Here is a 67,195-nt window from a genome sequence, read left to right as displayed (position 1 = left end):
GTCATTCCGAGTTGATCGCTTGCTGCCGTTGTTCGCTGCGTAGCAATCAGTTGAAAAAAAATGGTTAATCTGTGCATGCGCATGCTCCGTAATGTGCATGCGCATCGTACGGGTACAAAGTCCATTGTGGTTTTGCCGCCATTTTCACACGTGCATTGAGATTGATAGGGAGAGGACGTGGCTGGCGTCCTCTCCTTTTAGACTAGAGTACTAGAGAGAGACACAAATTTTGGGGAGCATATTATTAGGAGGAGTACTACTTGCTGCTGATAGTGTGACCAGTGACCACCAGTTTAATTAATCCGTTCTCTGCCTGAAGAAAAACGATACACAGTGTGACACAGTCACATACCATATCTGTGCTCAGCCCAGTGTGCTGCATTATATGTAATACTGTATATCATTATCTGACTGTGCTGAGTGCTCACTGCTCACACAGCTTAATTGTGGGGGAGACTGGGGAGCAGTTATAGCAGGAGTACATATTTTAAGTACAGTGCACACTTTTGCTGCCAGAGTGCCACTGCCAGTGTGACTGACCAGTGACCACTGACCACCAGTATTGTGATTGTCTGCTGACCACCAGTATATTGTGATTGTCTGCCTGAAAAAGTTAAACACTCGTCGTGTGGTGTTTTTATAAACGCATTCTGCAGACAGTGTCCAGCAGGTCCGTCATTACATAATATATACCTGTCCGGCTGCAGTACTAGTGTGATATATATATATATATATATATATATTTTAATTTTATCTCATTATCATCCAGTCTATATTAGCAGCAGACACAGTACGGTAGTCCACGGCTGTAGCTACTAGTGTGATATATAATATATATATATTTTAATTTTATCTCATTATCATCCAGTCTATATTAGCAGCAGACACAGTACGGTAGTCCACGGCTGTAGCTACCTCTGTGTCGGCAGTCGCTCGTCCATCCATAATTGTATACCACCTACCCGTGGGTTTTTTTTTTCTATCTTCTTGATACTAGTAGCTTACTTTAGGAGTCTGCAGTGCTGACAGACAGTGTCCAGCAGGTCCGTCATTACATAATATATACCTGTCCGGCTGCAGTACTAGTGTGATATATATATATATATTTTAATTTTATCTCATTTTCATCCAGTCTATATTAGCAGCAGACACAGTACGGTAGTCCACGGCTGTAGTTACCTCTGTGTCGGCAGTCGCTCGTCCATCCATAATTGTATACCACCTACCCGTGGTTTTTTTTTTTTCTATCTTCTTGATACTAGTAGCTTACTTTAGGAGTCTGCAGTGCTGAGTCTGACAGACAGTGTCCAGCAGGTCCGTCATTACATAATATATACCTGTCCGGCTGCAGTACTAGTGTGATATATAATATATATATATTTTAATTTTATCTCATTATCATCCAGTCTATATTAGCAGCAGACACAGTACGGTAGTCCACGGGTGTAGCTACCTCTGTGTCGGCAGTCGCTCGTCCATCCATAATTGTATACCACCTACCCGTGGTTTTTTTTTTTCTATCTTCTTGATACTAGTAGCTTACTTTAGGAGTCTGCAGTGCTGACAGACAGTGTCCAGCAGGTCCGTCATTACATAATATATACCTGTCCGGCTGCAGTACTAGTGTGATATATATATATATATATATTTTAATTTTATCTCATTATCATCCAGTCTATATTAGCAGCAGACACAGTACGGTAGTCCACGGCTGTAGCTACCTCTGTGTCGGCAGTCGCTCGTCCATCCATAATTGTATACCACCTACCCGTGGTTTTTTTTTTTCTATCTTCTTGATACTAGTAGCTTACTTTAGGAGTCTGCAGTGCTGACAGACAGTGTCCAGCAGGTCCGTCATTACATAATATATACCTGTCCGGCTGCAGTACTAGTGTGATATATATATATATATATATTTTAATTTTATCTCATTATCATCCAGTCTATATTAGCAGCAGACACAGTACGGTAGTCCACGGCTGTAGCTACCTCTGTGTCGGCAGTCGCTCGTCCATCCATAATTGTATACCACCTACCCGTGGTTTTTTTTTTCTATCTTCTTGATACTAGTAGCTTACTTTAGGAGTCTGCAGTGCTGACAGACAGTGTCCAGCAGGTCCGTCATTACATAATATATACCTGTCCGGCTGCAGTACTAGTGTGATATATATATATATTTTAATTTTATCTCATTATCATCCAGTCTATATTAGCAGCAGACACAGTACGGTAGTCCACGGCTGTAGTTACCTCTGTGTCGGCAGTCGCTCGTCCATCCATAATTGTATATCACCTACCCGTGTTTTTTTTTTTTTTCTATCTTCTTGATACTAGTAGCTTACTTTAGGAGTCTGCAGTGCTGACAGACAGTGTCCAGCAGGTCCGTCATTACATAATATATACCTGTCCGGCTGCAGTACTAGTGTGATATATATATATATATATATTTTAATTTTATCTCATTATCATCCAGTCTATATTAGCAGCAGACACAGTACGGTAGTCCACGGCTGTAGCTACCTCTGTGTCGGCAGTCGCTCGTCATCCATAAGTATACTAGTATCCATCCATCTCCATTGTTTACCTGAGGTGCCTTTTAGTTGTGCCTATTAAAATATGGAGAACAAAAATGTTGAGGTTCCAAAAATAGGGAAAGATCAAGATCGACTTCCACCTCGTGCTGAAGCTGCTGCCACTAGTCATGGCTGAGACGATGAAATGCCAGCAACGTTGTCTACCAAGGCCGATGCCCAATGTCATAGTACAGAGCATGTAAAATCCAAAACACCAAATATCAGTAAAAAAAGGACTCAAAAATCTAAAATAAAATTGTCGGAGGAGAAGCGTAAACTTGCCAATATGCCATTTACCACACGGAGTGGCAAGGAACGGCTGAGGCCCTGGCCTATGTTCATTGCTAGTGGTTCAGCTTCACATGAGGATGGAAGCACTCAGCCTCTCGCTAGAAAAATGAAAAGACTCAAGCTGGCAAAAGCACAGCAAAGAACTGTGCGTTCTTCGAAATCCCAAATCCACAAGGAGAGTCCAATTGTGTCGGTTGCGATACCTGACCTTCCCAACACTGGACGTGAAGAGCATGCGCCTTCCACCATTTGCACGCCCCCTGCAAGTGCTGGAAGGAGCACCCGCAGTCCATTTCCTGATAGTCAGATTGAAGATGTCAGTGTTGAAGTACACCAGGATGAGGAGGATATGGGTGTTGCTGGCGCTGGGGAGGAAATTGACCAGGAGGATTCTGATGGTGAGGTGGTTTGTTTAAGTCAGGCACCCGGGGAGACACCTGTTGTCCGTGGGAGGAATATGGCCATTGACATGCCTGGTGAAAATACCAAAAAAATGAGCTCTTCGGTGTGGAAGTATTTCAACAGAAATGCGGACAACAGGTGTCAAGCCGTGTGTTGCCTTTGTCAAGCTGTAATAAGTAGGGGTAAGGACGTTAACCACCTCGGAACATCCTCCCTTATACGTCACCTGCAGCACATTCATAATAAGTCAGTGACAAGTTCAAAAACTTTGGGCGACAGCGGAAGCAGTCCACTGACCAGTAAATCCCTTCCTCTTGTAACCAAGCTCACGCAAACCACCCCACCAACTCCGTCAGTGTCAATTTCCTCCTTCCCCAGGAATGCCAATAGTCCTGCAGGCCATGTCACTGGCAATTCTGACGAGTCCTCTCCTGCCTGGGATTCCTCCGATGCATCCTTGCGTGTAACGCCTACTGCTGCTGGCGCTGCTGTTGTTGCTGCTGGGAGTCGATGGTCATCCCAGAGGGGAAGTCGTAAGCCCACTTTTACTACTTCCACCAAGCAATTGACTGTCCAACAGTCCTTTGCGAGGAAGATGAAATATCACAGTAGTCATCCTGTTGCAAAGCGGATAACTGAGGCCTTGACAACTATGTTGGTGTTAGACGTGCGTCCGGTATCCGCCGTTAGTTCACAGGGAACTAGACAATTTCTTGAGGTAGTGTGCCCCCGTTACCAAATACCATCTAGGTTCCACTTCTCTAGGCAGGCGATACCGAGAATGTACACGGACGTCAGAAAAAGACTCACCAGTGTCCTAAAAAATGCAGTTGTACCCAATGTCCACTTAACCACGGACATGTGGACAAGTGGAGCAGGGCAGGGTCAGGACTATATGACTGTGACAGCCCACTGGGTAGATGTATGGACTCCCGCCGCAAGAACAGCAGCGGCGGCACCAGTAGCAGCATCTCGCAAACGCCAACTCCTAGGCAGGCTACGCTTTGTATCACCGGTTTCCAGAATACGCACACAGCTGAAAACCTCTTACGGCAACTGAGGAAGATCATCGCGGAATGGCTTACCCCAATTGGACTCTCCTGTGGATTTGTGGCATCGGACAACGCCAGCAATATTGTGTGTGCATTAAATATGGGCAAATTCCAGCACGTCCCATGTTTTGCACATACCTTGAATTTGGTGGTGCAGAATTATTTAAAAAACGAGAGGGGCGTGCAAGAGATGCTGTCGGTGGCCAGAAGAATTGCGGGACACTTTCGGCGTACAGGCACCACGTACAGAAGACTGGAGCAACACCAAAAACGCCTGAATCTGCCCTGCCATCATCTGAAGCAAGAAGTGGTAACGAGGTGGAATTCAACCCTATATATGCTTCAGAGGTTGGAGGAGCAGCAAAAGGCCATTCAAGCCTATACAATTGAGCACGATATAGGAGGTGGAATGCACCTGTCTCAAGCGCAGTGGAGAATGATTTCAACGTTGTGCAAGGTTCTGCTGCCCTTTGAACTTGCCACACGTGAAGTCAGTTCAGACACTGCCAGCCTGAGTCAGGTCATTCCCCTCATCAGGCTTTTGCAGAAGAAGCTGGAGACATTGAAGGAGGAGCTAACACAGAGCGATTCCGCTAGGCATGTGGGACTTGTGGATGGAGCCCTTAATTCGCTTAACAAGGATTCACGGGTGGTCAATCCGTTGAAATCAGAGCACTACATTTTGGCCACCGTGCTCGATCCTAGATTTAAAACCTACCTTGGATCTCTCTTTCCGGCACACACAAGTCTGCTGGGGTTCAAAGACCTGCTGGTGAGAAAATTGTCAAGTCAAGCGGAACGCGACCTGTCAACATCTCCTCCTTCACATTCTCCCGCAACTGGGGGTGCGAGGAAAAGGCTCAGAATTCCGAGCCCACCCGCTGGCGGTGATGCAGGGCAGTCTGGAGCGACTGCTGATGCTGACATCTGGTCCGTACTGAAGGACCTGACAACGATTACGGAGTCGGACATGTCGTCTACTGGCACTGCATATGATTCTCTCCCCATTGAAAGAATGGTGGAGGATTATATGAGTGACCGCATCCAAGTAGGCACGTCAGACAGTCCGTACTTATACTGGCAGGAAAAAGAGGCAATTTGGAGGCCCTTGCACAAACTGGCTTTATTCTACCTAAGTTGCCCTCCCACAAGTGTGTACTCCGAAAGAGTGTTTAGTGCCGCCGCTCACCTTGTCAGCAATCGGCGTACGAGGTTACTTCCAGAAAATGTGGAGAAGATGATGTTCATTAAAATGAATTATAATCAATTCCTCCGTGGAGACATTGACCAGCAGCAATTGCCTCCACAAAGTACACAGGGAGCTGAGATGGTGGATTCCAGTGGGGACGAATTGATAATCTGTGAGGAGGGGGATGTACACGGTGATATATCGGAGGATGATGATGAGGTGGACATCTTGCCTCTGTAGAGCCAGTTTGTGCAAGGAGAGATTAATTGCTTCTTTTTTGGTGGGGGTCCAAACCAACCCGTCATTTCAGTCACAGTCGTGTGGCAGACCCTGTCACTGAAATGATTGGTTGGTTAAAGTGTGCATGTCCTGTTTATACAACATAAGGGTGGGTGGGAGGGCCCAAGGACAATTCCATCTTGCACCTCTTTTTTCTTTCATTTTTCTTTGCGTCATGTGCTGTTTGGGGAGTATTTTTTTGAAGGGCCATCCTGCGTGACACTGCAGTGCCACTCCTAGATGGGCCAGGTGTTTGTGTCGGCCACTAGGGTCGCTTATCTTACTCACACAGCTACCTCATTGCGCCTCTTTTTTTCTTTGCGTCATGTGCTGTTTGGGTAATGTTTTTTGGAAGGGCCATCCTGCGTGACACTGCAGTGCCACTCCTAGATGGGCCAGGTGTTTGTGTCGGCCACTAGGGTCGCTTATCTTACTCACACAGCTACCTCATTGCGCCTCTTTTTTTCTTTGCGTCATGTGCTGTTTGGGGAGTGTTTTTTGGAAGGGCCATCCTGCGTGACACTGCAGTGACACTCCTAGATGGGCCAGGTGTTTGTGTCGGCCGCTAGGGTCGCTTAGCTTACTCACACAGCTACCTCATTGCGCCTCTTTTTTTCTTTGCGTCATGTGCTGTTTGGGGAGTGTTTTTTGGAAGGGCCATCCTGCGTGACACTGCAGTGCCACTCCTAGATGGGCCAGGTGTTTGTGTCGGCCACTAGGGTCGCTTAGCTTAGTCATCCAGCGACCTCGGTGCAAATTTTAGGACTAAAAATAATATTGTGAGGTGTGAGGCGTTCAGAATAGACTGAAAATGAGTGGAAATTATGGTTTTTGAGGTTAATAATACTTTGGGATCAAAATGACCCCCAAATTCTATGATTTAAGCTGTTTTTTAGTGTTTTTTGAAAAAAACACCCGAATCCAAAACACACCCGAATCCGACAAAAAAAATTCGGTGAGGTTTTGCCAAAACGCGGTCGAACCCAAAACACGGCCGCGGAACCGAACCCAAAACCAAAACACAAAACCCGAAAAATTTCAAGTGCACATTTCTAATAGAGGGGTCAGTAATGCAGTGATGGTTATAGAAAGGTCAGTGATGTAGTGTAGGGTATAGAGGGGTCAGTTATGTAGTGTGGGGTAAAGAGGGGTCAGTAAAGATACTAAGCTGAAGTACTTAGAACACTTCTTGAATTAAGACACAACCTGCAAGACAAAAGTATGCAATATGGGTGAAAAGGCAAATGTCAGAGGTCTGATACAAGTGACCAGCTCCACACCTTGCACCACATAGCGTTATGTTAAACTGGGATATGTTCTTTTTTGGTGTGTGTGTGTGTGTGTGTGTGTGTGTGTGTGTGTGTGTGTGTGTGTGTATGTGTGTGTGTGTGTGTGTGTGTGTGGGGGGGGGGGTGCCAAAGGAAATTTTTGCCATTGGCTCCTTTGGTCTAGAACCAGCCCTGATCACAAAATATTTTTGTCTGAGCAGACTGGACACTGATCAGCGTTGGCTCATTCTCAGCCCCCCGCCCAGCCTCTGCTGCCAACAGACTGCTATTAGCTAGTTAACCTTCTGCCTTCCCTATCTATGACACAGACTGCTGCTAATGCTACCAGAATGTTCCCAGTGGCTTCACACCAACAGTGAATCCCAGCCGATGATGTAGGGCAGCGTGTGGGGGAGGGGGTCAGTTGCTGTGGCTCCAACATGGTAACCGCCAATGGACTGCAATGCTTTATCGAAAGGGGGGGCGCCAGTCCCTTACTTTGCCAGGGGCGCTTGGACCCCTAGCTACACCTCTGTTGACCCTAACCGATACCCCTAAACTAACCATAATTCCTGCAGTAAAAATCCATGTTTCTATGTATATAGGGGGTCATTCCGAGTTGATCGCTTGCTGCCGTTGTTCGCTGCGTAGCAATCAGTTGAAAAAAAATGGCTAATCTGTGCATGCGCATGCTCCGTAATGTGCATGCGCATCGTACGGGTACAAAGTCCATTGTGGTTTTGCACTAGTTCTAGCGATTATTCCAATCACAGAACAGGCCACAAGGAGATTGACAGAAAGAGGGCGTTTCTGGGTGTCAACTGACCGTTTTCAGGGAGTGCTTGGAAAAATGCAGGCGTGGCAGAAGAAATGCAGACGTGGCTGGGCATTCGCTGGATGGGTGTGTGACATCAAAAGCCGTCCCTCGGTTGTTAGAATCAACGCACACGAAGTGTAACTACAGTGCTGGTCTTATTTTGAAACGATTTTGCAGGCGCTCTGCTACTCAAGTATTCGCACTTCTCCAAAGTGAATATACACTCTCCAGTGGGCAGCGACAATGCGTTTGCATGGCTGCTAAAAACTGCTAGCGAGCAATCAACTCAGAATGACCCCCATAGTGTATTGCAAGAAAATATCTGTAAATCCAATGGTACCGTAAGTGCGGTATATACTCGCACTTCTTTGCGGGGTGAGAACATCTCCCCTAAGTGAAGTCAGCCCTATGAATAGAGTTTGTGTGATCCCTGTGCAGCAGTCACAGAAAGGGTTCATCTCTGCAGTTTGTCACTCAAATTACATTGCTGCATTTTTTCTAGAAGTGGATCTGAGAGCTGTTACCCGCAGACCAGCTACAATAATTATCCTGGGTACTCACTAGACCAGTGGTTCTCAAACTGCACCCTGGGGTGCCTCAGGACACTTGCAGGGGTGCCTTGGATTGGTGGTCCAGGACCAATTCAAAATATTTATAGTTAGTGTTATAGGCAAAACCAGTGCTGTTGGCTGGCAATCATAACATATGTGCACAAGCAGAAGCAAATCCTGTCCCCTACCAAAGGGCCAGTGCTAGGGTGTTTGGCGCCTCCCTGCAAACTATTAATTTGGGCCCTCTCTCCAATACTTAATAAAGGGACAGTGCGCTCCTTAAAAAAAGAAGGTGTGGTATCACAAGGAAGGGGCATGGCCACACAATAGCACCCCAAATCAAAATACGCCACACAGTAGCACTATCTTATTGTCATTACACCGCATGTAATAATAATAATAATAATACCCACAGTCGCAGTGCCCTTTATACACATAACCACCATATCAGTGCAGCTTACACACATAATGCCAACAGTAGCAGTGCCCCTTCTACACATGCCCACGGTGGCAATCCTTTACATGGCAAATATCAACCTGGTTTTGCCATGTAAAGGATTGCCACTTTAAAAACAAACAATCAAAAAAAAAAAAAACAACAGGAAAAAACACAAAATCTCTCACTTTCTGATTCTCACACCCTATTACATTCCTCCCTATATATTTAAATGTTTCTATTACTGTATGTTCCCTCTTCCCTTCTCCAAACTATACACATCAACATTTTTTAGTATTTCCAGGTAAGTTTTGTGATGTAGGCCATGCACAATTTTAGTTGCCCTAATGTATTTACAGCCTTCTGGAGATATGGCTTCTGGAACTGAACACAGGATTCTAAATGTGGCTGTACCAAGGACCTATACAGTGGCATTACAGGTTGAGTATCCCTTATCCAAAATGCTTGGGACCAGAGGAATTTTGGATATCAGATTTTTCTGTATTTTGGAATAATTGCATACCATAACGAGATATTATGGTGATGGGACCTAAATCTAAGCACAGAAGGCATTTATGTTTCATATACACCTTATACACACAGCCTGAAGGTCATTTTAGCCAATATTTTTTATAACTTTGTGCATTAAACAAAGTGTGTGTACATTCACAGAATTCATTTATGTTTCATATACACCTTATACACACAGTCTGAAGTTCATTTAATACAATATTTTTAATAACTTTGAGTATTAAACAAAGTTTGTGTACACTGAGCCATCAAAACACAAAGGTTTCACTATCTCAGTCTCACTCAAAAAAGTCCGTATTTCGGAATATTCCGTATTTCTGAATATTTGGATATGGGATACTCAACCTGTATTACTTTTTTCTGCTACTGGTTCTTTAACCTATGCAAACAAGCATCTGACTTGCCTTTCCTATTGCTTTGTTACATTGCTCACCTGAAATAGTAATACTTAGATAGCTTTCCTCTTGCCATTATAATGCCCTTAATATTATAGTTAGCCTTTGCATTTTTGAGACGTGTATGATTTTGCATTTTTTGGCATTAAATGTTGCCATGTTCTTGACCATTCCTCTAGTCCAGGGGCGGAACTGCCAGAGACAACGGAGTCAGTTGCCGCCGGGCTCCAGCCCTAAAGGGGCTTCCTCCATTGCCCCCCGGCTGTTACGTGCCCTTCCTACTAAATAGACAAAGGCGCTACCAGCAGGGTCTCGCAGTTTGTACATTCCATGCCGTAACACCCTTCTTTCCACCTTCACAATGAAGCTATTGGTACTTTGCAAAAAAAAAAATTATTAGCATTGCAACTCAGCATATCAATGCAGTGTGCAGCCACACACTCCATATATCTGCTCAGCCACAAAGCTGATTATTTCTTCACAAAGTACAAGGTGAGCTCCAAATAGAATTCTCTAGCTTAGATTATACCTTTCTATGCAAGGGTAAGTAGCTCAATTGTTTGACTGCAATGCCACAGGAAATGGTTTGGATCCAAGACAGTGTGACTGAATAATAAAGAAACCTTAAGATGAGTTCATGAATGTTGTATAAGTATTAGTGAGAGAATGGGTCAGGAGCATGCTAGGCTGCAAAAAATAAGGTAGGCTGCAAGTGAAAGTAATGATCTCCTATATATTTTCCCAGATCTGTCACTCTGTGTGGCTAACTCTGGGGGAAGTCACAGCAATGGGCGGAGACGGCATCTGCAGGACGATACACCAGTGCCAGCAGCAGACCGTAACAAAGTGACAGATCAGGGAGAATATATAGGAGGTAGGGAGGTGGCCATGGTACATGGCTGGCCAAGGGACACTAGCTCATGTACCCCTTTACCACTGAGGCTGGCCACCAAGGATGGACCTGTCACCAGTGCACATGCAATAACCTCTTCTGCTGCCCTCTTTGCAACTCAGATTGCCCAGTGCTCCCCTTCGCTAACAGTCCACAAAGTTTCCCCATCTCACGATCTGCCTCCTCACCCCCACTTTCATCTCTACAGCACACGCGCATATCATACAAGATCCCATCATGCGTACGTAGGTCTGAAATGCAAGAGGGAGGTTGGGGGGAGATTGGCATGCGCCAGAAACACCACACAGCTCACTGTGACCACAGTGGAGAGGCGCTGCAACAGAACAATACACCAACCTCGGAGCAAGGAACTGCGTCGGTCAGGAGGAGAACTATTTCAATAGCATAAAAAGGTTAATGCGTCCCACCCTATGGACACCAGACTCATCAAGTCACTGTTGCCAGAGTCTCATACAATGACTCTGAACCTCTAAGCACACTATTTGACTGTCCACACCCTGCTGTGCCTAATACCCATCTCCTCCACCACCCTCAACACTGACCCACACATCATTCACCCACAAAGATACAATAAAGGTAGTTTGGATAAATTAGCTAAATGAAATGGATTTAACCAATTTATCTAAATGACCATTTTTGGATGTTTTCCAGTGTTTGTGAGCAAATGGTCAATTGTCATTTGCTGCCACATATTAGCATAATTTTGTTTCAACTAGAAAAAAAAATTGGACAGATAATCTAAGTGTGGATCCAGTTTAAAGGTCCGTATTCACGGCCCGATTTTGGGGAGAGATGTGTGCTGAGCGAACTGCTCAGCACACATCTCTGCCCCCGCTCAGCACAGCGTGATGTGTGCTGAGCGTACGGGGGGTGGGGGGGGGGGCGCTCATTTCACCCCCTGTGTAGGGCATTCTGTGTGTATCCAGTTTTCCAGGTGTGAGCATGATACAACTACTGACTTGCGAGTAACTATACAGCAGCTCCATACCTTGTGACTTGAAGAAACACCAGTTAACCCCGGGAATGCTGCAGTCAAAGCAACAATTCCTCTTCTTACATTCCGCTGCACTTATTGTGGGGTAGCCGCAATCCCTTCTGCTGTACGGTTCCACATTACATTGTTTCTTGTCACTTCCTGTTGATGCAGTAAGGAAACATCCAGGAATTACAGCAGCTTAGTTTTTTTTTTTTTAACTGGGGCAATTTAGCTAGATCACAGGGCAATTTAGCTCCTTTGGTCCTTTTTTAGGACAAGTTAATCAGACAGTTGAGCAAACTGAAAAACAGCTAACAGGAAATTTCCACTTAAATGGTATTTTCTAATCTTATCTGACCATGACTAAAAATAAAGGATACACAAGATAAACTCTTAGAGCCATGGACCTTATCCATGTTTAAGCTCCATCAAATCTGTAATCAATAGCACTACATGCTCCCACTTTACCACTGTACTATATACTCTACCTGTGTTTTTAAGGTAAAAACACCATTTAACCCCAGTGACACTTGAATTAAAGCAGCAGCCTCTGGAATAGCATTCCTTAGCATTAATCCCAGGAAATCTGCAATCTTCACGCTCTTTGATAGCCATGCTACATTGCTGTTTACTTGGATGGAGCAGAGAGCACAACATCAGGACATAGGAAATATTACAATGCATGATAAGAAAGGTGTGAGCTCTACAGCAAGGCCTCTAACCCTTTGCCAGTGCCAAATACATAGGGCTTAACTCAGATCTGATCACAGCAGCAAATTTATTAGCTAAAACCATGTACACTGCAGGGGGGGGGGGGGGGTGTATAATATGTGCAGAGAGAGTTAGATTTTGGTGCGGTGTGTTCAAACTGAAATCTAAATTGCAGTGTAAAAACAAAACAGCCAGTATTTACCCTGCACACAAACAATATAACCCACCTAAATCTCTCTGCAAATGTTATATCTGCCCCCCCCCCAACCCTGCAGTGCACATGGTTTTGCCCACTAGCTAACAAATTTGCTGCATCTGGGAATTACAGCAGCTTAATATTTCTTTTTACAGAAGGTTCAGCAAATTAAATTATTTAGTGAAATACTGTAATCATAACAGTTACAGGGATATTGTAGGTAGATTTATTGTCAGTGGATAAATGTAAAAATTAAACCCTTAGGCATAGTTCCAAAATGCTGTCATTGCAATCCAGATTTTAAGGATATCATGCTTGAGCACAGGTGACTTAATTAGAACTTCGGTCAATGTGAATTAACCATTGGACTCAACCATGGTTATCCTTAAAACCCAGGGGTCTATTTAAGATCGATCTTAATCGATGTTGGGCTTCCAGGTTGAAAAAAAAACACACATTTACTAACATTTTAAAATTTATATAAAAAATCATCTGTTCGTAAATGCAGTGCACATGGTTTTGCCCAACTGCTAACAAAAATCCTGCTGCGATCAACTCAGAATTACCCCCCATGGCCCTCATTCCGAGTTGTTCGCTCGCAAGCTGCTTTTAGCAGCATTGCACACGCTAAGCTGCCGCCTACTGGGAGTGAATCTTAGCATCTTAAAATTGCGAACGAAAGATTTGCAATATTGCGATAAGACATCTCTGTGCAGTTTCTGAGTAGCTCGAGACTTACTCTGCCAGTGCGATCAGTTCAGTGCTTGTCGTTCCTGGTTTGACGTCACAAACACACCCAGCGTTCGCCCAGACACTCCTCCGTTTCTCCAGCCACTCCCGCGTTTTTCCCAGAAACGGTAGCATTTTTTCCCACACGCCCCTAAAACGGCCTGTTTCCGCCCAGAAACACCCACTTCCTGTCAATCACATTACGATCACCAGAACGATGAAAAAACCGTGAGTAATATTCCTAACTGCACAGCAAATTTACTTGGCGCAGTCGCAGTGTGAACATTGCGCATGCGCATTAAGCGGAAAATCGCTGCGATGCGAAGAAAATTACCGAGCGAACAACTCGGAATGACCACCTATGTGCACTGCAGGGAAGGCAGATTTAACATGTGCAGAGAGAGTTAGATTTGGGTGTGGTGTGTTCAATCTGCAATCTAATTTGCAGTGTAAAAATAAAGCAGTTAGTATTTACCCTGCACAGAAACAAAATAACTCACCCAAATCTAACTCTTTCTGCACATGTTATATCTGCCTCCCCTGCAGTACACATGGTTTTGCCCAACTGCTAACAAAATTCCTGCTGCGATCAACTTGGAATTACCCCCATCGATTGATGTTTTCACACTGCTCGTGTATATAAGACATAGGGCCTAATTCAGTTTGGATCGTAATACGCGTTCCAACCGCAAAAACTATGAAGAGGATGGGGGCATATACGCAGGGTCCATCCTGTGCGTGTGCCTACATTTTCTCCGGGTGCCCCGCAGAAAATGCGAATGCCTCTGCCTGTCAATCAGTAGAGGGCGTACCTTTGCAGGTATATCGCGATCATGAGCCATGTCTCCCATTTTTGTAATTATAGGTGCTCTGTGAGCTGCTGGCCATGCCCCAGCCCCTCTGTCTCCCGTGAATAGAGATTGAGGCTTATTCAGACCAGATCGCTTCAATTTATTTTCACCCAGCGGGCAATCTGGTTTGCACTGCACATGCGTATGCGCCACAATGCGTAAGTGCGACGGTCCGGAGATCACAAGAAGATTGACAAGAAGAGGGTGTTTGTGTGGGTGGCAACTGAATGTTTCTAGGGAGTGTCCGGAAAAACACTGGAGGGACCCGGCGTTTTGTGGGAGGATTTGTGACGTCACCTCAATGGCTGAGTAAGTGCTGAGCTGTGCAGCTCTTGTGCACATGTGATCACACACCTGCACAGCAAATTTTCCCTTCCGCTGTAGGCGACAACTACCTGATTACAGGGATGCAAAAAACACACCCTAGCGATCAGGTCTGAATTACCCACAATGTGCATATTTGCAGAGCAACAAGCTACAGGGAGCCTTCCACCCCCCCCCCCCTTTCCCATGGGAAGGGGGGGGGGGTTGTTTGGGTTAGCTGGACATTCCCCAAAAAAGTGACTGTCCTGCAAAAATTGGGATAGTTGGGAGGTATGTTCAAATACATTTATTGTTTTGCATGCAGGGTAAATACTGGCTTCTTTGACATTTAGCCACAAATGCTGCACAGCTGAATTACAGTATTACACTGCAATTAACAGTTATGCTAGGACATTCCCCCTCCCAAATCTACCTCTCTCTGCATGTTACATCTGTCCCACAGTGGCGTGCGGTGAGGTCAGTGGCTAGTGAGGCACTACAGCCATAATGTCCGCCGAATCCTGCCGATGACCCTTAGCCAATGCCCGCTACTGCCTCTGAGCCGATACCCGCTGCCACCGCCAATAGCTTACAAACTCGCCCACAATCAACTGACCCAGCCCTCCACCACTAATTTCTATCTCAGTCCGATGCCGCCAATGCCCGCTGCCTGCCTGCTCATTGTTCTCGTTATATATTATAAATTTTTAAAGAAAAAAAAAATGAGTGTTTGGGACTGGGAAGGGTGAGGGAGGAGGACATGAATGCAATTTTGTTGTCCAGGGCTTCCATTAACTTAAAGGAGAAGGGTCTGAATGGGTTAAAAAAAATGCGTGAGGCCCCCCCTCCTTAGTATAACCAGCCTCGGGCTCTTTGAGCCGGTCCTGGTTATTTAAATACTGGGGGAAAAATTGGACAGGGGTTCCCCGTATTTAGACAACCAGCACCGGGCTCTTAGACCGGTCCAGGTTCCAAAAATACGTGGGACAATAGATGTAGGGGTCCCCCATATTTTTAAAACCAGCACCGGGCTCCACTAGCCAGAGAGATAATGCCACAGCCGGGGGACACTTTTATGTAGGTCCCTGCGGCCCTGGCATTACCCCTCCAACTAGTCACCCCTGGCCGGGGTTCCCTGGAGGAGTGGGGACCCCTTAAATCAAGAGGTTCCTCCCCTCGAGGCACCCAAGGGCCAGGGGTGAAGCCCGAGGCTGTCCCCAGCACCCCTGGGTGGTGGGTGCCGGGCTGATAGCCATGTGTGTAAAAAAAGAATATTGTTTTTTCGTTGTGGAACTACAAGGCCCAGCAAGCCTCCCCCGCTTGCTGGTACTTGGAGAACCTCAAGTACCAGCAGGCGGGGAAATAACGGGCTTGCTGGTACCTGTAGTTCTACAACAACAAAAAATACCCAAATAAAAACACAAACACACACAGCGTGACAGTAAAATTATTGAGACAGGCTGTAGCATGTGGGTGCATGTAACCCTATAAAAGTGATGGATTGGGTGACTATTACAATACCCACTGTTGCTGTCTGAAAAATGATGGATTTATAGATTGCTCTGCCGAGACATGTTTTTTTCTAAAATGCACCACAGGTATGGATGGATAGTATACTTGACGACACAGAGGTAGGTAGAGCAGTGGCCTACTGTACCGTACTGCTATGTATTATATTATTTATTATTATTATTATCCTTTATTTATATGGCGCCACAAGGGTTCCGCAGTGCCCAATTACAGAGTACATAAACAAATAATCAAACAGGAAAACAGCAACTTACAGTTGACGACAATATAGGACAAGTACAGGGTAAATAAACATAGCTACATCAGCAGATGACACTGGAATAAGTATCAGGTGGCAGAAGACTGCTGGATTTGGTGCAGCTGAAGATTATTAAAGTAAGAAAAGAGTAAGCACATGAGGGAAGAGGGCCCTGCTCGTGAGAGCTTACATTCTAAAAGGGAGGGGTAGACAGACAGGGTGAGACAGATGGGGTACATAGAGAGCATGGAACAGAGGTTTAGGATGAGATTTGGCTGGGTTTGGTGAAGAAGTGGGTCTTGAGAGCCCGTTTGAAGTTTTGTAGAGAGGTGGAGAGTCTGAGGGGGAGAGGTAGGGAATTCCAGAAAAGTGGTGCAGCACGTGAAAAATCTTGGAGGTAGGAGTGGGAGGAAGTAATCCGTAGGCAGGAGAGTCGGTGTGCATTAGCAGAGCGAAGAGGACGGGTGGGAGTGTAAAGCGAGATAAGATCAGAGATGTAGATGGGAGAGGAGTGGGTGAGGGCTTTGTAAGCAAGTGTGAGAAGCTTGAAATGGATTCTGAAAGGGAAGGGGAGCCAGTGAAGGACTAGTAAGAGAGGAGAGGTGGACGTAGTGCGTTTGGTGAGGAAAATGAGCCGGGCAGCAGCATTGAGGATAGATTGGAGTGGAGAGAGGTATTTGTCAGGAATGCCAGTCAGGAAGAGATTACAGCAGTCCAGTCTGGAGATGACCAGTGAGTGGATAAGAGTCTTAGTAGCATCCTGGGTCAGAAAGGGTCTGATCCTGGAAATATTTTTTAGATGAAAACGGCAGGTTTGTGAGAGGTGCTGAATGTGTGGTTTGAAGGAGAGGGAGGAGTCAAGGATTACTCCAAGACAGCGCGCTTGGGGGGTAGAGGAGATAGTAGTGCCATCAATAGATAATGAGATTGTAGGAGGTGAGATTATGCGGGAGGGAGGGAAGATGATCAGCTCGGTCTTAGACATGTTAAGTTTAAGAAAGCGCTGGGACATCCAGGAAGAGATAGCAGAGAGACAGTTGGAGATACGAGTGAGGAGAGTAGGGGAGAGGTCTGGAGAGGAAAGATAGATTTGAGTGTCATCAGCATAGAGATGATATTGGAAACCAAAAGAACTAATGAGCTTACCTAGTGAGGACGTATAGAGAGAGAAGAGAAGAGGACCAAGGACAGAACCTTGGGGTACCCCTACAGTTAGTGGAAGTGAGGGGGAGGTGGAGTCATGAGAGGAGACAGAGAATGAACGGTCAGAAAGGTAGGACGACAACCAAGAGAGGGCAGTGTTACGCAAACCAATGGAGTGAAGGATTTGCAGTAGGAGAGGATGGTCCACAGTGTCAAAAGCAGCAGAGAGATCAAGTAGAATAAGTAGAGAGTAGTGTCCCTTAGATTTAGCAGCATGGAGGTCATTGCATACTTTTGTAAGGGCAGTTTCAGTGGAGTGGAGAGGACGGAAGCCAGACTGGAATGGGTCAAGCAGTGAGTGTGAGGAAAGAAAGGAAGTAAGGCGGTTGTAGACAATACGCTCAAGGAGTTTGGAGGCAAAAGGGAGGAGAGAGATGGGTCGGTAGTTGGAGATAGTGTTTGGATCAAGGGTAGGTTTTTTAAGAATAGGAGAGATGAGAGCGTGCTTGAAGGCAGAGGGGACAGTGCCTGATGAGAGGGAGAGATTGAGAAGGTGGGAAAGATGGGAACAAGCAGAAGAAGAGAGGTGGCAAAGGAGGCGGGAGGGGATAGGGTCAAGTGGGGAGGTGGTGAGGGGACAGGAACGAATGAGGGCCATGACTTCCTCTCCAGATGCATGGGAGAAAGATGACAGAGTTGGTGCGAGGGATGGGGAGGGTTGGTAAGGGATGGGAGAAGGCTGGTTACTGATAGTCTGGTGTGATGTGATGTCCTGACGTATGGAGTCAATTTTGGATGTGAAGTAAGTGGCAAAGTCAAGAGCAGAGAGTGAGGAAGGGAGACGAGGTGGAGGTGGGCAGAGGAGTGAGTTGAGAGTGGCAAAGAGGCGCCGGGGGTTGGAAGACTGGGAGGAGATGAGGTTCTTGAAGTATGACTGTTTAGCAAGAGAAAGGGCAGCACTGAAGGATGAGAGCATAAGTTTGAAATGGAGGAAGTCTGCCTTAGAGCGTGATTTCCTCCAGTGTCGCTCAGCAGTACATGAGCATTTTTGCAGATATCTGGTGCATTTGGTGTGCCAGGGTTGAGGTGTTAATTTGCAAGGGTGAATAGTGGTTGGTGGAGCAACAGAGTCAAGAGCAGAAGTAAGGGAAGCATTGTATGTGGAAGTGGCTTGTTCAGGGCATGAGAGAGAGAGAATAGGAGAGAGAAGTGAGTCAAACAGGGAGGAAAGGAATGTGGTGTCAATAGCTTCAATGTTACGCTTAGTGATGGTAGCCTTAGGAGGTAGAGATGGGGAAGTCGAGAGAGATAGGTTGAAGGAGAGCAGGTGGTGGTCAGAGAGGGGAAATGGGGAGTTGGAAAAATCAGAAATATCACAGCGGTGAGTGAAGACCAGATCCAGTGAGCTCCCATTCACATGGGAGGGTGAGGAGGTCCACTGGGAGAGACCAAGTGAAGAGGTGAGGTTAAGGAGTTTAGAGGCAGGGGATTGTGTGGGGATGTCAATAGGGATGTTGAAATCGCCTAGGATAATGGTGGGAATGTCAGAAGAGAGGAAGTGAGGAAGCCAGGAAGCAAAGTTGTCGATGAATTTGGAAGCAGTGCCAGGGGGCCGGTAAATGACAGCTACTCTAAGATGGACTGGTTGGAAGAGGCATATGGTGTGGACCTCAAATGTAGAGAATATAAGGGATGGTTCTGGTGGTATGAGTTGGTAGGAGTAACTAGAAGGTAAAAGGACCCCAACACCACCCCCATGGCGACCCCCAGGTCGGGGTGTGTGTGTGAATGTAAGGCCCCCAGCAGAGAGAGCAGCAGCAGAAGTAGTGTCAGAGGGCATAATCCAAGTTTCAGTAATGGCTAGTAGGTGTAGGGAGTTGGAAATGAAAAGGTCATGAGTGGGGACCAGTTTGTTACAAACAGATCTGGCATTCCAGAGGGCACAGGATAGGGGGTATGAGTTTGTGGGAGAGATGTGAATTAGATTTTCAGGGTTGCTGTAGCGATGAGGTGGGATTAACTTTGAGGGCAGGGATGATGAGAGAGTAGTGATGGTACGGGTGCCTGAGCTAGGAGGGGAAACTGCAGGAGGTGGGCAGGGAGGGAGGTCAGTGTGATGTGGATGGGGGTGTGGGGAGGTGACAGGGAAGGGAGAGAGGGAGCAGGGCTGAGTTGTGGGGTAGCAGGACCATGGGGCAGAGGTGAATGAAAGTGGGGTAACAGGAAAGGTGGGGGAAGGAAACAGAGGGATGGAGGGGAGACAGAGGAGGGGAGAGAGGAGGAGGTGGAGGAGACTAGTGGGGAAGGATAAAGATACATTATTAGGTAGACACTGAGTGATGTGGGGAGTATAAGAAAACCTTGACATAGTGTTAAGTAGGTAAATAGGTTGAAGTAGTGGAAGTAGGAGAGGAGACTGTAAGGCAATCCGAGCAGAAGAATTGCAGAAATGCAGGTGAGAAAAGCAGTGTAGGCTCAAGGGGTGTAGATTTAGTATGAAATGAGTCAAAAGCGTAGATAAAGTGGGTGCAGAAATGTATTTGGAGTGTAAGAAATGAAAGGATTGTGAGAGGTTTAAGAAGCAATGGTAATTATGTTAGATGTTTTAAGTGTTTGCAGGTAAAATTGCATTGGTGCAGCTGTGCTTAAAAAACAAAATTACAATAATACAGATACAGGCATTTGTAGGTGAAATGGATGGTTTATGAAATGTCCAAGTAAGGTAGTTCTGTGCTATGTAATCAGATGCAACAATCAGGAGGTGAGTGATCTGAGGAGTAAGTGACTCACATTTGTTATTAGTTCTTCAGTTTTCTTTGTTTTGTTAGATTGGTGTGCTTCTGTTTTCCTTCTTTTTCACTTCGATTGAACGCTGATTGAACACTGCTGTTATGTGTCAATTTTATCACGCTTTGATAAAAATGCACGCTTAGATCAATAAATGCACAGCCTACACCATTGGACTTAAGTAGAAGACTATTACAAGTGAAACCAATAATTGAAATCTGTAACCACACCCCACCCCCTCAAATGCCAGGCAATAAATTACCTTAAAAACAACAACCAGGCATTCCACAAAGATTAAACTGGGTCTATATCATTCAAAACTTTAAAAAAGTACTTAAAAATCACATACTATGCGATAATGTTTCAATTTGCATTACCCAGCAGAATTAGCTTTGCATATATAGATATAGTGCAGCAGAATATATTGGTGGTTGTAGTCAATTGTAATTACCTGTAGGTGACAAGAAGAGAAGAAACGTCAATTCACAATCGATATCAGCTGAAGATAAATTAACGCTGATTGAACGCTGCTGTTATGTGTCAATTTTATCACGCTTTGATAAAAATGCACGCTTGGATCAATAAATGCACAGCCAAACGGCTTTGCACAGCCTACACCATTGGACTTAAGTAGAAGACTATTACAAGTGAAACCAATAATTGAAATCTGTAACCACACCCCACCCCCTCAAATGCCAGGCAATAAATTACCTTAAAAACAACAACCAGGCATTCCACAAAGATTAAACTGGGTCTATATCATTCAAAACTTTAAAAAAGTACTTAAAAATCACATACTATGCAATAATGTTTCAATTTGCATTACCCAGCAGAATTAGCTTTGCATATATAGATATAGTGCAGCAGAATATATTGGTGGTTGTAGTCAATTGTAATTACTCAGCAGAATTAGCTTTTCATATATAGATATAGTGCAGCAGAATATATTGGTGGTTGTAGTCAATTGTAATTACCCAGCAGAATTAGCTTTGCAAATATAGATATAGTGCAGCAGAATATATTGGTGGTTGTAGTCAATTGTAATTACCCAGCAGAATTAGCTTTGCATATATATAGTGCAGCAGAATATATTGGTGGTTGTAGTAAATTGTAATTACCCAGCAGCAGCTCTACTGCACTCAACATCACCAGTGCTCACAATATATATAATGCTATATACTATGCCATAGTGGTGCTTACTATATAACACCCCCTACTGCGTTCCCCCTGGCAATGAGCATGACACCCAGAGAGTGAAACCCCTGGCAATGAGCATGACACCCAGCACGTGAAACTCTTGGCATTGAGCAGTTTTTGTAAAAGTAATTATAAGCTTTACTGTAGGGCATAGTGTATCACAGATATTGTGGTGAGTGACATAATATGTTCCAAAGGGCATTAATGTGTGGGGCTTACCCTGCACAGAAACAAAATAACTCACCCAAATCTAACTCTTTCTGCACATGTTATATCTGCCTCCCCTGCAGTACACATGGTTTTGCCCAACTGCTAACAAAATTCCTGCTGCGATCAACTTGGAATTACCCCCATCGATTGATGTTTTCACACTGCTCGTGTATATAAGACATAGGGCCTAATTCAGTTTGGATCGTAATACGCGTTCCAACCGCAAAAACTATGAAGAGGATGGGGGCATATACGCAGGGTCCATCCTGTGCATGTGCCTACATTTTCTCCGGGTGCCCCGCAGAAAATACGAATGCCTCTGCCTGTCAATCAGTAGAGGGCGTACCTTCGCAGGTATATCGCGATCATGAGCCATGTCTCCCATTTTTGTCATTATAGGTGCTCTGTGAGCTGCTGGCCATGCCCCAGCCCCTCTGTCTCCCGTGAATAGAGATTGAGGCTTATTCAGACCAGATCGCTTCAATTTATTTTCACCCAGCGGGCAATCTGGTTTGCATTGCACATGCGTATGCGCCACAATGCGTAAGTGCGACGGCCCGGAGATCACAAGAAGATTGACAAGAAGAGGGTGTTTGTGTGGGTGGCAACTGAATGTGTCTAGGGAGTGTCCGGAAAAACACTGGAGGGACCCGGCGTTTTGTGGGAGGATTTGTGACGTCACCTCAATGGCTGAGTAAGTGCTGAGCTGTGCAGCTCTTGTGCACATGTGATCACACACCTGCACAGCAAATTTTCCCTTCCGCTGTAGGCGACAACTACCTGATTACAGGGATGCAAAAAACACACCCTAGCGATCGGGTCTGAATTACCCACAATGTGCATATTTGCAGAGCAACAAGCTACAGGGAGCCTTCCACCCCCCATCCACCCCCTTCCCCATGGGAAGGGGGGGGGGGGTGTTTGGGTTAGCTGGACATTCCCCAAAAAAGTGACTGTCCTGCAAAAATTGGGATAGTTGGGAGGTATGTTCAAATACATTTATTGTTTTGCATGCAGGGTAAATACTGGCTTCTTTGACATTTAGCCACAAATGCTGCACAGCTGAATTACAGTATTACACTGCAATTAACAGTTATGCTAGGACATTCCCCCTCCCAAATCTACCTCTCTCTGCATGTTACATCTGTCCCACAGTGGCGTGCGGTGAGGTCAGTGGCTAGTGAGGCACTACAGCCATAATGTCCGCCGAATCCTGCCCATGACCCTTAGCCAATGCCCGCTACTGCCTCTGAGCCGATACCCGCTGCCACCGCCAATGGCTTACAAACTCGCCCACAATCAACTGACCCAGCCCTCCGCACTATCCTGACTTCTCCCGTCTGCTTACTTTGTGCTTTCCAATGCACAATGCAAACTACAGGTAGTACTGCAGGGCCCACACCCTTTTACTTGCCTTACAGAGCAGCTCTGGGTCTGTTACAGTGCCCAGCTGCTGCAAGAAATCAGCTTGAATGCTTCAGGGGCTGGGGCATAGCCAACATGAGCCCCACACCGAAGGAGGGTGGAGGTGTTTAATGCGAACTAGGGGTCATCCAAGCGCCGCAAAAGGCCGCCATGCCCTGCACGCCCCTTTTCTCTTTTCATATGCAGACGAGAGTTGAAGCCAACTTTGACCCACTGCTTGGATGGCATTACCATATGCAAATCAATCTGCTGCAGGCCTTCCCCCAGGAATGCTTGCACTAGTTGTTGCATTTGGTTTGTTGTTTGGGGGTGCTTCAGTATTAGGCAGCCTTCTGCCCTCCCATGTTCATCTGAAAATATGTGTTCTCCCTGCAGTTGTTGTCCCCAGATGAGAGTTCCCTTGTGCTGCCTCAGTTGAATCTCCTTTACTTGACAGAGATGTGCCTGAGCAGCGGCCCTCCCCAGCCCTATCTCAAATCATACTTATTTTGCATAGGAGATACCATGGTCATGAAGATTGTTTTCCCAGGGTGAGGTTCATTCATTGCATTCTGGGTATGCTGACCCCTGTGATTTCCCCAAATGTGGGAAACTCGACTGCATTATTTGTGGTAGTGGGGGACTGTGTTTGTGCTTTCCTCTGGTCAGCTCTGGTAAAAGTCAGATTTCTTTGTCTCAGATCTTCCTCTAGCCTTGTTCTTCTTTCGAGAGTTCCCTTGTGCTGCCTCAGTTGGATCTCCTTCACTTGACAGGGGGGTGCACGAGCAGCGACCCTCCCCAGCTCTAGCCCAACTCCTATTTACCTGCCAGGTGAGATACTATGATCAGGAAGGTGCTTCTCCCAGGGCAAGGCTCACCCATTGCACTCTGGGTGTGCTGCTCCTGCGATTTCCCCAAATGTGGGACACTTGACTGCATAATTTGTGTTTCCTCTGGTCGGCTCTCATATAATTCAGATCTCTTTGTCTCAGGTCTTTCTCCAGCCTAGTTTGCTGTCTGTTTCCACTTCTCTTTTCTTGAGCCGCTCCCTTCTATGCAGTTGCGCACTATCCTGACCTCTCCCGTCTGCTTACTTTGTGCCTTCCAACGCACAATGCATACTACAGGTAGTGCTGCAGGGCCCACACCCTTTTACATGCTTTACAGAGCAACTCTGGAGCTGTTACAGTGCCCAGCTGCTGCAAGAAATCATCTTGAATGCTTCAGGGGCTGGGGCATAGCCAACATGAGCCCCACACCGAAGGAGGGGTCATCCAAGCGCCACAAAAGGACACCATGCCCTGCACATCCCTTTTTTCTTTTCATATGCAGACGAGGGTTGAAGCCAACTTTGACCCACTGCTTGGATGACATCACCATATGCAAATCCATCTGCTGCAGGCCTTCCCCCAGGAATGCTTGCACTAGTTGTTGCATTTGGTTTGTTGTTTGGGGGTGCTTCAGTATTAGGCAGCCTTCTGCCCTCCCATGTTCATCTGAAAATATGTGTTCTCCCTGCAGTTGTTGTCCCCAGATGAGAGTTCCCTTGTGCTGCCTCAGTTGAATCTCCTTTACTTGACAGAGATGTGCCTGAGCAGCGGCCCTCCCCAGCCCTATCCCAAATCATACTTATTTTGCATAGGAGATACCATGGTCATGAAGATTGTTCTCCCAGGGTGAGGTTCATTCATTGCATTCTGGGTATGCTGACCCCTGTGATTTCCCCAAATGTGGGAAACTCGACTGCATTATTTGTGGTAGTGGGGGACTGTGTTTGTGCTTTCTTCTGGTCAACTCTGGTAAAAATCAGATTTCTTTGTCTCAGATCTTCCTCTAGCCTTGTTCCTCTTTCGAGAGTTCCCTTGTGCTGCCTCAGTTGGATCTCCTTCACTTGACAGGGGGGTACCCGAGCAGCGACCCTCCCCAGCTCTAGCCCAACTCCTACTTACCTGCCAGGTGAGATACTATGATCATGTAGGTGCTTCTCCCAGGGCAAGGCTCACCCATTGCACTCTGGGTGTGCTGCCCCTGTGATTTCCCCAAATGTGGGAAACTTGACTGCATAATTTGTGTTTCCCCTGGTCGTCTCTCGTATAATTCAGATCTCTTTGTCTCAGGTCTCTCTCCAGCCTAGTTTGCTGTCTGTTTCCACTTCTCTTTTCTTGAGCCGCTCCCTTCTATGCCCTTGCGCACTATCCTGACTTCTCCCGTCTGTTTACTTTGTGCCTTCCAACACACAATGCAAACTACAGGTAGTGCTGCAGGGCCCACACCCTTTTACTTGCCTCACAGAGCAGCTCTGGAGCTGTTACAGTACCCAGCTGCTGCAAGAAATCAGCTTGAATGCTTCAGGGGCTGGGGCATTGCCAACATGAGCCCCACACCGAAGGAGGGTGGGGGTGTTTAATGCGAACTAAGGGTGACCCAAGCGCCGCAAAAGGCCGCCATGCCCTGCACGCCCCTTTTCTCTTTTCATATGCAGACGAGGGTTAAAGCCAACTTTGACCCACTGCTTGGATGGCATTACCATATGCAAATCAATCTGCTGCAGGCCTTCCCCCAGGAATGCTTGCACTAGTTGTTGCATTTGGTTTGTTGTTTGGGGGTGCTTCAGTATTAGGCAGCCTTCTGCCCTCCCATGTTCATCTGAAAATATGTGTTCTCCCTGCAGTTGTTGTCCCCAGATGAGAGTTCCCTTGTGCTGCCTCAGTTGAATCTCCTTTACTTGACAGAGATGTGCCTGAGCAGCGGCCCTCCCCAGCCCTATCCCAAATCATACTTATTTTGCATAGGAGATACCATGGTCATGAAGATTGTTCTCCCAGGGTGAGGTTCATTCATTGCATTCTGGGTATGCTGACCCCTGTGATTTCCCCAAATGTGGGAAACTTGACTGCATTATTTGTGGTAGTGGGGGACTGTGTTTGTGCTTTCCTCTGCTCAGCTCTGGTAAAAGTCAGATTTCTTTGTCTCAGATCTTCCTCTAGCCTTGTTCTTCTTTCGAGAGTTCCCTTGTGCTGCCTCAGTTGGATCTCCTTCACTTGACAGGGGGGTGCCCGAGCAGCGACCCTCCCCAGCTCTAGCCCAACTCCTACTTACCTGCCAGGTGAGATACTATGATCAGGAAGGTGCTTCTCCCAAGGCAAGGCTCACCCATTGCACTCTGGGTGTGCTGCTCCTGCGATTTCCCCAAATGTGGGAAACTTGACTGCATAATTTGTGTTTCCTCTGGTCGGCTCTCGTATAATTCAGATCTCTTTGTCTCAGGTCTTTCTCCAGCCTAGTTTGCTGTCTGTTTCCACTTCTCTTTTCTTGAGCCGCTCCCTTCTATGCCCTTGCGCACTATCCTGACCTCTCCCGTCTGCTTACTTTGTGCCTTCCAACGCACAATGCATACTACAGGTAGTGCTGCAGGGCCCACACCCTTTTACATGCTTTACAGAACAGCTCTGGAGCTGTTACAGTGCCCAGCTGCTGCAAGAAATCATCTTGAATGCTTCACGGGCTGGGGCATAGCCAACATGAGCCCCACACCGAAGGAGGGTGGAGATGTTTAATGCGAATTAAGGGTCATCCAAGCGCCACAAAAGGACGCCATGCCCTGCACATCCCTTTTTTCTTTTCATATGCAGACGAGGGTTGAAGCCAACTTTGACCCACTGCTTGGATGACATCACCATATGCAAATCCATCTGCTGCAGGCCTTCCCCCAGGAATGCTTGCACTAGTTGTTGCATTTGGTTTGTTGTTTGGGGGTGCTTCAGTATTAGGCAGCCTTCTGCCCTCCCATGTTCATCTGAAAATATGTGTTCTCCCTGCAGTTGTTGTCCCCAGATGAGAGTTCCCTTGTGCTGCCTCAGTTGAATCGCCTTTACTTGACAGAGATGTGCCTGAGCAGCGGCCCTCCCCAGCCCTATCCCAAATCATACTTATTTTGCATAGGAGATATCATGGTCATGAAGATTGTTCTCCCAGGGTGAGGTTCATTCATTGCATTCTGGGTATGATGACCCCTGTGATTTCCCCAAATGTGGGAAACTCGACTGCATTATTTGTGGTAGTGGGGGACTGTGTTTGTGCTTTCCTCTGGTCAGCTCTGGTAAAAGTCAGATTTCTTTGTCTCAGATCTTCCTCTAGCCTTGTTCTTCTTTCGAGAGTTCCCTTGTGCTGCCTCAGTTGGATCTCCTTCACTTGACAGGGGGGTGCCCGAGCAGCGACCCTCCCCAGCTCTAGCCCAACTCCTACTTACCTGCCAGGTGAGATACTATGATCATGTAGGTGCTTCTCCCAGGGCAAGGCTCACCCATTGCACTCTGGGTGTGCTGCCCCTTTGATTTCCCCAAATGTGGGAAACTTGACTGCATAATTTGTGTTTCCCCTGGTCGGCTCTCATATAATTCAGATCTCTTTGTCTCAGGTCTCTCTCCAGCCTAGTTTGCTGTCTGTTTCCACTTCTCTTTTCTTGAGCCGCTCCCTTCTATGCCCTTGCGCACTATCCTGACTTCTCCCGTCTGCTTACTTTGTGCCTTCCAACGCACAATGCGAACTACAGGTAGTGCTGCAGGGCCCACACCCTTTTACTTGACTTACAGAGCAACTCTGGAGCTGTTACAGTGCCCAGCTGCTGCAAGAAATCAGCTTGAATGCTTCAGGGGCTGGGGCATAGCCAACATGAGCCCCACACCGAATGAGGGTGGAGGTGTTTAATGCGAACTAGGGGTCATCCAAGCGCCGCAAAAGGCCGCCATGCCCTGCACGCCCCTTTTCTCTTTTCATATGCAGATGAGGGTTGAAGCCAACTTTGACCCACTGCTTGGATGACATCACCATATGCAAATCCATCTGCTGCAGGCCTTCCCCCAGGAATGCTTGTACTAGTTGTTGCATTTGGTTTGTTGTTTGGGGGTGCTTCAGTATTAGGCAGCCTTCTGCCCTCCCATGTTCATCTGAAAATATGTGTTCTCCCTGCAGTTGTTGTCCCCAGATGAGAGTTCCCTTGTGCTGCCTCAGTTGAATCTCCTTTACTTGACAGAGATGTGCCTGAGCAGCGGCCCTCACCAGCCCTATCCCAAATCATACTTATTTTGCATAGGAGATACCATGGTCATGAAGATTGTTCTCCCAGGGTGAGGTTCATTCATTGCATTCTGGGAATGCTGACCCCTGTGATTTCCCCAAGTGTGGGAAACTCGACTGCATTATTTGTGGTAGTGGGGGACTGTGTTTGTGCTTTCCTCTGGTCAGCTCTGGTAAAAGTCAGATTTCTTTGTCTCAGATCTTCCTCTAGCCTTGTTCCTCTTTCAAGAGTTCCCTTGTGCTGCCTCAGTTGGATCTCCTTCACTTGACAGGGGGGTGCCCGAGCAGCGACCCTCCCCAGCTCTAGCCCAACTCCTACTTACCTGCCAGGTGAGATTCTATGATCATGAAGGTGCTACTCCCAGGGCAAGGCTCACCCATTGCACTCTGGGTGTGCTGCTCCTGCAATTTCCCCAAATGTGGGACACTTGACTGCATAATTTGTGTTTCCCCTGGTCGGCTCTCGTATAATTCAGATCTCTTTGTCTCAGGTCTCTCTCCAGTATAGTTTGCTGTCTGTTTCCACTTCTCTTTTCTTGAGCCGCTCCCTTCTATGCCCTTGCGCACTATCCTGACTTCTCCCGTCTGCTTACTTTGTGCCTTCCAATGCACAATGCAAACTACAGGTAGTGCTGCAGGGCCCACACCCTTTTACTTGCCTTACAGAGCAGCTCTGGAGCTGTTACAGTGCCCAGCTGCTGCAAGAAATCAGCTTGAATGCTTCAGGGGCTGGGGCATAGCCAACATGAGCCCCACACCGAAGGAGGGTGGAGGTGTTTAATGCGAACTAGAGGTCATCCAAGCGCCGCAAAAGGCCGCCATGCCCTGCACGCCCCTTTTCTCTTTTTTGATATGCAGACGAGGGTTGAAGCCAACTTTGACCCACTGCTTGGATGGCATTACCATATGCAAATCAATCTGCTGCAGGCCTTCCCCCAGGAATGCTTGCACTAGTTGTTGCATTTGGTTTGTTGTTTGGGGGTGCTTCAGTATTAGGCAGCCTTCTGCCCTCCCATGTTCATCTGAAAATATGTGTTCTCCCTGCAGTTGTTGTCCCCAGATGAGAGTTCCCTTGTGCTGCCTCAGTTGAATCTCCTTTACTTGACAGAGATGTGCCTGAGCAGCGGCCCTCCCCAGCCCTATCCCAAATCATACTTATTTTGCATAGGAGATACCATGGTCATGAAGATTGTTCTCCCAGGGTGAGGTTCATTCATTGCATTCTGGGTATGCTGACCCCTGTGATTTCCCCAAATGTGGGAAACTCAACTGCATTATTTGTGGTAGTGGGGGACTGTGTTTGTGCTTTCATCTGGTCAGCTCTGGTAAAAGTCAGATTTCTTTGTCTCAGATCTTCCTCTAGCCTTGTTCTTCTTTCGAGAGTTCCCTTGTGCTGCCTCAGTTGGATCTCCTTCACTTGACAGGGGGGTGCACGAGCAGCGACCCTCCCCAGCTCTAGCCCAACTCCTATTTACCTGCCAGGTGAGATACTATGATCAGGAAGGTGCTTCTCCCAGGGCAAGGCTCACCCATTGCACTCTGGGTGTGCTGCTCCTGCGATTTCCCCAAATGTGGGACACTTGACGGCATAATTTGTGTTTCCTCTGGTCGGCTCTCATATAATTCAGATCTCTTTGTCTCAGGTCTTTCTCCAGCCTAGTTTGCTGTCTGTTTCCACTTCTCTTTTCTTGAGCCGCTCCCTTCTATGCCCTTGCGCACTATCCTGACCTCTCCCGTCTGCTTACTCTGTGCCTTCCAACGCACAATGCATACTACAGGTAGTGCTGCAGGGCCCACACCCTTTTACATGCTTTACAGAGCAGCTCTGGAGCTGTTACAGTGCCCAGCTGCTGCAAGAAATCATCTTGAATGCTTCAGTGGCTGGGGCATAGCCAACATGAGCCCCACACCGAAGGAGGGTGGAGATGTTTAATGCGAATTAGGGGTCATCCAAGCGCCACAAAAGGACGCCATGCCCTGCACATCCCTTTTTTCTTTTCATATGCAGACGAGGGTTGAAGCCAACTTTGACCCACTGCTTGGATGACATCACCATATGCAAAACCATCTGCTGCAGGCCTTCCCCCAGGAATGCTTGCACTAGTTGTTGCATTTGGTTTGTTGTTTGGGGGTGCTTCAGTATTAGGCAGCCTTCTGCCCTCCCATGTTCATCTGAAAATATGTGTTCTCCCTGCAGTTGTTGTCCCCAGATGAGAGTTCCCTTGTGCTGCCTCAGTTGAATCTCCTTTACTTGACAGAGATGTGCCTGAGCAGCGGCCCTCCCCAGCCCTATCCCAAATCATACTTATTTTGCATAGGAGATACCATGGTCATGAAGATTGTTCTCCCAGGGTGAGGTTCATTCATTGCATTCTGGGTATGCTGACCCCTGTGATTTCCCCAAATGTGGGAAACTCAACTGCATTATTTGTGGTAGTGGGGGACTGTGTTTGTGCTTTCTTCTGGTCAACTCTGGTAAAAATCAGATTTCTTTGTCTCAGATCTTCCTCTAGCCTTGTTCCTCTTTCGAGAGTTCCCTTGTGCTGCCTCAGTTGGATCTCCTTCACTTGACAGGGGGGTACCCGAGCAGCGACCCTTCGCAGCTCTAGCCCAACTCCTACTTACCTGCCAGGTGAGATACTATGATCATGTAGGTGCTTCTCCCAGGGCAAGGCTCACCCATTGCACTCTGGGTGTGCTGCCCCTGTGATTTCCCCAAATGTGGGAAACTTGACTGCATAATTTGTGTTTCCCCTGGTCGGCTCTCGTATAATTCAGATCTCTTTGTCTCAGGTCTCTCTCCAGCCTAGTTTGCTGTCTGTTTCCACTTCTCTTTTCTTGAGCCGCTCCCTTCTATGCCCTTGCGCACTATCCTGACTTCTCCCGTCTGCTTACTTTGTGCCTTCCAACACACAATGCAAACTACAGGTAGTGCTGCAGGGCCCACACCCTTTTACTTGCCTCACAGAGCAGCTCTGGAGCTGTTACAGTGCCCAGCTGCTGCAAGAAATCAGCTTGAATGCTTCAGGGGCTGGGACATTGCCAACATGAGCCCCACACCGAAGGAGGGTGGGGGTGTTTAATGCGAACTAAGGGTCACCCAAGCGCCGCAAAAGGCCGCCATGCCCTGCACGCCCCTTTTCTCTTTTCATATGCAGACGAGGGTTGAAGCCAACTTTGACCCACTGCTTGGATGGCATTACCATATGCAAATCAATCTGCTGCAGGCCTTCCCCCAGGAATGCTTGCACTAGTTGTTGCATTTGGTTTGTTGTTTGGGGGTGCTTCAGTATTAGGCAGCCTTCTGCCCTCCCATGTTCATCTGAAAATATGTGTTCTCCCTGCAGTTGTTGTCCCCAGATGAGAGTTCCCTTGTGCTGCCTCAGTTGAATCTCCTTTACTTGACAGAGATGTGCCTGAGCAGCGGCCCTCCCCAGCCCTATCCCAAATCATACTTATTTTGCATAGGAGATACCATGGTCATGAAGATTGTTCTCCCAGGGTGAGGTTCATTCATTGCATTCTGGGTATGGTGACCCCTGTGATTTCCCCAAATGTGGGAAACTCGACTGCATTATTTGTGGTAGTGGGGGACTGTGTTTGTGCTTTCCTCTGCTCAGCTCTGGTAAAAGTCAGATTTCTTTGTCTCAGATCTTCCTCTAGCCTTGTTCTTCTTTCGAGAGTTCCCTTGTGCTGCCTCAGTTGGATCTCCTTCACTTGACAGGGGGGTGCCCGAGCAGCGACCCTCCCCAGCTCTAGCCCAACTCCTACTTACCTGCCAGGTGAGATACTATGATCAGGAAGGTGCTTCTCCCAGGGCAAGGCTCACCCATTGCACTCTGGGTGTGCCGCTCCTGCGATTTCCCCAAATGTGGGAAACTTGACTGCATAATTTGTGTTTCCTCTGGTCGGCTCTCGTATAATTCAGATCTCTTTGTCTCAGGTCTTTCTCCAGCCTAGTTTGCTGTCTGTTTCCACTTCTCTTTTCTTGAGCCGCTCCCTTCTATGCCCTTGCGCACTATCCTGACTTCTCCCGTCTGCTTACTTTGTGCCTTTCAACGCACAATGCGAACTACAGGTAGTGCTGCAGGGCCCACACCCTTTTACTTGACTTACAGAGCAACTCTGGAGCTGTTACAGTGCCCAGCTGCTGCAAGAAATCAGCTTGAATGCTTCAGGGGCTGGGGCATAGCCAACATGAGCCCCACACCGAATGAGGGTGGAGGTGTTTAATGCGAACTAGGGGTCATCCAAGCGCCGCAAAAGGCCGCCATGCCCTGCACGCCCCTTTTCTCTTTTCATATGCAGATGAGGGTTGAAGCCAACTTTGACCCACTGCTTGGATGACATCACCATATGCAAATCCATCTGCTGCAGGCCTTCCCCCAGGAATGCTTGTACTAGTTGTTGCATTTGGTTTGTTGTTTGGGGGTGCTTCAGTATTAGGCAGCCTTCTGCCCTCCCATGTTCATCTGAAAATATGTGTTCTCCCTGCAGTTGTTGTCCCCAGATGAGAGTTCCCTTGTGCTGCCTCAGTTGAATCTCCTTTACTTGACAGAGATGTGCCTGAGCAGCGGCCCTCACCAGCCCTATCCCAAATCATACTTATTTTGCATAGGAGATACCATGGTCATGAAGATTGTTCTCCCAGGGTGAGGTTCATTCATTGCATTCTGGGAATGCTGACCCCTGTGATTTCCCCAAATGTGGGAAACTCGACTGCATTATTTGTGGTAGTGGGGGACTGTGTTTGTGCTTTCCTCTGGTCAGCTCTGGTAAAAGTCAGATTTCTTTGTCTCAGATCTTCCTCTAGCCTTGTTCCTCTTTCAAGAGTTCCCTTGTGCTGCCTCAGTTGGATCTCCTTCACTTGACAGGGGGGTGCCCGAGCAGCGACCCTCCCCAGCTCTAGCCCAACTCCTACTTACCTGCCAGGTGAGATTCTATGATCATGAAGGTGCTACTCCCAGGGCAAGGCTCACCCATTGCACTCTGGGTGTGCTGCTCCTGCAATTTCCCCAAATGTGGGACACTTGACTGCATAATTTGTGTTTCCCCTGGTCGGCTCTCGTATAATTCAGATCTCTTTGTCTCAGGTCTCTCTCCAGTATAGTTTGCTGTCTGTTTCCACTTCTCTTTTCTTGAGCCGCTCCCTTCTATGCCCTTGCGCACTATCCTGACTTCTCCCGTCTGCTTACTTTGTGCCTTCCAATGCACAATGCAAACTACAGGTAGTGCTGCAGGGCCCACACCCTTTTACTTGCCTTACAGAGCAGCTCTGGAGCTGTTACAGTGCCCAGCTGCTGCAAGAAATCAGCTTGAATGCTTCAGGGGCTGGGGCATAGCCAACATGAGCCCCACACCGAAGGAGGGTGGAGGTGTTTAATGCGAACTAGAGGTCATCCAAGCGCCGCAAAAGGCCGCCATGCCCTGCACGCCCCTTTTCTCTTTTTTGATATGCAGACGAGGGTTGAAGCCAACTTTGACCCACTGCTTGGATGGCATTACCATATGCAAATCAATCTGCTGCAGGCCTTCCCCCAGGAATGCTTGCACTAGTTGTTGCATTTGGTTTGTTGTTTGGGGGTGCTTCAGTATTAGGCAGCCTTCTGCCCTCCCATGTTCATCTGAAAATATGTGTTCTCCCTGCAGTTGTTGTCCCCAGATGAGAGTTCCCTTGTGCTGCCTCAGTTGAATCTCCTTTACTTGACAGAGATGTGCCTGAGCAGCGGCCCTCCCCAGCCCTATCCCAAATCATACTTATTTTGCATAGGAGATACCATGGTCATGAAGATTGTTCTCCCAGGGTGAGGTTCATTCATTGCATTCTGGGTATGCTGACCCCTGTGATTTCCCCAAATGTGGGAAACTCAACTGCATTATTTGTGGTAGTGGGGGACTGTGTTTGTGCTTTCATCTGGTCAGCTCTGGTAAAAGTCAGATTTCTTTGTCTCAGATCTTCCTCTAGCCTTGTTCTTCTTTCGAGAGTTCCCTTGTGCTGCCTCAGTTGGATCTCCTTCACTTGACAGGGGGGTGCACGAGCAGCGACCCTCCCCAGCTCTAGCCCAACTCCTATTTACCTGCCAGGTGAGATACTATGATCAGGAAGGTGCTTCTCCCAGGGCAAGGCTCACCCATTGCACTCTGGGTGTGCTGCTCCTGCGATTTCCCCAAATGTGGGACACTTGACGGCATAATTTGTGTTTCCTCTGGTCGGCTCTCATATAATTCAGATCTCTTTGTCTCAGGTCTTTCTCCAGCCTAGTTTGCTGTCTGTTTCCACTTCTCTTTTCTTGAGCCGCTCCCTTCTATGCCCTTGCGCACTATCCTGACCTCTCCCGTCTGCTTACTCTGTGCCTTCCAACGCACAATGCATACTACAGGTAGTGCTGCAGGGCCCACACCCTTTTACATGCTTTACAGAGCAGCTCTGGAGCTGTTACAGTGCCCAGCTGCTGCAAGAAATCATCTTGAATGCTTCAGTGGCTGGGGCATAGCCAACATGAGCCCCACACCGAAGGAGGGTGGAGATGTTTAATGCGAATTAGGGGTCATCCAAGCGCCACAAAAGGACGCCATGCCCTGCACATCCCTTTTTTCTTTTCATATGCAGACGAGGGTTGAAGCCAACTTTGACCCACTGCTTGGATGACATCACCATATGCAAAACCATCTGCTGCAGGCCTTCCCCCAGGAATGCTTGCACTAGTTGTTGCATTTGGTTTGTTGTTTGGGGGTGCTTCAGTATTAGGCAGCCTTCTGCCCTCCCATGTTCATCTGAAAATATGTGTTCTCCCTGCAGTTGTTGTCCCCAGATGAGAGTTCCCTTGTGCTGCCTCAGTTGAATCTCCTTTACTTGACAGAGATGTGCCTGAGCAGCGGCCCTCCCCAGCCCTATCCCAAATCATACTTATTTTGCATAGGAGATACCATGGTCATGAAGATTGTTCTCCCAGGGTGAGGTTCATTCATTGCATTCTGGGTATGCTGACCCCTGTGATTTCCCCAAATGTGGGAAACTCAACTGCATTATTTGTGGTAGTGGGGGACTGTGTTTGTGCTTTCTTCTGGTCAACTCTGGTAAAAATCAGATTTCTTTGTCTCAGATCTTCCTCTAGCCTTGTTCCTCTTTCGAGAGTTCCCTTGTGCTGCCTCAGTTGGATCTCCTTCACTTGACAGGGGGGTACCCGAGCAGCGACCCTTCGCAGCTCTAGCCCAACTCCTACTTACCTGCCAGGTGAGATACTATGATCATGTAGGTGCTTCTCCCAGGGCAAGGCTCACCCATTGCACTCTGGGTGTGCTGCCCCTGTGATTTCCCCAAATGTGGGAAACTTGACTGCATAATTTGTGTTTCCCCTGGTCGGCTCTCGTATAATTCAGATCTCTTTGTCTCAGGTCTCTCTCCAGCCTAGTTTGCTGTCTGTTTCCACTTCTCTTTTCTTGAGCCGCTCCCTTCTATGCCCTTGCGCACTATCCTGACTTCTCCCGTCTGCTTACTTTGTGCCTTCCAACACACAATGCAAACTACAGGTAGTGCTGCAGGGCCCACACCCTTTTACTTGCCTCACAGAGCAGCTCTGGAGCTGTTACAGTGCCCAGCTGCTGCAAGAAATCAGCTTGAATGCTTCAGGGGCTGGGACATTGCCAACATGAGCCCCACACCGAAGGAGGGTGGGGGTGTTTAATGCGAACTAAGGGTCACCCAAGCGCCGCAAAAGGCCGCCATGCCCTGCACGCCCCTTTTCTCTTTTCATATGCAGACGAGGGTTGAAGCCAACTTTGACCCACTGCTTGGATGGCATTACCATATGCAAATCAATCTGCTGCAGGCCTTCCCCCAGGAATGCTTGCACTAGTTGTTGCATTTGGTTTGTTGTTTGGGGGTGCTTCAGTATTAGGCAGCCTTCTGCCCTCCCATGTTCATCTGAAAATATGTGTTCTCCCTGCAGTTGTTGTCCCCAGATGAGAGTTCCCTTGTGCTGCCTCAGTTGAATCTCCTTTACTTGACAGAGATGTGCCTGAGCAGCGGCCCTCCCCAGCCCTATCCCAAATCATACTTATTTTGCATAGGAGATACCATGGTCATGAAGATTGTTCTCCCAGGGTGAGGTTCATTCATTGCATTCTGGGTATGCTGACCCCTGTGATTTCCCCAAATGTGGGAAACTCGACTGCATTATTTGTGGTAGTGGGGGACTGTGTTTGTGCTTTCCTCTGCTCAGCTCTGGTAAAAGTCAGATTTCTTTGTCTCAGATCTTCCTCTAGCCTTGTTCTTCTTTCGAGAGTTCCCTTGTGCTGCCTCAGTTGGATCTCCTTCACTTGACAGGGGGGTGCCCGAGCAGCGACCCTCCCCAGCTCTAGCCCAACTCCTACTTACCTGCCAGGTGAGATACTATGATCAGGAAGGTGCTTCTCCCAGGGCAAGGCTCACCCATTGCACTCTGGGTGTGCCGCTCCTGCGATTTCCCCAAATGTGGGAAACTTGACTGCATAATTTGTGTTTCCTCTGGTCGGCTCTCGTATAATTCAGATCTCTTTGTCTCAGGTCTTTCTCCAGCCTAGTTTGCTGTCTGTTTCCACTTCTCTTTTCTTGAGCCGCTCCCTTCTATGCCCTTGCGCACTATCCTGACCTCTCCCGTCTGCTTACTTTGTGCCTTCCAACGCACAATGCATACTACAGGTAGTGCTGCAGGGCCCACACCCTTTTACATGCTTTACAGAACAGCTCTGGAGCTGTTACAGTGCCCAGCTGCTGCAAGAAATCATCTTGAATGCTTCAGGGGCTGGGGCATAGCCAACATGAGCCCCACACCGAAGGAGGGTGGAGATGTTTAATGTGAATTAGGGGTCATCCAAGCGCCACAAAAGGACGCCATGCCCTGCACATCCCTTTTTTCTTTTCATATGCAGACGAGGGTTGAAGCCAACTTTGACCCACTGCTTGGATGACATCACCATATGCAAATCCATCTGCTGTAGGCCTTCCCCCAGGAATGCTTGTACTAGTTGTTGCATTTGGTTTGTTGTTTGGGGGTGCTTCAGTATTAGGCAGCCTTCTGCCCTCCCATGTTCATCTGAAAATATGTGTTCTCCCAGCAGTTGTTGTCCCCAGATGAGAGTTCCCTTGTGCTGCCTCAGTTGAATCTCCTTTACTTGACAGAGATGTGCCTGAGCAGCGGCCCTCCCCAGCTCTATCCCAAATCATACTTATTTTGCATAGGAGATACCATGGTCATGAAGATTGTTCTCCCAGGGTGAGGTTCATTCATTGCATTCTGGGTATGCTGACTCCTATGATTTCCCCAAATGTGGGAAACTCGACTGCATTATTTGTGGTAGTGGGGGACTGTGTTTGTGCTTTCCTCTGGTCAGCTCTGGTAAAAGTCAGATTTATTTGTCTCAGATCTTCCTCTAGCCTTGTTCTTCTTTCGAGAGTTCCCTTGTGCTGCCTCAGTTGGATCTCCTTCACTTGACAGGGGGGTGCCCTAGCATCAACCCTCCCCAGCTCAAGCCCAACTCCTACTTACCTGCCAAGTGAGATACTATGATCATGAAGGTGCTTCTCCCAGGGCAAGGCTCACCCATTGCACTCTGGGTGTGCTGCTCCTGCGATTTCCCCAAATGTGGGAAACTTGACTGCATAATTTGTGTTTCCCCTGGTCAGCTCTCGTATAATTCAGATCTGTTTGTCTCAGGTCTCTCTCCAGCCTAGTTTGCTGTCTGTTTCAACTTCTCTTTTCTTGAGCCGCTCCCTTCTATGCCCTTGCGCATTATCTTGACTTCTCCCATCTGCTTACTTTGTGCCTTCCAATGCACAATGCGAACTACAGGTAGTGCTGCAGGGCCCACACCCTTTTACTTGCCTTACAGAGCAGCTCTGGAGCTATTACAGTGCCCAGCTGCTGCAAGTAATCAGCTTGAATGCTTCATGGGCTGGGGCATAGCCAACATGAGCCCCACACCGAAGTAGGGTGGAGGTGTTTAATGCGAACTAGGGGTCATCCAAGCGCCGCAAAAGGCCGCCATGCCCTGCACGTCCCTTTTCTCTTTTCATATGCAGACGAGGGTTGAAGCCAACTTTGACCCACTGCTTGGATGACATCACCATATGCAAATCCATCTGCTGCAGGCCTTCCCCGAGGAATGCTTGTACTAGTTGTTGCATTTGGTTTGTTGTTTGGGGGTGCTTCAGTATTAGGCAGCCTTCTGCCCTCCCATGTTCATCTGAAAATATGTGTTCTCCCTGCAGTTGTTGTCCCCAGATGAGAGTTCCCTTGTGCTGCCTCAGTTGAATCTCCTTTACTTGACAGAGATGTGCCTGAGCAGCGGCCCTCACCAGCCCTATCCCAAATCATACTTATTTTGCATAGGAGATACCATGGTCATGAAGATTGTTCTCCCAGGGTGAGGTTCATTCATTGCATTCTGGGTATGCTGACCCCTGTGATTTCCCCAAATGTGGGAAACTCGACTGCATTATTTGTGGTAGTGGGGTACTGTGTTTGTGCTTTCCTCTGGTCAGCTCTGGTAAAAGTCAGATTTCTTTGTCTCAGATCTTCCTCTAGCCTTGTTCCTCTTTCAAGAGTTCCCTTGTGCTGCCTCAGTTGGATCTCCTTCACTTGACAGGGGGGTGCCCGAGCAGCGACCCTCCCCAGCTCTAGTCCAACTCCTACTTACCTGCCAGGTGAGATACTATGATCATGAAGGTGCTACTCCCAGGGCAAGGCTCACCCATTGCACTCTGGGTGTGCTGCTCCTGCAATTTCCCCAAATGTGGGACACTTGACTGCATAATTTGTGTTTCCCCTGGTCGGCTCTCGTATAATTCAGATCTCTTTGTCTCAGGTCTCTCTCCAGTATAGTTTGCTGTCTGTTTCCACTTCTCTTTTCTTGAGCCGCTCCCTTCTATGCCCTTGCGCACTATCCTGACTTCTCCCGTCTGCTTACTTTGTGCCTTCCAATGCACAATGCAAACTACAGGTAGTGCTGCAGGGCCCACACCCTTTTACTTGCCTTACAGAGCAGCTCTGGAGCTGTTACAGTGCCCAGCTGCTGCAAGAAATCAGCTTGAATGCTTCAGGGGCTGGGGCATAGCCAACATGAGCCCCACACCGAAGGAGGGTGGAGGTGTTTAATGCGAACTAGAGGTCATCCAAGCGCCGCAAAAGGCCGCCATGCCCTGCACGCCACTTTTCTCTTTTTTGATATGCAGACGAGGGTTGAAGCCAACTTTGACCCACTGCTTGGATGGCATTACCATATGCAAATCAATCTGCTGCAGGCCTTCCCCCAGGAATGCTTGCACTAGTTGTTGCATTTGGTTTGTTGTTTGGGGGTGCTTCAGTATTAGGCAGCCTTCTGCCCTCCCATGTTCATCTGAAAATATGTGTTCTCCCTGCAGTTGTTGTCCCCAGATGAGAGTTCCCTTGTGCTGCCTCAGTTGAATCTCCTTTACTTGACAGAGATGTGCCTGAGCAGCGGCCCTCCCCAGCCCTATCCCAAATCATACTTATTTTGCATAGGAGATACCATGGTCATGAAGATTGTTCTCCCAGGGTGAGGTTCATTCATTGCATTCTGGGTATGCTGACCCCTGTGATTTCCCCAAATGTGGGAAACTCAACTGCATTATTTGTGGTAGTGGGGGACTGTGTTTGTGCTTTCCTCTGGTCAGCTCTGGTAAAAGTCAGATTTCTTTGTCTCAGATCTTCCTCTAGCCTTGTTCTTCTTTCGAGAGTTCCCTTGTGCTGCCTCAGTTGGATCTCCTTCACTTGACAGGGGGGTGCACGAGCAGCGACCCTCCCCAGCTCTAGCCCAACTCCTATTTACCTGCCAGGTGAGATACTATGATCAGGAAGGTGCTTCTCCCAGGGCAAGGCTCACCCATTGCACTCTGGGTGTGCTGCTCCTGCGATTTCCCCAAATGTGGGACACTTGACGGCATAATTTGTGTTTCCTCTGGTCGGCTCTCATATAATTCAGATCTCTTTGTCTCAGGTCTTTCTCCAGCCTAGTTTGCTGTCTGTTTCCACTTCTCTTTTCTTGAGCCGCTCCCTTCTATGCCCTTGCGCACTATCCTGACCTCTCCCGTCTGCTTACTTTGTGCCTTCCAACGCACAATGCATACTACAGGTAGTGCTGCAGGGCCCACACCCTTTTACATGTTTTACAGAGCAGCTCTGGAGCTGTTACAGTGCCCAGCTGCTGCAAGAAATCATCTTGAATGCTTCAGGGGCTGGGGCATAGCCAACATGAGCCCCACACCGAAGGAGGGTGGAGATGTTTAATGCGAATTAGGGGTCATCCAAGCGCCACAAAAGGACGCCATGCCCTGCACATCCCTTTTTTCTTTTCATATGCAGACGAGGGTTGAAGCCAACTTTGACCCACTGCTTGGATGACATCACCATATGCAAAACCATCTGCTGCAGGCCTTCCCCCAGGAATGCTTGCACTAGTTGTTGCATTTGGTTTGTTGTTTGGGGGTGCTTCAGTATTAGGCAGCCTTCTGCCCTCCCATGTTCATCTGAAAATATGTGTTCTCCCTGCAGTTGTTGTCCCCAGATGAGAGTTCCCTTGTGCTGCCTCAGTTGAATCTCCTTTACTTGACAGAGATGTGCCTGAGCAGCGGCCCTCCCCAGCCCTATCCCAAATCATACTTATTTTGCATAGGAGATACCATGGTCATGAAGATTGTTCTCCCAGGGTGAGGTTCATTCATTGCATTCTGGGTATGCTGACCCCTGTGATTTCCCCAAATGTGGGAAACTCAACTGCATTATTTGTGGTAGTGGGGGACTGTGTTTGTGCTTTCTTCTGGTCAACTCTGGTAAAAATCAGATTTCTTTGTCTCAGATCTTCCTCTAGCCTTGTTCCTCTTTCGAGAGTTCCCTTGTGCTGCCTCAGTTGGATCTCCTTCACTTGACAGGGGGGTACCCGAGCAGCGACCCTTCGCAGCTCTAGCCCAACTCCTACTTACCTGCCAGGTGAGATACTATGATCATGTAGGTGCTTCTCCCAGGGCAAGGCTCACCCATTGCACTCTGGGTGTGCTGCCCCTGTGATTTCCCCAAATGTGGGAAACTTGACTGCATAATTTGTGTTTCCCCTGGTCGGCTCTCGTATAATTCAGATCTCTTTGTCTCAGGTCTCTCTCCAGCCTAGTTTGCTGTCTGTTTCCACTTCTCTTTTCTTGAGCCGCTCCCTTCTATGCCCTTGCGCACTATCCTGACTTCTCCCGTCTGCTTACTTTGTGCCTTCCAACACACAATGCAAACTACAGGTAGTGCTGCAGGGCCCACACCCTTTTACTTGCCTCACAGAGCAGCTCTGGAGCTGTTACAGTGCCCAGCTGCTGCAAGAAATCAGCTTGAATGCTTCAGGGGCTGGGGCATTGCCAACATGAGCCCCACACCGAAGGAGGGTGGGGGTGTTTAATGCGAACTAAGGGTCACCCAAGCGCCGCAAAAGGCCGCCATGCCCTGCACGCCCCTTTTCTCTTTTCATATGCAGACGAGGGTTGAAGCCAACTTTGACCCACTGCTTGGATGGCATTACCATATGCAAATCAATCTGCTGCAGGCCTTCCCCCAGGAATGCTTGCACTAGTTGTTGCATTTGGTTTGTTGTTTGGGGGTGCTTCAGTATTAGGCAGCCTTTTGCCCTCCCATGTTCATCTGAAAATATGTGTTCTCCCTGCAGTTGTTGTCCCCAGATGAGAGTTCCCTTGTGCTGCCTCAGTTGAATCTCCTTTACTTGACAGAGATGTGCCTGAGCAGCGGCCCTCCCCAGCCCTATCCCAAATCATACTTATTTTGCATAGGAGATACCATGGTCATGAAGATTGTTCTCCCAGGGTGAGGTTCATTCATTGCATTCTGGGTATGCTGACCCCTGTGATTTCCCCAAATGTGGGAAACTCGACTGCATTATTTGTGGTAGTGGGGGACTGTGTTTGTGCTTTCCTCTGCTCAGCTCTGGTAAAAGTCAGATTTCTTTGTCTCAGATCTTCCTCTAGCCTTGTTCTTCTTTCGAGAGTTCCCTTGTGCTGCCTCAGTTGGATCTCCTTCACTTGACAGGGGGGTGCCCGAGCAGCGACCCTTCCCAGCTCTAGCCCAACTCCTATTTACCTGCCAGGTGAGATACTATGATCAGGAAGGTGCTTCTCCCAGGGCAAGGCTCACCCATTGCACTCTGGGTGTGCCGCTCCTGCGATTTCCCCAAATGTGGGAAACTTGACTGCATAATTTGTGTTTCCTCTGGTCGGCTCTCGTATAATTCAGATCTCTTTGTCTCAGGTCTTTCTCCAGCCTAGTTTGCTGTCTGTTTCCACTTCTCTTTTCTTGAGCCGCTCCCTTCTATGCCCTTGCGCACTATCCTGACCTCTCCCGTCTGCTTACTTTGTGCCTTCCAACGCACAATGCATACTACAGGTAGTGCTGCAGGGCCCACACCCTTTTACATGCTTTACAGAACAGCTCTGGAGCTGTTACAGTGCCCAGCTGCTGCAAGAAATCATCTTGAATGCTTCAGGGGCTGGGGCATAGCCAACATGAGCCCCACACCGAAGGAGGGTGGAGATGTTTAATGTGAATTAGGGGTCATCCAAGCGCCACAAAAGGACGCCATGCCCTGCACATCCCTTTTTTCTTTTCATATGCAGACGAGGGTTGAAGCCAACTTTGACCCACTGCTTGGATGACATCACCATATGCAAATCCATCTGCTGTAGGCCTTCCCCCAGGAATGCTTGTACTAGTTGTTGCATTTGGTTTGTTGTTTGGGGGTGCTTCAGTATTAGGCAGCCTTCTGCCCTCCCATGTTCATCTGAAAATATGTGTTCTCCCAGCAGTTGTTGTCCCCAGATGAGAGTTCCCTTGTGCTGCCTCAGTTGAATCTCCTTTACTTGACAGAGATGTGCCTGAGCAGCGGCCCTCCCCAGCTCTATCCCAAATCATACTTATTTTGCATAGGAGATACCATGGTCATGAAGATTGTTCTCCCAGGGTGAGGTTCATTCATTGCATTCTGGGTATGCTGACTCCTATGATTTCCCCAAATGTGGAAAACTCGACTGCATTATTTGTGGTAGTGGGGGACTGTGTTTGTGCTTTCCTCTGGTCAGCTCTGGTAAAAGTCAGATTTATTTGTCTCAGATCTTCCTCTAGCCTTGTTCTTCTTTCGAGAGTTCCCTTGTGCTGCCTCAGTTGGATCTCCTTCACTTGACAGGGGGGTGCCCTAGCATCAACCCTCCCCAGCTCAAGCCCAACTCCTACTTACCTGCCAAGTGAGATACTATGATCATGAAGGTGCTTCTCCCAGGGCAAGGCTCACCCATTGCACTCTGGGTGTGCTGCTCCTGCGATTTCCCCAAATGTGGGAAACTTGACTGCATAATTTGTGTTTCCCCTGGTCAGCTCTCGTATAATTCAGATCTGTTTGTCTCAGGTCTCTCTCCAGCCTAGTTTGCTGTCTGTTTAAACTTCTCTTTTCTTGAGCCGCTCCCTTCTATGCCCTTGCGCATTATCTTGACTTCTCCCATCTGCTTACTTTGTGCCTTCCAATGCACAATGCGAACTACAGGTAGTGCTGCAGGGCCCACACCCTTTTACTTGCCTTACAGAGCAGCTCTGGAGCTATTACAGTGCCCAGCTGCTGCAAGTAATCAGCTTGAATGCTTCATGGGCTGGGGCATAGCCAACATGAGCCCCACACCGAAGTAGGGTGGAGGTGTTTAATGCGAACTAGGGGTCATCCAAGCGCCGCAAAAGGCCGCCATGCCCTGCACGCCCCTTTTCTCTTTTCATATGCAGACGAGGGTTGAAGCCAACTTTGACCCACTGCTTGGATGACATCACCATATGCAAATCCATCTGCTGCAGGCCTTCCCCCAGGAATGCTTGTACTAGTTGTTGCATTTGGTTTGTTGTTTGGGGGTGCTTCAGTATTAGGCAGCCTTCTGCCCTCCCATGTTCATCTGAAAATATGTGTTCTCCCTGCAGTTGTTGTCCCCAGATGAGAGTTCCCTTGTGCTGCCTCAGTTGAATCTCCTTTACTTGACAGAGATGTGCCTGAGCAGCGGCCCTCCCCAGCCCTATCCCAAATCATACTTATTTTGCATAGGAGATACCATGGTCATGAAGATTGTTCTCCCAGGGTGAGGTTCATTCATTGCATTCTGGGTATGCTGACCCCTGTGATTTCCCCAAATGTGGGAAACTCGACTGCATTATTTGTGGTAGTGGGGGACTGTGTTTGTGCTTTCCTCTGGTCAGCTCTGGTAAAAGCCAGATTTCTGTGTCTCAGATCTTCCTCTAGCCTTGTTCTTCTTTCGAGAGTTCTCTTGTGCTGCCTCAGTTGGATCTCCTTCACTTGACAGGGGGGTGCCCGAGCAGCGACCCTCCTCAGCTCTTGCCCAACTCCTACTTACCTGCCAGGTGAGATACTATGATCATGAAGGTGCTTCTCCCAGGACAAGGCTCACCCATTGCACTCTGTGTGTGCTGCTCCAGCGATTTCCCCAAATGTGGGAAACTCGACTGCATAATTTGTGTTTCCCCTGGTCGGCTCTCGTATAATTCAGATCTCTTTGTCTCAGGTCTCTCTCCAGCCTAGTTTGCTGTCTGTTTCCACTTCTCTTTTCTTGAGCCGCTCCTTTCTATGCCCTTGCGCACTATCCTGACTTCTCCCGTCTGCTTACTTTGTGCCTTCCAACGCACAATGCGAACTACAGGTAGTGCTGCAAGGCCCACACCCTTTTAGTTGCCTTACAGAGCAGCTCTGGAGCTGTTACAGTGCCCAGCTGCTGCAAGAAATCAGCTTGAATGTTCTTCGTTGATTGATGGAAGAAACATCTTACAAAAACTCTCCAGATTATTGACTTTTTAAAGTTTTTCTAGGAAACGTTCTAGATGAATGCTTATTAGCCTTTGTCAGTATGAACTTTTTGCAAAGTGTCTCTGTGGCGCAATCGGTTAGTGTGTTTGGCTATTAACCAAAAGGTTGGTGGTTCAATCCCACCCAGGGATGTAATTGACCTTGTGATCAGATTTTGGTGATATTTAAGTAGACAAGTCAAAATTTCAAACCCCCGGTTATGGTGTGGGTACCTGGCCTTCCCTGATGTAATCAGAGTTAGATTTGATTCAGTGATTTTATAAAAACAGCTAGGAAGCACAATTTAGCAGTAGGTTGCAGAGAAAAAAAATATGCTGGCTGAAAAATCCAATTGAGTGATTTAACAGCTCTTCATTTTCTGGCTTTATTTTTATGCTAACAAATTTGTTCTCTGAAAAGTGTCCACAAAGCCAAGTCTCTGATTAACACCTTTGTAAGGATGGTTTTTCACCTATTACTAAATTAAACTTGCTTCATTGGAAAGGCAGCAAGATGCATCCTCATTTCAATGTCTACTGAAATTATACAGGTTGACACCAGGAAACATTAACGCCACTGCATCCTTGCTGCTTTCTCATGTGGAAGTCTGTTTAATGTGAAAACAAGGTGATATCTAATTAGCACACAGGTAAGGAATTAAGAAAATCTTTATTTAAGGGTGAAGATGTTTCTCACAAAATCGTTGCCCCAATGCATCATTGAAATTCAAGCTGGAAAGATGATTTTAATATATCACTTGTACATTTTGTATTGCTCTTCTGGTGACAATGTAGTTTGTTTTTGTCAATTACCATTTTAATAATAGGGTAAAGAAAATTAAGTGGATTTTTGAAAGAAAACAATACTGTCAATATACTATTAAAACAAATTAAAATGGTAAAAGTTATTGTACTTTAAGTAAAAATAAAAGAGCAAAAATATCAATCCCAGTTTTGGATTACTTTAATTAACAAAAAAAAATGCATATAGCAAAGGATAGTTTCAATCTGCCTACCTCTGGGTTATGGGCCCAGCATGCTTCCATTGCAGTACTCTGCTGCACATGTAAGTGCAAGAGATCCTGAAGCACTCACTCATCATGGGAAAGTACCAATGTGTTTCTTCGTTGGTTGATGGAAGAAACATCTTACAAAAACTCTCCAGATTATTGACTTTTTAAAGTTTTTCTAGGAAACGTTCTAGATTAATGCTTATTAGCCTTTGTCAGTATGTACTTTTGCAAAGTGTCTCTGTGGTGCAATTGGTTAGTGTGTAAGGCTGTTAACCAAAAGGTTGGTGGTTCAATCCCACCCAGGAATGTAATTGACCTTGTGATCAGATTTTGGTGATATTTAAGTAGACAAGTCAAAATTTCAAACCCCCTCTTATTGTGTAGGGTACCTTGCCTTCTCTGATGTAATCAGAGTTAGATTTGATTCAGTGATTTTATAAAAAACAGCTAGGAAGCACAATTTAGCAGTGGGTTGCAGATAAAAAAAATATGCTGGCAAAAAAATACAATTGAGTGATTAAACAGCTCTTCATTTTCTGGTTTATTTTTATGCTAACAAATTTGTTCTCTGAAAAGTGTCCACAAAGCCAAGTCTCTGATTAACACCTTTGTAGGGATGGTTTTTCACCTATTACTAAATTAAACTTGCTTCATTGGAAAGGCAGCAAGATGCATCCTCATTTCAATGTCTACTGAAATAATACAGGTTGACACCAGGAAACATTAACGCCACTGCATCCTTGCTGCTTTCTCATGTGGAAGTCTGTTTAATGTGAAAACAAGGTGATATCTAATTAGCACACAGGTAAGGAATTAAGAAAATCTTTATTTAAGGGTGAAGATGTTTCTCACAAAATCGTTGCCCCAATGCATCATTGAAATTCAAGCTGGAAAGATGATTTTAATATATCACTTGTACATTTTGTATTGCTCTTCTGGTGACAATGTAGTTTGTTTTTGTCAATTACCATTTTAATAATAGGGTAAAGAAAATAAAGTGGATTTTTGAAAGAAAACAATACTGTCAATATACTATTAAAACAAATTAAAATGGTAAAAGTTATTGTACTTTAAGTAAAAATAAAAAAGCAAAAATATCAATCCCAGTTTTGGATTAGTTTAATTAACAAAAAAAATGCATATAGCAAAGGATAGTTTCAATCTGCCTATCTCTGGGTTATGGGCCCAGCATGCTTCCATTGCAGTACTCTGCTGCACATGTAAGTGCAAGAGATCCTGAAGCACTTACTCATCATGGGAAAGTACCAATGTGTTTCTTCATTGGTTGATGGAAGAAACATCTTACAAAAACTCTCCAGATTATTGACTTTTTAAAGTTTTTCTAGGAAACGTTCTTGATGAATGCTTATTAGCCTTTGTCAGTATGTACTTTTTCTCTGTGGTGCAATTGGTTAGTGTGTAAGGCTATTAACCAAAAGGTTGGTGGTTCAATCCCACCCAGGAACGTAATTGACCTTGTGATCAGATTTTGGTGATATTTAAGTAGACAAGTCAAAATTTCAAACCCCCTCTTATTGTGTAGGGTACCTGGCCTTCTCTGATGTAATCAGAGTTAGATTTGATTCAGTGATTTTATAAAAAACAGCTAGGAAGCACAATTTAGCAGTAGGTTGCAGAGAAAAAAAATATGCTGGCAAAAAAAAATCCAATTGAGTGATTAAACAGCTCTTCATTTTCTGGCTTTATTTTTATGCTAACAAATTTGTTCTCTGAAAAGTGTCCACAAAGCCAAGTCTCTGATTAACACCTGTGTAGGGATGGTTTTTCACCTATTACTAAATTAAACTTGCTTCATTGGAAAGGCAGCAAGATGCATCCTCATTTCAATGTCTACTGAAATAATACAAGTTGACACCAGGAAACATTAACGCCACTGCATCCTTGCTGCTTTCTCATGTGGAAGTCTGTTTAATGCGAAAACAAGGTGATATCTAATTAGCACACAGGTAAGGAATTAAGAAAATCTTTATTTAAGGGTGAAGATGTTTCTCACAAAATCGTTGCCCCAATGCATCATTGAAATTCAAGCTGGAAAGATGATTTTAATATATCACTTGTACATTTTGTATTGCTCTTCTGGTGACAATGTAGTTTGTTTTTGTCAATTACCATTTTAATAATAGGGTAAAGAAAATTAAGTGGATTTTTGAAAGAAAACAATACTGTCAATATACTATTAAAACAAATTAAAATGGTAAAAGTTATTGTACTTTAAGTAAAAATAAAAGAGCCAAAATATCAATCCCAGTTTTGGATTACTTTAATAAAAAAAAAAAAGCATACAGCAGAGGATAGTTTCAATCTGCCTACCTCTGGGTTATGAGCCCAGCATGCTTCCATTGCTGTACTCTGCTGCACATGTAAGTGCAAGAGATCCTGAAGCACTCACTCATCATGGGAAAGTACCAATGTGTTTCTTCGTTGGTTGATGGTAGAAACATCTTACAAAAACTCTCCAGATTATTGACTTTTTAAAGTTTTTCTAGGAAACGTTTTAGATGAATGCTTATTAGCCTTTGTCAGTATGCTCTTTCGCAAAGTGTCTCTGTGGCGCAATCAGTTAGTGTGTACGGCTATTAACTAAAAGGTTGGTGGTTCAATCCCACCCAGGGATGTAATTGATCTTGTTATCAGATTTTGGTGATCTTTAAGTAGACAAGTCAAAATTTCAAACCCCCTCTTATGGTGTAGGGTACCTGGCCTTCTCTGATGTAATCAGAGTTAGATTTGATTCATTGATTTTATAAAAACAGCTAGGAAGCACAATTTAGCAGTGGTTTGCAGAGAAAAAAAATATGCTGGCAGAAAAATCCAATTGAGTGATTAAACAGCTCTTCATTTTCTGGCTTTATTTTTATGCTAACAAATTTGTTCTCTGAAAAGTGTCCACAAAGCAAAGTCTCTGATTAACACCTTTGTAAGGATGGTTTTTCACCTATTACTAAATTAAACTTGCTTCATTGGAAAGGCAGCAAGATGCATCCTCATTTCAATGTCTACTGAAATAATACAAGTTGACACCAGGAAACATTAACGCCACTGCATCCTTGCTGCTTTCTCATGTGGAAGTCTGTTTAATGCGAAAACAAGGTGATATCTAATTATCACACAGGTAAGGAATTAAGAAAATCTTTATTTAAGGGTGAAGATGTTTCTCACAAAATCGTTGCCCCAATGCATCATTGAAATTCAAGCTGGAAAGATGATTTTAATATATCACTTGTACATTTTGTATTGCTCTTCTGGTGACAATGTAGTTTGTTTTTGTCAATTACCATTTTAATAATAGGGTAAAGAAAATTAAGTGGATTTTTGAAAGAAAACAATACTGTCAATATACTATTAAAACAAATTAAAATGGTAAAAGTTATTGTACTTTAAGTAAAAATAAAAGAGCCAAAATATCAATCCCAGTTTTGGATTACTTTAACAAAAAAAAAGCATATAGCAAAGGATAGTTTCAATCTGCCTACCTCTGGGTTATGGGCCCAGCATGCTTCCATTGCTGTACTCTGCTGCACATGTAAGTGCAAGAGATCCTGAAGCACTCACTCATCATGGGAAAGTACCAATGTGTTTCTTCGTTGGTTGATGGAAGAAACATCTTACAAAAACTCTCCAGATTATTGACTTTTTAAAGTTTTTCTAGGAAACGTTCTAGATGAATGCTTATTAGCCTTTGTCAGTATTTACTTCTGCAAAGTGTCTCTGTGGCGCAATCAGTTAGTGTGTACAGCTACTAACCAAAAGGTTGGTGGTTCAATCACACCCAGGGACGTAATTGACCTTGTGATCAGATTTTGGTGATCTTTAAGTAGACAAGTCAAAATTTCAAACCCCCTGTTATGGTGTAGGGTACCTGGCCTTCTCTGATGTAATCAGAGTTAGATTTGATTCAGTGATTTTATAAAAACAGCTAGGAAGCACAATTTAGCAGTGGGTTGCAGAGAAAAAGAAATATGCTGGCAAAAAAATCCAATTGAGTGATTAAACAGCTCTTCATTTTCTGGCTTTATTTTTATGCTAACAAATTTGTTCTCTGAAAAGTGTCCACAAAGCCAAGTCTCTGATTAACACCTTTGTAGGGATGGTTTTTCACCTATTACTAAATTAAACTTGCTTCATTGGAAAGGCAGCAAGATGCATCCTCATTTCAATGTCTACTGAAATAATACAGGTTGACACCAGGAAACATTAACGCCACTGCATCCTTGCTGCTTTCTCATGTGGAAGTCTGTTTAATGTGAAAACAAGGTGATATCTAATTAGCACACAGGTAAGGAATTAAGAAAATCTTTAAGGGTGAAGATGTTTCTCACAAAATCGTTGCCCCAATGCATCATTGAAATTCAAGCTGGAAAGATGATTTTAATATATCACTTGTACATTTTGTATTGCTCTTCTGGTGACAATGTAGTTTGTTTTTGTCAATTACCATTTTAATAATAGGGTAAAGAAAATTAAGTGGATTTTTGAAAGAAAACAATACTGTCAATATACTATTAAAACAAATTAAAATGGTAAAAGTTATTGTACTTTAAGTAAAAATAAAAGAGCAAAAATATCAATCCCAGTTTTGGATTACTTTAATTAACAAAAAAAAATGCATATAGCAAAGGATAGTTTCAATCTGCCTACCTCTGGGTTATGGGCCCAGCATGCTTCCATTGCAGTACTCTGCTGCACATGTAAGTGCAAGAGATCCTGAAGCACTCACTCATAATGGGAAAGTACCAATGTGTTTCTTCGTTGGTTGATGGAAGAAACATCTTACAAAAACTCTCCAGATTATTGACTTTTTAAAGTTTTTCTAGGAAACGTTCTAGATGAATGCTTATTAGCCTTTGTCAGTATGTACTTTTGCAAAGTGTCTCTGTGGTGCAATTGGTTAGTGTGTAAGACTATTAACCAAAAGGTTGGTGGTTCAATCCCACCCAGGAATGTAATTGACCTTGTGATCAGATTTTGGTGATATTTAAGTAGACAAGTCAAAATTTCAAACCCCCTCTTATTGTGTAGGGTACCTGGCCTTCTCTGATGTAATCAGAGTTAGATTTGATTCAGTGATTTTATAAAAAAAACAGCTAGGAAGCACAATTTAGCAGTGGGTTGCAGATAAAAAAAATATGCTGGCAAAAAAATACAATTGAGTGATTAAACAGCTCTTCATTTTCTGGCTTTATTTTTATGCTAACAAATTTGTTCTCTGAAATGTGTCCACAAAGCCAAGTCTCTGATTAACACCTTTGTAGGGATGGTTTTTCACCTATTACTAAATTAAACTTGCTTCATTGGAAAGGCAACAAGATGCATCCTCATTTCAATGTCTACTGAAATAATACAGGTTGACACCAGGAAACATTAACGCCACTGCATCCTTGCTGCTTTCTCATGTGGAAGTCTGTTTAATGTGAAAACAAGGTGATATCTAATTAGCACACAGGTAAGGAATTAAGAAAATCTTTATTTAAGGGTGAAGATGTTTCTCACAAAATCGTTGCCCCAATGCATCATTGAAATTCAAGCTGGAAAGATGATTTTAATATATCACTTGTACATTTTGTATTGCTCTTCTGGTGACAATGTAGTTTGTTTTTGTCAATTACCATTTTAATAATAGGGTAAAGAAAATTAAGTGGATTTTTGAAAGAAAACAATACTGTCAATATACTATCAAAACAAATTAAAATGGTAAAAGTTATTGTACTTTAAGTAAAAATAAAAGAGCCAAAATATCAATCCCAGTTTTGGATTACTTTAATTAACAAAAAAAAAATGCATATAGCAAAGGATAGTTTCAATCTGCCTACCTCTGGGTTATGGGCCCAGCATGCTTCCATTGCAGTACTCTGCTGCACATGTAAGTGCAAGAGATCCTGAAGCACTCACTCATCATGGGAAAGTACCAATGTGTTTCTTTGTTGGTTGATGGAAGAAACATCTTACAAAAACTCTCCAGATTATTGACTTTTTAAAGTTTTTCTAGGAAACGTTCTAGATGAATGCTTATTAGCCTTTGTCAGTATGTACTTTTGCAAAGTGTCTCTGTGGCGCAATTGGTTAGTGTGTAAGGCTATTAACCAAAAGGTTGGTGGTTCAATCCCACCCAGGGACGTAATTGACCTTGTGATCAGATTTTGGTGATATTTAAGTAGACAAGTCAAAATTTCAAACCCCCTCTTATTGTGTAGGGTACCTGGCCTTCTCTGATGTTATCAGAGTTAGATTTGATTCAGTGATTTTATTAAAAAACAGCTAGGAAGCACAATTTAGCAGTGGGTTGCAGAGAAAAAAAATATGCTGGCAAAAAAATCCAATTGAGTGATTAAACAGCTCTTCATTTTCTGGTTTATTTTTATGCTAACAAATTTGTTCTCTGAAAAGTGTCCACAAAGCCAAGTCTCTGATTAACACCTTTGTAGTGATGGTTTTTCACCTATTACTAAATTAAACTTGCTTCATTGGAAAGGCAGCAAGATGCATCCTCATTTCAATGTCTACTGAAATAATACAGGTTGACACCAGGAAACATTAACGCCACTGCATCCTTGCTGCTTTCTCATGTGGAAGTCTGTTTAATGTGAAAACAAGGTGATATCTAATTAGCACACAGGTAAGGAATTAAGAAAATCTTTATTTAAGGGTGAAGATGTTTCTCACAAAATCGTTGCCCCAATGCATCATTGAAATTCAAGCTGGAAAGATGATTTTAATATATCACTTGTACATTTTGTATTGCTCTTCTGGTGACAATGTAGTTTGTTTTTGTCAATTACCATTTTAATAATAGGGTAAAGAAAATTAAGTGGATTTTTGAAAGAAAACAATACTGTCAATATACTATTAAAACAAATTAAAATGGTAAAAGTTATTGTACTTTAAGTAAAAATAAAAGAGCAAAAATATCAATCCCAGTTTTGGATTACTTTAATTAACAAAAAAAATGCATATAGCAAAGGATAGTTTCAATCTGCCTATCTCTGGGTTATGGGCCCAGCATGCTTCCATTGCAGTACTCTGCTGCACATGTAAGTGCAAGAGATCCTGAAGCACTCACTCATCATGGGAAAGTACCAATGTGTTTCTTCATTGGTTGATGGAAGAAACATCTTACAAAAACTCTCCAGATTATTGACTTTTTAAAGTTTTTCTAGGAAACGTTCTTGATGAATGCTTATTAGCCTTTGTCAGTATGTACTTTTTGCAAAGTGTCTCTGTGGTGCAATTGGTTAGTGTGTAAGGCTATTAACCAAAAGGTTGGTGGTTCAATCCCACCCAGGAACGTAATTGACCTTGTGATCAGATTTTGGTGATATTTAAGTAGACAAGTCAAAATTTCAAACCCCCTCTTATTGTGTAGGGTACCTGGCCTTCTCTGATGTAATCAGAGTTAGATTTGATTCAGTGATTTTATAAAAAAACAGCTAGGAAGCACAATTTAGCAGTGGGTTGCAGAGAAAAAAAATATGCTGGCAAAAAAAAATCCAATTGAGTGATTAAACAGCTCTTCATTTTCTGGCTTTATTTTTATGCTAACAAATTTGTTCTCTGAAAAGTGTCCACAAAGCCAAGTCTCTGATTAACACCTTTGTAGGGATGGTTTTTCACCTATTACTAAATTAAACTTGCTTCATTGGAAAGGCAGCAAGATGCATCCTCATTTCAATGTCTACTGAAATAATACAAGTTGACACCAGGAAACATTAACGCCACTGCATCCTTGCTGCTTTCTCATGTGGAAGTCTGTTTAATGCGAAAACAAGGTGATAACTAATTAGCACACAGGTAAGGAATTAAGAAAATCTTTATTTAAGGGTGAAGATGTTTCTCACAAAATCGTTGCCCCAATGCATCATTGAAATTCAAGCTGGAAAGATGATTTTAATATATCACTTGTACATTTTGTATTGCTCTTCTGGTGACAATGTAGTTTGTTTTTGTCAATTACCATTTTAATAATAGGGTAAAGAAAATTAAGTGGATTTTTGAAAGAAAACAATACTGTCAATATACTATTAAAACAAATTAAAATGGTAAAAGTTATTGTACTTTAAGTAAAAATAAAAGAGCCAAAATATCAATCCCAGTTTTGGATTACTTTAATTAAAAAAAAAAAGCATACAGCAGAGGATAGTTTCAATCTGCCTACCTCTGGGTTATGAGCCCAGCATGCTTCCATTGCTGTACTCTGCTGCACATGTAAGTGCAAGAGATCCTGAAGCACTCACTCATCATGGGAAAGTACCAATGTGTTTCTTCGTTGGTTGATGGAAGAAACATCTTACAAAAACTCTCCAGATTATTGACTTTTTAAAGTTTTTCTAGGAAACGTTTTAGATGAATGCTTATTAGCCTTTGTCAGTATGCCTTTTCGCAAAGTGTCTCTGTGGCGCAATCAGTTAGTGTGTATGGCTATTAACTAAAAGGTTGGTGGTTCAATCCCACCCAGGGATGTAATTGATCTTGTTATCAGATTTTGGTGATCTTTAAGTAGACAAGTCAAAATTTCAAACCCCTTCTTATGGTGTAGGGTACCTAGCCTTCTCTGATGTAATCAGAGTTAGATTTGATTCATTGATTTTATAAAAACAGCTAGGAAGCACAATTTAGCAGTGGTTTGCAGAGAAAAAAAATATGCTGGCAGAAAAATCCAATTGAGTGATTAAACAGCTCTTCATTTTCTGGCTTTATTTTTATGCTAACAAATTTGTTCTCTGAAAAGTGTCCACAAAGCCAAGTCTCTGATTAACACCTTTGTAAGGATGGTTTTTCACCTATTACTAAATTAAACTTGCTTCATTGGAAAGGCAGCAAGATGCATCCTCATTTCAATGTCTACTGAAATAATACAAGTTGACACCAGGAAACATTAACGCCACTGCATCCTTGCTGCTTTCTCATGTGGAAGTCTGTTTAATGCGAAAACAAGGTGATATCTAATTATCACACAGGTAAGGAATTAAGAAAATCTTTATTTAAGGGTGAAGATGTTTCTCACAAAATCGTTGCCCCAATGCATCATTGAAATTCAAGCTGGAAAGATGATTTTAATATATCACTTGTACATTTTGTATTGCTCTTCTGGTGACAATGTAGTTTGTTTTTGTCAATTACCATTTTAATAATAGGGTAAAGAAAATTAAGTGGATTTTTGAAAGAAAACAATACTGTCAATATACTATTAAAACAAATTAAAATGGTAAAAGTTATTGTACTTTAAGTAAAAATAAAAGAGCCAAAATATCAATCCCAGTTTTGGATTACTTTAATTAACAAAAAAAAAGCATATAGCAAAGGATAGTTTCAATCTGCCTACCTCTGGGTTATGGGCCCAGCATGCTTCCATTGCTGTACTCTGCTGCACATGTAAGTGCAAGAGATCCTGAAGCACTCACTCATCATGGGAAAGTACCAATGTGTTTCTTCGTTGGTTGATGGAAGAAACATCTTACAAAAACTCTCCAGATTATTGACTTTTTAAAGTTTTTCTAGGAAACGTTTTAGATGAATGCTTATTAGCCCTTGTCAGTATATACTTTTGCAATGTGTCTCTGTGGCGCAATTAGTTAGTGTGTACGGCTATTAACCAAAAGGTTGGTGGTTCAATCCCACCCAGGTACGTAATTGACCTTGTTATCAGATTTTGGTGATCTTTAAGTAGACAAGTCAAAATTTCAAACCCCCTGTTATGGTGTAGGGTACCTGGCCTTCTCTGATGTAATCAGAGTTAGATTTGATTCAGTGATTTTATAAAAACAGCTAGGAAGCACAATTTAGCAGTGGGTTGCAGAGAAAAAGAAATATGCTGGCAGAAAAATCCAATTGAGTGATTAAACAGCTCTTCATTTTCTGGCTTTATTTTTATGCTAACAAATTTGTTCTCTGAAAAGTGTCCACAAAGCAAAGTCTCTGATTAACACCTTTGTAGGGATGGTTTTTCACCTATTACTAAATTAAACTTGCTTCATTGGAAAGGCAGCAAGATGCATCCTCATTTCAATGTCTACTGAAATAATACAGGTTGACACCAGGAAACATTAACGCCACTGCATCCTTGCTGCTTTCTCATGTGGAAGTCTGTTTAATGCGAAAACAAGGTGATATCTAATTAGCACACAGGTAAGGAATTAAGAAAATCTTTATTTAAGGGTGAAGATGTTTCTCACAAAATCGTTGCCCCAATGCATCATTGAAATTCAAGCTGGAAAGATGATTTTAATATATCACTTGTACATTTTGTATTGCTCTTCTGGTGACAATGTAGTTTGTTTTTGTCAATTACCATTTTAATAATAGGGTAAAGAAAATTAAGTGGATTTTTGAAAGAAAACAATACTGTCAATATACTATTAAAACAAATTAAAATGGTAAAAGTTATTGTACTTTAAGTAAAAATAAAAGAGCCAAAATATCAATCCCAGTTTTGGATTACTTTAATTAACAAAAAAAAAAGCATATAGCAAAGGATAGTTTCAATCTGCCTACCTCTGGGTTATGGGCCCAGCATGCTTCCATTGCTGTACTCTGCTGCACATGTAAGTGCAAGAGATCCTGAAGCACTCACTCATCATGGGAAAGTACCAATGTGTTTCTTCGTTGGTTGATAGAAGAAACATCTTACAAAAACTCTCCAGATTATTGACTTTTTTTAAGTTTTTCTAGGAAACGTTTTAGATGAATGCTTATTAGCATTTGTCAGTATGTACTTTTGCAAAGTGTCTCTGTGGCGCAATCAGTTAGTGTATACGGCTATTAACCAAAAGGTTGGTGGTTCAATCCCACCCAGGGAAGTAATTGACCTTGTTATCAGATTTTGGTGATCTTTAAGTAGACAAGTCAAATTTCATACCCCCTGTTATTGTGTAGGGTACCTGGCCTTATCTGATGTAATCAGAGTTAGATTTGATTCAATGATTTTATAAAAACATCTAGGAAGCACAATTTAGCAGTGGGTTGCAGAGAAAAAGAAATATGCTGGCAAAAAAATCAAATTGCGTGATTAAACAGCTCTTCATTTTCTGGCTTTATTTTTATGCTAACAAATTTGTTCTCTGAAAAGTGTCCACAAAGCCAAGTCTCTGATTAACACCTTTGTAGGGATGGTTTTTCACCTATTACTAAATTAAACTTGCTTCATTGGAAAGGCAGCAAGATGCATCCTCATTTCAATGTCTACTGAAATAATACAGGTTGAAACCAGGAAACATTAACGCCACTGCATCCTTGCTGCTTTCTCATGTGGAAGTCTGTTTAATGTGAAAACAAGGTGATATCTAATTAGCACACAGGTAAGGAATTACGAAAATCTTTATTTAAGGGTGAAGATGTTTCTCACAAAATCGTTGCCCCAATGCATCATTGAAATTCAAGCTGGAAAGATGATTTTAATATATCACTTGTACATTTTGTATTGCTCTTCTGGTGACAATGTAGTTTATTTTTGTCAATTACCATTTTAATAATAGGGTAAAGAAAATGAAGTGGATTTTTGAAAGAAAACAATACTGTCAATATACTATTAAAACAAATTAAAATGGTAAAAGTTATTGTACTTTAAGTAAAAATAAAAGAGCCAAAATATCAATCCCAGTTTTGGATTACTTTAATTAACAAAAAAAAATGCATATAGCAGAGGATAGTTTCAATCTGCCTTCCTCTGGGTTATGGGCCCAGCATGCTTCCATTGCTGTACTCTGCTGCACATGTAAGTGCAAGAGATCCTGAAGCACTCACTCATCATGGGAAAGTACCAATGTGTTTATTCGTTGGTTGATGGAAGAAACATCTTACAAAAACTCTCCAGATTATTTATTTTTTAATGTTTTTCTAGGAAACGTTCTAGATGTATGCTTATTAGCCTTTGTCAGTATGTACTTTTTGCAAAGTGTCTCTGTGGCGCGATCGGTTAGTGTGTTCGACTATTAACCAAAAGGTTGGTGGTTCAATCCCACCCAGGGACGTAATTGACCTTGTGATCAGATTTTGGTGATATTTAAGTAGACAAGTCAAAATTTCAAACCCCCTCTTATTGTGTAGGGTACCTGGCCTTCTCTGATGTAATCAGAGTTAGATTTGATTCAGTGATTTTATAAAAAACAGCTAGGAAGCACAATTTAGCAGTGGGTTGCAGAGAAAAAAAATATGCTGGCAAAAAAAATCCAATTGAGTGATTAAACAGCTCTTCATTTTCTGGCTTTATTTTTATGCTAACAAATTTGTTCTCTGAAAAGTGTACACAAAGCCAAGTCTCTGATTAACACCTTTGTAGGGATGGTTTTTCACCTATTACTAAATTAAACTTGCTTCATTGGAAAGGCAGCAAGATGCATCCTCATTTCAATGTCTACTGAAATAATACAGGTTGAAACCAGGAAACATTAACGCCACTGCATCCTTGCTGCTTTCTCATGTGGAAGTCTGTTTAATGTGAAAACAAGGTGATATCTAATTAGCACACAGGTAAGGAATTACGAAAATCTTTATTTAAGGGTGAAGATGTTTCTCACAAAATTGTTGCCCCAATGCATCATTGAAATTCAAGCTGGAAAGATGATTTTAATATATCACTTGTACATTTTGTATTGCTCTTCTGGTGACAATGTAGTTTTTTTTGTCAATTACCATTTTAATAATAGGGTAAAGAAAATTAAGTGGATTTTTGAAAGAAAACTATACTGTCAATATACTATTAAAACAAATTAAAATGGTAAAAGTTATTGTACTTTAAGTAAAAATAAAAGAGCAAAAATATCAATCCCAGTTTTGATTACTTAAATTAACAAAAAAAATGCATATAGCAAAGGATAGTTTCAATCTGCCTACCTCTGGGTTATGGGTCCAGCATGCTTCCATTGCAGTACTCTGCTGCACATGTAAGTGCAAGAGATCCTGAAGCACTCACTCATCATGGGAAAGTACCAATGTGTTTATTCGTTGGTTGATGGAAGAAACATCTTACAAAAACTCTCCAGATTATTTATTTTTTAATGTTTTTCTAGGAAACGTTCTAGATGTATGCTTATTAGCCTTTGTCAGTATGTACTTTTTGCAAAGTGTCTCTGTGGCGCGATCGGTTAGTGTGTTCGACTATTAACCAAAAGGTTGGTGGTTCAATCCCACCCAGGGACGCAATTGACCTTGTGATCAGATTTTGGTGATATTTAAGTAGACAAGTCAAAATTTCAAACCCCCTCTTATTGTGTAGGGTACCTGGCCTTCTCTGATGTAATCAGAGTTAGATTTGATTCAGTGATTTTATAAAAACAGCTAGGAAGCACAATTTAGCAGTGGGTTGCAGAGAAAAAGAAATATGCTGGCAGAAAAATCCAATTGAGTGATTAAACAGCTCTTCATTTTCTGGCTTTATTTTTATGCTAACAAATTTGTTCTCTGAAAAGTGTCCACAAAGCAAAGTCTCTGATTAACACCTTTGTAGGGATGGTTTTTCACCTATTACTAAATTAAACTTGCTTCATTGGAAAGGCAGCAAGATGCATCCTCATTTCAATGTCTACTGAAATAATACAGGTTGACACCAGGAAACATTAACGCCACTGCATCCTTGCTGCTTTCTCATGTGGAAGTCTGTTTAATGTGAAAACAAGGTGATATCTAATTAGCACACAGGTAAGGAATTAAGAAAATCTTTATTTAAGGGTGAAGATGTTTCTCACAAAATCGTTGCCCCAATGCATCATTGAAATTCAAGCTGGAAAGATGATTTTAATATATCACTTGTACATTTTGTATTGCTCTTCTGGTGACAATGTAGTTTATTTTTGTAAATTACCATTTTAATAATAGGGTAAAGAAAATGAAGTGGATTTTTGAAAGAAAACAATACTGTCAATATACTATTAAAACAAATTAAAATGGTAAAAGTTATTGTACTTTAAGTAAAAATAAAAGAGCCAAAATATCAATCCCAGTTTTGGATTACTTTAATTAACAAAAAAAAATGCATATAGCAGAGGATAGTTTCAATCTGCCTACCTCTGGGTTATGGGCCCAGAATGCTTCCATTGCTGTACTCTGCTGCACATGTAAGTGCAAGAGATCCTGAAGCACTCACTCATCATGGGAAAGTACCAATGTGTTTATTCGTTGGTTGATGGAAGAAACATCTTACAAAAACTCTCCAGATTATTTATTTTTTAATGTTTTTCTAGGAAACGTTCTAGATGTATGCTTATTAGCCTTTGTCAGTATGTACTTTTTGCAAAGTGTCTCTGTGGCGCGATCGGTTAGTGTGTTCGACTATTAACCAAATGGTTGGTCGTTCAATCCCACCCAGGGACGTAATTGACCTTGTGATCAGATTTTGGTGATATTTAAGTAGACAAGTCAAAATTTCAAACCCCCTCTTATTGTGTAGGGTACCTGGCCTTCTCTGATGTAATCAGAGTTAGATTTGATTCAGTGATTTTATAAAAAACAGCTAGGAAGCACAATTTAGCAGTGGGTTGCAGAGAAAAAAAATATGCTGGCAAAAAAAATCCAATTGAGTGATTAAACAGCTCTTCATTTTCTGGCTTTATTTTTATGCTAACAAATTTGTTCTCTGAAAAGTGTCCACAAAGCCAAGTCTCTGATTAACACCTTTGTAGGGATGGTTTTTCACCTATTACTAAATTAAACTTGCTTCATTGGAAAGGCAGCAAGATGCATCCTCATTTCAATGTCTACTGAAATAATACAAGTTGACACCAGGAAACATTAACGCCACTGCATCCTTGCTGCTTTCTCATGTGGAAGTCTGTTTAATGCGAAAACAAGGTGATATCTAATTATCACACAGGTAAGGAATTAAGAAAATCTTTATTTAAGGGTGAAGATGTTTCTCACAAAATCGTTGCCCCAATGCATCATTGAAATTCAAGCTGGAAAGATGATTTTAATATATCACTTGTACATTTTGTATTGCTCTTCTGGTGACAATGTAGTTTGTTTTTGTCAATTACCATTTTAATAATAGGGTAAAGAAAATTAAGTGGATTTTTGAAAGAAAACAATACTGTCAATATACTATTAAAACAAATTAAAATGGTAAAAGTTATTGTACTTTAAGTAAAAATAAAAGAGCCAAAATATCAATCCCAGTTTTGGATTACTTTAATTAACAAAAAAAAAGCATATAGCAAAGGATAGTTTCAATCTGCCTACCTCTGGGTTATGGGCCCAGCATGCTTCCATTGCTGTACTCTGCTGCACATGTAAGTGCAAGAGATCCTGAAGCACTCACTCATCATGGGAAAGTACCAATGTGTTTCTTCGTTGGTTGATGGAAGAAACATCTTACAAAAACTCTCCAGATTATTGACTTTTTAAAGTTTTTCTAGGAAACGTTTTAGATGAATGCTTATTAGCCCTTGTCAGTATATACTTTTGCAATGTGTCTCTGTGGCGCAATTAGTTAGTGTGTACGGCTATTAACCAAAAGGTTGGTGGTTCAATCCCACCCAGGTACGTAATTGACCTTGTTATCAGATTTTGGTGATCTTTAAGTAGACAAGTCAAAATTTCAAACCCCCTGTTATGGTGTAGGGTACCTGGCCTTCTCTGATGTAATCAGAGTTAGATTTGATTCAGTGATTTTATAAAAATAGCTAGGAAGCACAATTTAGCAGTGGGTTGCAGAGAAAAAGAAATATGCTGGCAGAAAAATCCAATTGAGTGATTAAACAGCTCTTCATTTTCTGGCTTTATTTTTATGCTAACAAATTTGTTCTCTGAAAAGTGTCCACAAAGCAAAGTCTCTGATTAACACCTTTGTAGGGATGGTTTTTCACCTATTACTAAATTAAACTTGCTTCATTGGAAAGGCAGCAAGATGCATCCTCATTTCAATGTCTACTGAAATAATACAGGTTGACACCAGGAAACATTAACGCCACTGCATCCTTGCTGCTTTCTCATGTGGAAGTCTGTTTAATGTGAAAACAAGGTGATATCTAATTAGCACACAGGTAAGGAATTAAGAAAATCTTTATTTAAGGGTGAAGATGTTTCTCACAAAATCGTTGCCCCAATGCATCATTGAAATTCAAGCTGGAAAGATGATTTTAATATATCACTTGTACATTTTGTATTGCTCTTCTGGTGACAATGTAGTTTGTTTTTGTCAATTACCATTTTAATAATAGGGTAAAGAAAATGAAGTGGATTTTTGAACGAAAACAATACTGTCAATATACTATTAAAACAAATTAAAATGGTAAAAGTTATTGTACTTTAAGTAAAAATAAAAGAGCCAAAATATCAATCCCAGTTTTGGATTACTTTAATTAACAAAAAAAAATGCATATAGCAGAGGATAGTTTCAATCTGCCTACCTCTGGGTTATGGGCCCAGCATGCTTCCATTGCTGTACTCTGCTGCACATGTAAGTGCAAGAGATCCTAAAGCACTCACTCATCATGGGAAAGTACCAATGTGTTTCTTCGTTGGTTGATAGAAGAAACATCTTACAAAAACTCTCCAGATTATTGACTTTTTTAAGTTTTTCTAGGAAACGTTTTAGATGAATGCTTATTAGCATTTGTCAGTATGTACTTTTGCAAAGTGTCTCTGTGGCGCAATCAGTTAGTGTGTACGGCTATTAACCAAAAGGTTGGTGGTTCAATCCCACCCAGGGACGTAATTGACCTTGTGATCAGATTTTGGTGATCTTTAAGTAGACAAGTCAAATTTCATACCCCCTGTTATTGTGTAGGGTACCTGGCCTTCTCTGATGTAATCAGAGTTAGATTTGATTCAATGATTTTATAAAAACATCTAGGAAGCACAATTTAGCAGTGGGTTGCAGAGAAAAAGAAATATGCTGGCAAAAAAATCAAATTGCGTGATTAAACAGCTCTTCATTTTCTGGCTTTATTTTTATGCTAACAAATTTGTTCTCTGAAAAGTGTCCACAAAGCCAAGTCTCTGATTAACACCTTTGTAGGGATGGTTTTTCACCTATTACTAAATTAAACTTGCTTCATTGGAAAGGCAGCAAGATGCATCCTCATTTCAATGTCTACTGAAATAATACAGGTTGAAACCAGGAAACATTAACGCCACTGCATCCTTGCTGCTTTCTCATGTGGAAGTCTGTTTAATGTGAAAACAAGGTGATATCTAATTAGCACACAGGTAAGGAATTACGAAAATCTTTATTTAAGGGTGAAGATGTTTCTTACAAAATTGTTGCCCCAATGCATCATTGAAATTCAAGCTGGAAAGATGATTTTAATATATCACTTGTACATTTTGTATTGCTCTTCTGGTGACAATGTAGTTTTTTTTGTCAATTACCATTTTAATAATAGGGTAAAGAAAATTAAGTGGATTTTTGAAAGAAAACTATACTGTCAATATACTATTAAAACAAATTAAAATGGTAAAAGTTATTGTACTTTAAGTAAAAATAAAAGAGCCAAAATATCAATCCCAGTTTTGGATTACTTTAATTAAAAAAAAAAGCATACAGCAGAGGATAGTTTCAATCTGCCTACCTCTGGGTTATGAGCCCAGCATGCTTCCATTGCTGTACTCTGCTGCACATGTAAGTGCAAGAGATCCTGAAGCACTCACTCATCATGGGAAAGTACCAATGTGTTTCTTCGTTGGTTGATGGAAGAAACATCTTACAAAAACTCTCCAGATTATTGACTTTTTAAAGTTTTTCTAGGAAACGTTTTAGATGAATGCTTATTAGCCCTTGTCAGTATATACTTTTGCAATGTGTCTCTGTGGCGCAATTAGTTAGTGTGTACGGCTATTAACCAAAAGGTTGGTGGTTCAATCCCACCCAGGTACGTAATTGACCTTGTTATCAGATTTTGGTGATCTTTAAGTAGACAAGTCAAAATTTCAAACCCCCTGTTATGGTGTAGGGTACCTGGCCTTCTCTGATGTAATCAGAGTTAGATTTGATTCAGTGATTTTATAAAAACAGCTAGGAAGCACAATTTAGCAGTGGGTTGCAGAGAAAAAGAAATATGCTGGCAGAAAAATCCAATTGAGTGATTAAACAGCTCTTCATTTTCTGGCTTTATTTTTATGCTAACAAATTTGTTCTCTGAAAAGTGTCCACAAAGCAAAGTCTCTGATTAACACCTTTGTAGGGATGGTTTTTCACCTATTACTAAATTAAACTTGCTTCATTGGAAAGGCAGCAAGATGCATCCTCATTTCAATGTCTACTGAAATAATACAGGTTGACACCAGGAAACATTAACGCCACTGCATCCTTGCTGCTTTCTCATGTGGAAGTCTGTTTAATGCGAAAACAAGGTGATATCTAATTAGCACACAGGTAAGGAATTAAGAAAATCTTTATTTAAGGGTGAAGATGTTTCTCACAAAATCGTTGCCCCAATGCATCATTGAAATTCAAGCTGGAAAGATGATTTTAATATATCACTTGTACATTTTGTATTGCTCTTCTGGTGACAATGTAGTTTGTTTTTGTCAATTACCATTTTAATAATAGGGTAAAGAAAATTAAGTGGATTTTTGAAAGAAAACAATACTGTCAATATACTATTAAAACAAATTAAAATGGTAAAAGTTATTGTACTTTAAGTAAAAATAAAAGAGCCAAAATATCAATCCCAGTTTTGGATTACTTTAATTAACAAAAAAAAAAGCATATAGCAAAGTATAGTTTCAATCTGCCTACCTCTGGGTTATGGGCCCAGCATGCTTCCATTGCTGTACTCTGCTGCACATGTAAGTGCAAGAGATCCTGAAGCACTCACTCATCATGGGAAAGTACCAATGTGTTTCTTCGTTGGTTGATAGAAGAAACATCTTACAAAAACTCTCCAGATTATTGACTTTTTTTAAGTTTTTCTAGGAAACGTTTTAGATGAATGCTTATTAGCATTTGTCAGTATGTACTTTTGCAAAGTGTCTCTGTGGCGCAATCAGTTAGTGTATACGGCTATTAACCAAAAGGTTGGTGGTTCAATCCCACCCAGGGAAGTAATTGACCTTGTTATCAGATTTTGGTGATCTTTAAGTAGACAAGTCAAATTTCATACCCCCTGTTATTGTGTAGGGTACCTGGCCTTATCTGATGTAATCAGAGTTAGATTTGATTCAATGATTTTATAAAAACATCTAGGAAGCACAATTTAGCAGTGGGTTGCAGAGAAAAAGAAATATGCTGGCAAAAAAATCAAATTGCGTGATTAAACAGCTCTTCATTTTCTGGCTTTATTTTTATGCTAACAAATTTGTTCTCTGAAAAGTGTCCACAAAGCCAAGTCTCTGATTAACACCTTTGTAGGGATGGTTTTTCACCTATTACTAAATTAAACTTGCTTCATTGGAAAGGCAGCAAGATGCATCCTCATTTCAATGTCTACTGAAATAATACAGGTTGAAACCAGGAAACATTAACGCCACTGCATCCTTGCTGCTTTCTCATGTGGAAGTCTGTTTAATGTGAAAACAAGGTGATATCTAATTAGCACACAGGTAAGGAATTACGAAAATCTTTATTTAAGGGTGAAGATGTTTCTCACAAAATTGTTGCCCCAATGCATCATTGAAATTCAAGCTGGAAAGATGATTTTAATATATCACTTGTACATTTTGTATTGCTCTTCTGGTGACAATGTAGTTTTTTTTGTCAATTACCATTTTAATAATAGGGTAAAGAAAATTAAGTGGATTTTTGAAAGAAAACTATACTGTCAATATACTATTAAAACAAATTAAAATGGTAAAAGTTATTGTACTTTAAGTAAAAATAAAAGAGCAAAAATATCAATCCCAGTTTTGATTACTTAAATTAACAAAAAAAAATGCATATAGCAAAGGATAGTTTCAATCTGCCTACCTCTGGGTTATGGGTCCAGCATGCTTCCATTGCAGTACTCTGCTGCACATGTAAGTGCAAGAGATCCTGAAGCACTCACTCATCATGGGAAAGTACCAATGTGTTTATTCGTTGGTTGATGGAAGAAACATCTTACAAAAACTCTCCAGATTATTTATTTTTTAATGTTTTTCTAGGAAACGTTCTAGATGTATGCTTATTAGCCTTTGTCAGTATGTACTTATTGCAAAGTGTCTCTGTGGCGCGATCGGTTAGTGTGTTCGACTATTAACCAAAAGGTTGGTGGTTCAATCCCACCCAGGGACGTAATTGACCTTGTGATCAGATTTTGGTGATATTTAAGTAGACAAGTCAAAATTTCAAACCCCCTCTTATTGTGTAGGGTACCTGGCCTTCTCTGATGTAATCAGAGTTAGATTTGATTCAGTGATTTTATAAAAACAGCTAGGAAGCACAATTTAGCAGTGGGTTGCAGAGAAAAAGAAATATGCTGGCAGAAAAATCCAATTGAGTGATTAAACAGCTCTTCATTTTCTGGCTTTATTTTTATGCTAACAAATTTGTTCTCTGAAAAGTGTCCACAAAGCAAAGTCTCTGATTAACACCTTTGTAGGGATGGTTTTTCACCTATTACTAAATTAAACTTGCTTCATTGGAAAGGCAGCAAGATGCATCCTCATTTCAATGTCTACTGAAATAATACAGGTTGACACCAGGAAACATTAACGCCACTGCATCCTTGCTGCTTTCTCATGTGGAAGTCTGTTTAATGTGAAAACAAGGTGATATCTAATTAGCACACAGGTAAGGAATTAAGAAAATCTTTATTTAAGGGTGAAGATGTTTCTCACAAAATCGTTGCCCCAATGCATCATTGAAATTCAAGCTGGAAAGATGATTTTAATATATCACTTGTACATTTTGTATTGCTCTTCTGGTGACAATGTAGTTTATTTTTGTCAATTACCATTTTAATAATAGGGTAAAGAAAATGAAGTGGATTTTTGAAAGAAAACAATACTGTCAATATACTATTAAAACAAATTAAAATGGTAAAAGTTATTGTACTTTAAGTAAAAATAAAAGAGCCAAAATATCAATCCCAGTTTTGGATTACTTTAATTAACAAAAAAAAATGCATATAGCAGAGGATAGTTTCAATCTGCCTTCCTCTGGGTTATGGGCCCAGCATGCTTCCATTGCTGTACTCTGCTGCACATGTAAGTGCAAGAGATCCTGAAGCACTCACTCATCATGGGAAAGTACCAATGTGTTTATTCGTTGGTTGATGGAAGAAACATCTTACAAAAACTCTCCAGATTATTGACTTTTTAAAGTTTTTCTAGGAAACGTTTTAGATGAATGCTTATTAGCCTTTGTCAGTATGCCCTTTCGCAAAGTGTCTTTG

General features: G+C 43.4%; 38 non-coding genes and 1 pseudogene across 38 annotated transcripts; all 39 read left to right on the top strand.

The window, feature by feature from the left end:
- The first annotated feature begins 23,472 nt into the window (after positions 1 to 23,472).
- On the top strand, positions 23,473 to 23,636 carry LOC135020956 (U1 spliceosomal RNA). The gene has a single exon (XR_010218289.1). It is a non-coding gene; the product is annotated as a U1 spliceosomal RNA (small nuclear RNA).
- A 152-nt stretch (positions 23,637 to 23,788) lies between these two features.
- LOC135020995 (U1 spliceosomal RNA) lies at positions 23,789 to 23,951 on the top strand. The gene has a single exon (XR_010218328.1). It is a non-coding gene; the product is annotated as a U1 spliceosomal RNA (small nuclear RNA).
- Positions 23,952 to 24,597: 646 nt separating this feature from the next.
- LOC135020960 (U1 spliceosomal RNA) lies at positions 24,598 to 24,761 on the top strand. The gene has a single exon (XR_010218293.1). It is a non-coding gene; the product is annotated as a U1 spliceosomal RNA (small nuclear RNA).
- A 152-nt stretch (positions 24,762 to 24,913) lies between these two features.
- Positions 24,914 to 25,076, top strand: LOC135021001 (U1 spliceosomal RNA). The gene has a single exon (XR_010218333.1). It is a non-coding gene; the product is annotated as a U1 spliceosomal RNA (small nuclear RNA).
- A 671-nt stretch (positions 25,077 to 25,747) lies between these two features.
- Positions 25,748 to 25,911, top strand: LOC135020961 (U1 spliceosomal RNA). Its single transcript, XR_010218294.1, has one exon. It is a non-coding gene; the product is annotated as a U1 spliceosomal RNA (small nuclear RNA).
- Positions 25,912 to 26,063: 152 nt separating this feature from the next.
- On the top strand, positions 26,064 to 26,226 carry LOC135020975 (U1 spliceosomal RNA). The gene has a single exon (XR_010218308.1). It is a non-coding gene; the product is annotated as a U1 spliceosomal RNA (small nuclear RNA).
- Positions 26,227 to 26,897: 671 nt separating this feature from the next.
- On the top strand, positions 26,898 to 27,061 carry LOC135020973 (U1 spliceosomal RNA). Its single transcript, XR_010218306.1, has one exon. It is a non-coding gene; the product is annotated as a U1 spliceosomal RNA (small nuclear RNA).
- Positions 27,062 to 27,213: 152 nt separating this feature from the next.
- On the top strand, positions 27,214 to 27,355 carry LOC135021005 (U1 spliceosomal RNA; annotated as a pseudogene).
- Positions 27,356 to 28,047: 692 nt separating this feature from the next.
- LOC135020963 (U1 spliceosomal RNA) lies at positions 28,048 to 28,211 on the top strand. The gene has a single exon (XR_010218296.1). It is a non-coding gene; the product is annotated as a U1 spliceosomal RNA (small nuclear RNA).
- Positions 28,212 to 28,363: 152 nt separating this feature from the next.
- On the top strand, positions 28,364 to 28,526 carry LOC135021003 (U1 spliceosomal RNA). The gene has a single exon (XR_010218335.1). It is a non-coding gene; the product is annotated as a U1 spliceosomal RNA (small nuclear RNA).
- A 673-nt stretch (positions 28,527 to 29,199) lies between these two features.
- LOC135020970 (U1 spliceosomal RNA) lies at positions 29,200 to 29,363 on the top strand. The gene has a single exon (XR_010218303.1). It is a non-coding gene; the product is annotated as a U1 spliceosomal RNA (small nuclear RNA).
- A 152-nt stretch (positions 29,364 to 29,515) lies between these two features.
- LOC135021011 (U1 spliceosomal RNA) lies at positions 29,516 to 29,678 on the top strand. The gene has a single exon (XR_010218341.1). It is a non-coding gene; the product is annotated as a U1 spliceosomal RNA (small nuclear RNA).
- A 671-nt stretch (positions 29,679 to 30,349) lies between these two features.
- Positions 30,350 to 30,513, top strand: LOC135021029 (U1 spliceosomal RNA). Its single transcript, XR_010218358.1, has one exon. It is a non-coding gene; the product is annotated as a U1 spliceosomal RNA (small nuclear RNA).
- Positions 30,514 to 30,665: 152 nt separating this feature from the next.
- Positions 30,666 to 30,828, top strand: LOC135020999 (U1 spliceosomal RNA). Its single transcript, XR_010218332.1, has one exon. It is a non-coding gene; the product is annotated as a U1 spliceosomal RNA (small nuclear RNA).
- A 671-nt stretch (positions 30,829 to 31,499) lies between these two features.
- On the top strand, positions 31,500 to 31,663 carry LOC135020971 (U1 spliceosomal RNA). The gene has a single exon (XR_010218304.1). It is a non-coding gene; the product is annotated as a U1 spliceosomal RNA (small nuclear RNA).
- A 152-nt stretch (positions 31,664 to 31,815) lies between these two features.
- LOC135020979 (U1 spliceosomal RNA) lies at positions 31,816 to 31,978 on the top strand. The gene has a single exon (XR_010218312.1). It is a non-coding gene; the product is annotated as a U1 spliceosomal RNA (small nuclear RNA).
- Positions 31,979 to 32,649: 671 nt separating this feature from the next.
- Positions 32,650 to 32,813, top strand: LOC135020959 (U1 spliceosomal RNA). The gene has a single exon (XR_010218292.1). It is a non-coding gene; the product is annotated as a U1 spliceosomal RNA (small nuclear RNA).
- A 152-nt stretch (positions 32,814 to 32,965) lies between these two features.
- Positions 32,966 to 33,128, top strand: LOC135021002 (U1 spliceosomal RNA). Its single transcript, XR_010218334.1, has one exon. It is a non-coding gene; the product is annotated as a U1 spliceosomal RNA (small nuclear RNA).
- A 673-nt stretch (positions 33,129 to 33,801) lies between these two features.
- LOC135020969 (U1 spliceosomal RNA) lies at positions 33,802 to 33,965 on the top strand. Its single transcript, XR_010218302.1, has one exon. It is a non-coding gene; the product is annotated as a U1 spliceosomal RNA (small nuclear RNA).
- A 152-nt stretch (positions 33,966 to 34,117) lies between these two features.
- LOC135021010 (U1 spliceosomal RNA) lies at positions 34,118 to 34,280 on the top strand. The gene has a single exon (XR_010218340.1). It is a non-coding gene; the product is annotated as a U1 spliceosomal RNA (small nuclear RNA).
- A 671-nt stretch (positions 34,281 to 34,951) lies between these two features.
- On the top strand, positions 34,952 to 35,115 carry LOC135021028 (U1 spliceosomal RNA). Its single transcript, XR_010218357.1, has one exon. It is a non-coding gene; the product is annotated as a U1 spliceosomal RNA (small nuclear RNA).
- A 152-nt stretch (positions 35,116 to 35,267) lies between these two features.
- Positions 35,268 to 35,430, top strand: LOC135020998 (U1 spliceosomal RNA). Its single transcript, XR_010218331.1, has one exon. It is a non-coding gene; the product is annotated as a U1 spliceosomal RNA (small nuclear RNA).
- Positions 35,431 to 36,101: 671 nt separating this feature from the next.
- Positions 36,102 to 36,265, top strand: LOC135021023 (U1 spliceosomal RNA). Its single transcript, XR_010218352.1, has one exon. It is a non-coding gene; the product is annotated as a U1 spliceosomal RNA (small nuclear RNA).
- A 152-nt stretch (positions 36,266 to 36,417) lies between these two features.
- On the top strand, positions 36,418 to 36,580 carry LOC135020978 (U1 spliceosomal RNA). The gene has a single exon (XR_010218311.1). It is a non-coding gene; the product is annotated as a U1 spliceosomal RNA (small nuclear RNA).
- A 671-nt stretch (positions 36,581 to 37,251) lies between these two features.
- LOC135020968 (U1 spliceosomal RNA) lies at positions 37,252 to 37,415 on the top strand. The gene has a single exon (XR_010218301.1). It is a non-coding gene; the product is annotated as a U1 spliceosomal RNA (small nuclear RNA).
- Positions 37,416 to 37,567: 152 nt separating this feature from the next.
- On the top strand, positions 37,568 to 37,730 carry LOC135020992 (U1 spliceosomal RNA). The gene has a single exon (XR_010218325.1). It is a non-coding gene; the product is annotated as a U1 spliceosomal RNA (small nuclear RNA).
- A 671-nt stretch (positions 37,731 to 38,401) lies between these two features.
- LOC135020962 (U1 spliceosomal RNA) lies at positions 38,402 to 38,565 on the top strand. Its single transcript, XR_010218295.1, has one exon. It is a non-coding gene; the product is annotated as a U1 spliceosomal RNA (small nuclear RNA).
- A 152-nt stretch (positions 38,566 to 38,717) lies between these two features.
- On the top strand, positions 38,718 to 38,880 carry LOC135020986 (U1 spliceosomal RNA). Its single transcript, XR_010218319.1, has one exon. It is a non-coding gene; the product is annotated as a U1 spliceosomal RNA (small nuclear RNA).
- Positions 38,881 to 39,553: 673 nt separating this feature from the next.
- LOC135021016 (U1 spliceosomal RNA) lies at positions 39,554 to 39,717 on the top strand. The gene has a single exon (XR_010218345.1). It is a non-coding gene; the product is annotated as a U1 spliceosomal RNA (small nuclear RNA).
- Positions 39,718 to 39,869: 152 nt separating this feature from the next.
- On the top strand, positions 39,870 to 40,032 carry LOC135021009 (U1 spliceosomal RNA). The gene has a single exon (XR_010218339.1). It is a non-coding gene; the product is annotated as a U1 spliceosomal RNA (small nuclear RNA).
- A 671-nt stretch (positions 40,033 to 40,703) lies between these two features.
- LOC135021027 (U1 spliceosomal RNA) lies at positions 40,704 to 40,867 on the top strand. Its single transcript, XR_010218356.1, has one exon. It is a non-coding gene; the product is annotated as a U1 spliceosomal RNA (small nuclear RNA).
- A 152-nt stretch (positions 40,868 to 41,019) lies between these two features.
- Positions 41,020 to 41,182, top strand: LOC135020997 (U1 spliceosomal RNA). The gene has a single exon (XR_010218330.1). It is a non-coding gene; the product is annotated as a U1 spliceosomal RNA (small nuclear RNA).
- Positions 41,183 to 41,853: 671 nt separating this feature from the next.
- Positions 41,854 to 42,017, top strand: LOC135021022 (U1 spliceosomal RNA). Its single transcript, XR_010218351.1, has one exon. It is a non-coding gene; the product is annotated as a U1 spliceosomal RNA (small nuclear RNA).
- Positions 42,018 to 42,169: 152 nt separating this feature from the next.
- LOC135020981 (U1 spliceosomal RNA) lies at positions 42,170 to 42,332 on the top strand. The gene has a single exon (XR_010218314.1). It is a non-coding gene; the product is annotated as a U1 spliceosomal RNA (small nuclear RNA).
- Positions 42,333 to 43,003: 671 nt separating this feature from the next.
- Positions 43,004 to 43,167, top strand: LOC135020964 (U1 spliceosomal RNA). Its single transcript, XR_010218297.1, has one exon. It is a non-coding gene; the product is annotated as a U1 spliceosomal RNA (small nuclear RNA).
- A 152-nt stretch (positions 43,168 to 43,319) lies between these two features.
- Positions 43,320 to 43,482, top strand: LOC135020991 (U1 spliceosomal RNA). The gene has a single exon (XR_010218324.1). It is a non-coding gene; the product is annotated as a U1 spliceosomal RNA (small nuclear RNA).
- A 671-nt stretch (positions 43,483 to 44,153) lies between these two features.
- LOC135021021 (U1 spliceosomal RNA) lies at positions 44,154 to 44,317 on the top strand. Its single transcript, XR_010218350.1, has one exon. It is a non-coding gene; the product is annotated as a U1 spliceosomal RNA (small nuclear RNA).
- A 152-nt stretch (positions 44,318 to 44,469) lies between these two features.
- Positions 44,470 to 44,632, top strand: LOC135020987 (U1 spliceosomal RNA). Its single transcript, XR_010218320.1, has one exon. It is a non-coding gene; the product is annotated as a U1 spliceosomal RNA (small nuclear RNA).
- Positions 44,633 to 45,002: 370 nt separating this feature from the next.
- On the top strand, positions 45,003 to 45,076 carry TRNAN-AUU (transfer RNA asparagine (anticodon AUU)). The gene has a single exon. It is a non-coding gene; the product is annotated as a tRNA-Asn (tRNA).
- Positions 45,077 to 67,195: the final 22,119 nt, after the last annotated feature.

Source organism: Pseudophryne corroboree, unplaced genomic scaffold (assembly GCF_028390025.1).
Source record: "Pseudophryne corroboree isolate aPseCor3 unplaced genomic scaffold, aPseCor3.hap2 scaffold_364, whole genome shotgun sequence".
Lineage (NCBI taxonomy): Eukaryota > Metazoa > Chordata > Amphibia > Anura > Myobatrachidae > Pseudophryne > Pseudophryne corroboree.
Note: the sequence above shows the minus strand (reverse complement) of the source record. Positions and strands in the feature narration are given on the sequence as shown.